This window comes from Hibiscus syriacus, unplaced genomic scaffold (genome assembly GCF_006381635.1).
Source record: "Hibiscus syriacus cultivar Baekdansim isolate YM2019G1 unplaced genomic scaffold, ASM638163v2 tig00004545_pilon, whole genome shotgun sequence".
In the NCBI taxonomy this organism is placed as follows: domain Eukaryota; kingdom Viridiplantae; phylum Streptophyta; class Magnoliopsida; order Malvales; family Malvaceae; genus Hibiscus; species Hibiscus syriacus.
The window spans coordinates 1-63,377 of record NW_024062019.1 but is presented as its reverse complement, the minus strand read 5'-3'; the positions used below and the strand labels follow the sequence as shown (position 1 = coordinate 63,377).

At 31.6% G+C, this 63,377-nt stretch overlaps 3 protein-coding genes and 2 pseudogenes across 3 annotated transcripts; 3 read left to right on the top strand and 2 right to left on the bottom strand.

Annotated features, from left to right (window-relative positions):
* The first annotated feature begins 28,165 nt into the window (after window positions 1-28,165).
* On the top strand, window positions 28,166-30,907 carry LOC120195161. The gene is made up of 5 exons (XM_039197256.1): window positions 28,166-28,692; window positions 28,774-28,835; window positions 28,892-28,973; window positions 29,202-29,367; window positions 30,785-30,907. Exons 1-5 carry the CDS (start codon window positions 28,166-28,168, stop codon window positions 30,905-30,907), a joined length of 960 nt encoding a protein of 319 aa, XP_039053187.1.
* Window positions 30,908-41,520: 10,613 nt separating this feature from the next.
* On the top strand, window positions 41,521-45,919 carry LOC120195153 (annotated as a pseudogene).
* A 4,082-nt stretch (window positions 45,920-50,001) lies between these two features.
* On the top strand, window positions 50,002-52,413 carry LOC120195144 (U-box domain-containing protein 7-like). The gene is made up of 2 exons (XM_039197246.1): window positions 50,002-50,709; window positions 51,478-52,413. The coding sequence occupies exons 1-2, from the start codon at window positions 50,270-50,272 to the stop codon at window positions 52,322-52,324; spliced, it is 1,287 nt and encodes a 428-aa protein (XP_039053177.1). The 5' UTR covers window positions 50,002-50,269; the 3' UTR covers window positions 52,325-52,413.
* Window positions 52,414-52,948: 535 nt separating this feature from the next.
* Window positions 52,949-53,718, bottom strand: LOC120195135 (annotated as a pseudogene).
* A 5,988-nt stretch (window positions 53,719-59,706) lies between these two features.
* On the bottom strand, window positions 59,707-60,791 carry LOC120195128 (mannan endo-1,4-beta-mannosidase 1-like). The gene is made up of 3 exons (XM_039197230.1): window positions 60,521-60,791; window positions 60,243-60,437; window positions 59,707-60,006 (listed from the first exon to the last, which is right to left on the bottom strand). The coding sequence occupies exons 1-3, from the start codon at window positions 60,527-60,529 to the stop codon at window positions 59,722-59,724; spliced, it is 489 nt and encodes a 162-aa protein (XP_039053161.1). The 5' UTR covers window positions 60,530-60,791; the 3' UTR covers window positions 59,707-59,721.
* Window positions 60,792-63,377: the final 2,586 nt, after the last annotated feature.

Sequence of the window (63,377 nt, the reverse complement as noted above, 5' to 3'; positions counted from 1 at the left end):
ACTTATTTGAATGTACCCAAACAACGTCAGTCGCGTACTCGTCGTCAACGGAGCTCTGACGAATATTATCGATTGTTGCAGTCACTGATTTCGTTGATGGGGTCGTGGCTGTCAAAGAGAAGATGGAACAAAGGCAACATCAGCAGAAAGCTGGACATACCACTGATTTCCAGGTCAGCGTTTCGACGCCGGGAAGACGTCAGATGAAGTCCTTCGGTTTCAGAGCATTGGTGCTGCTGCAATACTATTGGTTCACATGGTGGAGCCACTGTGCTCTTATCGAACACTGTCTGAAACAAGGTTCATTCCAATTATGAGATCGTTCCACTTGATTTGAACCCATGGGTGCAGAACTGCAGATGATGTACATTATACTGTGTTTACCAAAGAGAAGATTAAAAACGTATTGTCGGGGTTTCATTGGCTCGTGAACTATTGGATGTGGCTGAAGAAGTTCTGAAAAGTGAAAATCAATATCACCACTATGGGTCTCCATTTTAGTTCAAGTTCTTCATTATCCAAGATTTTTAAGACTAAAGTTAAGCCTTGTATGCCTGATTTCAAGCTTACTTTCCACTTAAAAAAAATGTAATTGCTTAGGGAATTTCTAATGGAATTTGATTTATTAACGAATTTTCGAGGTAAGAGAGGGTTAGTAAAATGTTGTTAGAAAAACCAATATTTCTGAAGAAATAAAGTAATCTGTCATAAATTTATTGACCAAATCCGTCAATAAATAAATTACTGGAACATTTAAAATCCGTCAGAAATTATATATATATAATACTATATTTTTGTTGTTTTCAACTGAATGTGTCTTTTTCTTCCGAATATTAAAAAACATCAATTTAAAATTTGAATGTTTTAATTTCCGATGGATTACCTCTATTCCATTAAAAATTTTAAATCTTATTTTCTTAAACAAAAGGGAAAATTTCTCAGGATTCAACCTAAAATTTTTTAATTCCCTCTAAAATATTATACATCTAATTTTTATTTAATTAATTAATATACCAAAAAATAATAACTAATATAATTCAAAGAATTAAATTAATTTAAAAATTTGGATAATATTAATACTTCTAACAAGTACAAATTGCTATTAATAATCACTTAATAAGAAAACAATATAATATTGTAAAAAATTTAAATTCACCATATTAGCTAAGACTAAATATGGATTTACTACAATATGAATATTTGGTTATACACTATATATAAAAAATTAATACAATATTCAATAATAAAAAAAGTAAAATATAAAGTTTACATACTATAGAATTGTTATCATTTTAAAATTTCTAAATAATCTACAAAATATAATGAAAGAGATTAGTGATTAATAAAAAAATAGTATAATAAATAAAGTAAATATTAAAAAAGTACATTGAACAAAAATTAAAACTTACTTCAACATTGACAAAAGATAATAAAAAAGAAGATAAAATTAAGAGATGAACTTTTGGTGAGAAAAAATTAGTTAATAATAGGAGATTAAATGAGAAGAAAGAAGTGAGAGAGAAACGAGTTTAGAAAGGTTTAAATAAAAAAATTAAGGTATAAATGGGTAGGTTTGAAATTTTGTGTTTCAATGGAGGAAAATTGGAGAAAATGAGCAGGTAATTAAAAAAACTCTAAAATTTGTTACTGAACATGTGGACTCATCACAAATTTGTGACAGAATACATGGATTTGTCATAAATTTGTGTTGGGTCCACATGTTCTTTCACAAATTTGTGATGAATCCACATTTATCATAAATTTAAAATATTTTCTTTAAAAAATGAACTTTTTTTAAAAATAAAAAAATAAAAATAGAATAATAATCCTTTTGTTTCTTTTGTAATTTATGTATTATATGTTCATAATTTCAAAGAAAACTAAAAATATAAATTTAATTTAATTTTTTTAAATAAACATGGTAGTCGTATCTAAAAAGCTCCCTCTAAACCTAAGGGAGGAAAAGCGCACTAACCTTGTTGTCTTTTCATTGATAAGCAAATAAAAGTATTGAAGTATTACAATTCAACAAAATATAAGACAATATTCAAAAACTTAAAGTAAAATTGGAAATAAAAAACAAATATCATATGATATTCAAGACACATTTTTTCCATTGCGTTGTTATGGTGATGGAAGAATTGGATAATAAGCTTCTCCTTGATTGTTGGATGGTTGGGTAAAAGGTTCCAAAGGTGTGCTACCTCTCGATGGATATATCAGTTGTGGATGCAAAGGTATCGATGCGCTAGTTGAGCCTGTGAAAGTTGGATGCATAAAAAGTTACATGCCACTGAATCCTAGATAAAGTGCAGGATGATTAATCGGAGGGTAGATACCTAAAAATAAATCGGTGATTGATAATCTTCTGTCATATATGGTTTTAATTCAGGACCACCAATATCTACCTTATATTCATGATTGTTACCACACAAATCATATGCATACTCTAGAACTGGAGTAATAGAGCCCAACATATGGTTATAGTAACTAGTGATAAAAAACGTGGCTATCCATGATGCACCCAATCATAATAATGTAGAACAAACCCTTCGGTGATCACATGAACTTTAACCAATTCTGGATCACGAAAACATGTATTTCTAGAGTTAGTTCGATTACATGGACACCTAATATTTCCTCTATCCAAATTTAGGCTTACTTAACACAATTGTGATAAATTCCAAGATATGTTGCTCAAAATCTAGATTAATAATGTGACCATTTATGTAACACTCCAAATTCCTGATTAGTAGTTTCGAGTTTACCCGAGAGGTAAGTGGACCTTGTAGAACTAATAATTCAAGTTGTTGGACCTAATTGGGTTGAAATTGGCCATAAAAGGAGATTTGTGAATAGTAAAAAATGATGAAGGATCATGTGTGCAATTTCACCCTATTTAAAAGATGAAGACTTTTTAATCTCTTCGTCTTCTTAATCTATTCATTTTTTTTTTTATTTTTACTCATCTTTCTCTTTCTTTTCTCTCCAAGCTCCTTAAATCAAAGTGTAAGTTTTTGGACATCTTTCTTGCTTCAATTTTGTTTATAATTCCACTAGCAACATCGTTTTCTAGAATCAAAGTCTTGGGTTCTTTCTAACTAAGGAAAAAGTGGGGGTTTTCATCCAAATCACAAAGGAAATGAGTGTGGCTAAGAAAAGAGCTTCATTTCGGGTTTCTAACATCAAGGTAGTGTATTTCTAATCCTTCTGAGTGTTAAGGCTTTCATAAATATGAATAATTACTAAGATTTGTGTAGTTGAGCATTTTAGGGTTTAAACTTGATTCATGCCATATATAATGTTTTAGATGTATAGAATGTTTTTATGACACTTTAAAATCCTAAATAACTTCCTAAAGATTTAACACATGATAAGAACCAAACTATGGCCTTTAGAGTGATTTTGGGTGTTTTCCCAAGCCTAAATAAATCATTTATGGGTTCAAGTAACGATACTGGATGAACAATATCGATATTGGATGAATTGAGGTGAAATCTAGGGATTTCAAGCAAGGAGTATCAATATTGCTGGAAGGGTATCGATATTGTCCCTTCAGTCTCGAGACTTAGAGTAACAATATCGAGACCAGGTCTAATTTCAACAACAAAATGCATTTTTTAGTATCGATACTCATAGGGGTATCGATACTTGATCTCAGAGTATCGATATTACAAGTAGAGTATCGATATTACAAGTAGAGTATCAATACTTCCTACCATGGATGATCAAATTTGACATGATTAAAGTCTATAAGAGCTAACGATGGTCCGTAATGGTAGAACTTAGTATGTGGGGGACGTAAATGGCCAAACAGGACCAGAGACACTCGCAGGAGTGGGTTACAACCAAGGTAACCATAGTAGGAATAATGCATCCAAGTATCTTCAATTAAACACGTGGTGAATTTCAAGGAATGAAGGATCATTGTAGAGGATGTACCAACAAGTGGTATGAAAAAATAATCATATTATAAAATAGCATAATCGTTTACGACTGGAATGTTAGTGAATAGTGGACACACAAAAATAATCATTCTAATTCAAGGGTGAATAGAGGGAAAGATTGGTAAGGGCGAATAGAGTATTGCTACCCAGTATTAAACTTGAGTCAGGTATCGGGCTAACTAGTATCACATTCAGTGAATAACAAACACATTAATTATCGTAAAATCACAAAACACATATAGACTTCTTTAGAGACAGAAATGACTAAAACTCCCTAAGTTAAAATGACCATAATAGAACCATTTAATAAACCAACAACAATAACAAACTAATAAAAACTTGCATAACATTTTAGATGAGAGAACGAGCAAGATAGTAGCTAGTGAGAGGACGACCTCACTGTAGTATGTCCAATCATGCTAGGGTGTAGCCAGACTATCTTAGTTGTCGTAGTGGGCCATTGTCAATGCGTGAGGCATTTCAGGTGCTAGTTAGGGAGCAATGCTCGAACACTCATGAGGAGTGGGTTAACGATGTCAATGTTGTGTAGCCTTTAGGCCTTAGATATGCATGTAGTGTCGCATTAGTCTAGTACAAGTGATGACAATTGTCTAGTGGTATAAGTTAACCATGTGCACAAGACACTTATACGGTTAACTATGGCACGAGGCCTTAACACTCATAAGGGGTGGGTTGGCGGGTGTGGTATCCTTACTCGGATGCACCTAAAAAAGTGCACGATGCACTTCCACGACTAATTCGGGCATGATTCTTAACACTAGTGTGGGGTGGGTTAGTCGAGTGTGATATCCTCAGTTGCCTATTGTCTGATGGCTATGTGAGACCATATACTAGTCAGTGTTGTATTTAGACAGTGCATATGAGTGTTAGTGTCATATTTAGAGAATGCACAATAGTTACAGTCATTAGGGTTTGAGACCTTTTAGAGGTGTACTCATGGTGAGGCCCTTAGTAGAGGATTAAGGGAAACGTGAGGCCCCTACTTTAGTGATAGAACAGTTAAGCCCTAAGTAGGTAGAACTTGATCAAGACCATGAATTTGCCTACTGCTTAGTATCATGTCTTCAGCATGCTTATGTTTATTAGACTCATAATGGGTATATGTATTCATAGAATCTTACCCATGTATTTAAATTTATAACTCAAAGTTTCTATTATTTTGGTTTTAAATTATGTGTCATGAAGCTCCAATTTTTTATAAAGTGTTTTTGTAACTGTTATTTATGTTTATTCCAATGCCATTTCGATTATTTTGAAAAGAAAACAAAAAGGTTTTGAAAATCAATAGTTGTCTCGGTAACCTAATGTGCCACTTTAGGCCCAATCGGATTTAGGGTGTTGCAATATATTAACCTGTCAATATTTTACATCCAAGACGATTCATACTGAATACCAAAACCTACTTTTATTATATTGTTAAATTAAAATAATTTAAATTAATAAACTTTTAAATAATAAAATTTTAATTACTATTTTTCAAATTTTCTAAAAAACTAAGAACAAAAACTTATGATATTATTATTGTAAATTACATGCAAAAATATTTTATTTTTTCTTAAGATATATTACTATTTTTTCTTTAATTTTTGATAAATCAAGAAGTATAACTTAGACATTATTAAACTACGTTACATGTAAAACAATATTCTTTATTCTTGATATATTTTACAGTTTTTAGTTAAAAAGGCTAATACAAATAAATTGATAACATTAGGTTAAAAAGAAAATTAAAACTTATCTTAACTCATGAATTCGGTAGAAAACTCTAGAATCCTGCAAAAAAAATAATAAACATAAAAATTATTATTTTTTATAGATGTAAAAAACAATAGCTAAGTTATCAATAACTTTAAAAAGAAGTTTGTTAATTTAATCAGAACTAAGTTGTACTAACTAAAAAGAAGAAGCACTTTGCACTATATTATCATTGAGCATGCAAAACAATAACCTTTGTAGAGGACAAATTTTCATTTTTCATATGTAATATAAACTTTATTAATACAGTTAAAAATCACAACTAATTAAAGATCACAATGAGTAACATGGGCACGAAGACTCCTAAAACTAAGAAAAATATATTGATAAAATGAATAGATAATTGTGTATGTTATATATAAGTCATGAAAGTAAATAACTAAATCATTTAAGACAAACAAAAATTTTTAATCTAAAATTATAATATAGCAATCAACAAAAAATGCATATATAAAAAAATACATATAAATCAATATATTTTAATTTCACGTAGACATATAAAATATAAATTAAATGTTTAATATAATATACAATAAAAATAAGAAATACTTACATGAATCAATTTACACTTTGAAAGTTCACTCACCATAAAATATTAAAAACTACAAAAAACAATCTAAAAATATATATAATAAAAATATATAATAAAAATAAAAGAATGTTGAAGAAATACTAACAAATAATTCTAAAAAATAACTTTTTATACATTTATTTTAATCAAATTAATTCAAATATAAATTTAGGAAATTTATAAACCTTAGTTTATTTCAATATCATTTAACCCACCGCCACCGTCATTGTCATCACTACCGTCGCCGTCACTTGTGCAACCAATCCCTAAAGTAAGTTTTATTAATGATCCCTAACCTGAATTCTTCAATTAGTGTATTTAGAAAACCATAATAATTGAATTAAATATCATATTTACTAAATTACAACTCAAATTAGGACAATACTGATTTCTCGATTGTTGTCCGTCACCCATACCGGTACACTGGTTCGTTCATATAGGTACACGGGCATGCCAGTATCGGTACCCTATGCATACCGATACAATATATTTACACTATTTTGGAATTGAATACGCGTATCGGTACTCTATATAGAAGTATCGGTAGGGTGGTTGTTTCGTGCTTTGTGTTATGTTAAGTGTACATGCTTAGATTTTATCTTTTTCACGTAGATGATGGATCTAAACTTAACACCTTCAAAACAATTTAAGATGATTGAGTGTAAGCATCATATCGATATGAATTCAGAGAAGACAAAAAATGAGGTATGTGCATTATACTTAATTGAAATTTAAGCAAATTCAATAAAGCAACAATTGGCAGCATAAAGAAGTGGACATAAACTGGAGAATCTTGACCAATTTGAAAAATCATTTAATGTAGTTGAAATAGCTAAATTTTGGGTTGTTCGAATACATTTCCTACTGAAACAAAACTTGTAACTTCCTATTCTCTTGCCCAACAGGCAAGGATTTACCTTCGTGGAAAAGAGGATTCATTTTGGATCCACATGAAAGCCCAACTCCATTGCTTTTCAAGAATCATATTGTATATTTGAAAGAGGTTGACCTCGTAAGTGATAAAAGAAAAGAAAAACTTATATTCTTTTTTTTATTACCTTCCTCGCATATGTATAAAGATTGAACCCATTCAATTTCTAAAACATATTACTAATCCTTAACTTTTCAAGGAATCCTTCATCAGTGGTTGTGAATGACTGATTTTTTCTTAATCTTTTCGACCTTGGTTCTGTAATAGCAAGTCAAAAAGATTGAGAAATAGAACCATTTGATTTGATTAGTTCTCAATAGCCATGAGATTGGAATCGAATCAAAATGCTCTAACACTGCTTCCTAAGAGCAGCGTTGCTACCAATTTCAAACCCTTATCACTTAGTTTTCAACTTTTCAGGAATATATTAACTGATGAATTAGTAGTTGTTGTTCTTGTTTCTTTAGTACATTCAGTTGATCCTATACTTGTCATGTTCCTTGGATTATTTACAAGTGAGATTCAAGCTCTTATTTTTTCAACTTTAGCTACGGCTTATATAGGCTAATCCATGGAAGGTCTTCTAGTTGATAATAGTGGGTACAATACAAATAATTTAGAAAATAAATGAAATAAATCTAATGGATTAAATGTGGATTAAATGGGTTAATGGATTAATTTTTTCTTTTTTGTAAATTAGGAATGAGAAGTTGCACAAAAGGTATGATTCATGAATATTGATATGCATGCTCCATAAAAAAAAAATTATTCTTTCTTACTTAATTAATCGTTTCTGATTCACTAGATCTTATCTCTTTTGATTAAATGATTTGAAAGGGAGTGATGATTTTTTTGTCGGTATATATTATGTAAGCTTTATTTATTTATTTATTTACTTTATGTGTATATATGAAAAACCTGAAGTTGTACATGAAGAAAATAAAAGAACTCTTTATCAAAGTGATCACAAGTTCGAGACACTCATTCATTTGGTGCAAAATATTGAAATGGACTTTTCTATAATGAATGGTCAAATTAAAGAATTAATAGGTCAATTTTAAAAATTGAATGGCTAATTTGAAAAATTAGTGAGCATATTGACACATAGTAATATGAAAAGTTCATTAAAGAATGATGCTTTAAATAATAAAGAAGAAGAGACAAATTTGTATAGTGTTCCATTGAAAGATGGGAGTTTAGAGAACAAATCACATATGGAAGAAGAATTAGGTGTCGCATCATTGAAGGAAGAAATCGAGAGTGGTACTAAAAAATTGAGTTTGTCTCCATTTATTAATTGTGATTGTGATTATTCTTCTCCCTTAATATAACCTATGGGAAAAAGAAAACTTCATGTTAATTCTGAAGACAACATTAAGACAGACAGTGATGGTTTTCCAAAAATTTCGGTCGAAGTTTTAACTTTTAGGTTTGTCCCATTCGATTTCCTAGTCAATTATTTACGTTGAAAGATACTCCAATGATTAAAAAAATGGAGCCAAAAATGTCAAACTGTCCTAAAGTTTTGTCAAAGATTAAAGGCTCCCAACATGATAAGAGTGTGAGATATTCAACTACACGTATTGATTTTGCTGATGAACCGAAATCACAAGATATGACATCGAAAAAAAGAGCTAGAACATCTAAAGTGCATACCAAGGTATGCATACCTCATCATTCTTTATTGCTTATATTTCATGTTTATTTTAATGTAGTAGAAATATTTTTATGAGTTAAATGTTTGTCATGCAGTATAAATATGAGGTTGGTGATGTGTTAGTAAAAGATTTAAAAAATGGGTACAATAAGTGATGTATACAAGTAATATTTGGAGTTCTTAACTACTGAAGAATGCAAAATTTGTACGAATGTTGCTACTTGGAATGATACATCCAATGTTTTCCCAAAGAAGTGGTTATCTAATTGGGTATTATAGATTAAATTAATAAATATTTTACATGGTCAATATTTATTATTTTGGCCATTATTTATACAAGTGTTTTTATTTTTTTAAAATATTTTATAGTTTATCAATCTCTATCTATTCAATTTGCACTTAAGAGAATATCCTATGCTAAAGAAGTTATATCTGCCTATATCCAAAGTGGCATAGCCAGAACAAAATAAATATATAATATCCAATACCCAATATAATTCAAACTAATTCCTAAAATAAAGTTAAGCCTCCGCTGCATCGTCATCGTCATCACCATCGCCATCAACATCATCCTCGTCATCGTCATCACCATCGCCATCAACATCATCCTCGTCATCATCTTGAAACTACTTAACCGAATACTCCAACATGTCAATACTTTCATCAACAATATCAAAATGATGCATAATGTGGCCCTCCATCTAAGAGATCAACTCTGAAAGTGATGTTAAAGTGACATCTCCTTCAAGTACTGGATCAATTAGCTGACGAACTACTCGAGGTGCTAGCTCTGGTCGTGGATTGTGAGGAATCCACTCATTGTTGATGAGCTCGAAGTGAGCCTTTTGAAGAGATGAACCGTCAATATTATGTTTTATATGGAAAGGAACATCTACGGAGCAATCTATACCCTTTATATGGAAAATATGACTTAGGATGCAACTGTAGTAAAAGGAGGTGACCATAGAGGTACGATGGTTGTTGATGATGTATACTAGATCAACAAAAATAATCTAATCAAGATTGATGATTTTATTAGTGTGGAAGCACTGACTCCAACACGCATCGATAGTCCTAATAGTTGAATACTTAGCTCCGCATGGTCGAAACCACCAAGTGATCATAAAATGGAGAAAACGATCATAGGAGTTTAGGGTAGTAACAGAGCCGGGGTTTGGAGAACCAGGAATAAATTCATCCTTAGTGTGAATACCTCTATTTTCTAGACCTAGATAGTTGGCAATAATTTTGGTGTCTAGTAGAAATGTCTTCCTCGTAAGATAAGACTATATGGTAATAACACTATTAGTATATTCATTAACAATATTTCAAGCGTTAGAGAAAAATATTCGGGTTAATGTGGGATAATATTGTGGCTTAAGTTAAAGAAAAGTATTGAATTTCCAATGCCTCATATGACTAAGGTATGGAAATTAAAATTGGGAGCATACATAAATTTGAAATCTACGATAAGCTCATTCCCAATAGGAAAATTGTTAAACATGAGAAACATTTTCCTTTGGTCATATATCACCATGGGTTCATTAAAACAACTATAAAAAGAACTTAGCACAATGGGTTGAGGTTGAGATTCAAGTTGGGACTGACTCGAATACGGTAAATCTGAACGACGAAGTTTGGTTGTAAGTTTTAATCTTAATGACATGGTTCTATGATTCTAAAAAAAGAATGAAATATCAAACTCCAGCGAAGCACATTGTATAAAACATATATAAAAATTTCAATATTTTTATTTTAAATATTTAAACTATATGTAAAATCTAACATAATATGTGAATAAATTAAACAAAACGCACAAATAAAATAAAAAAGGCTCAATCTAGATGCAAAAACTCAAAAAAATAACATTAGAATAAATAATTAAATAAAGTGAAATTCGAATCATATCTCAAAATAATACCGTATCGATACGCTTGCTCAAAAATAGAATCCCTTCAAATCCTTTGAAATCATTATAAAAACCATGAAGTATTTTGATAGTTTGAGTGAAACAAGAGGAATTTTTAGGACAAAGGGGTGTTCTTAAGGTTAGGGTTTGATAATATTTGAGAAATATGAATTAGAAACAATTTATGCTACCCACAATGTCATGCGTACTGGTAAGATTATAACAGGGTACCGATACGCGTATTATAAATATCGGTAATATTCTTTATTGGTACAGTTTGAGTATTTTGGAATTTAGGCTAAATGATACCGTACCGATACATATTACAATGGTATTGGTACGCGTACCCTAAAGTAGATTTTTTAAATCGTATAGGTTGATAAAAATGGGGGAAAATTATATTCGAAGGCTAATTCATATACATGTATAGGTACAACCACAAATGCGTACCAATATGATTTGGGAAACTGGAAATTCAAAACCAATATCGTATCAATACCTGTAGTTTGTGTACTAGTACATTTAATTAAAAGTTAAGCTTCTTAAGGGTATGTAATTGATAAAAACCAGGGAAAATGTGTATGAAGCATGTAAATAGCTCCCACAATGACTCACGTACCGGTGCAGTTATAACAGGGTACCGATACGCATGCTATAGGTACCAATACCGATGATGGTATGGACTTGATAAAGAATTGGGAAAAACGTGTATGAAGTACTTAAATATTAAATAGCATTTGTTTCATTTAAACTAAACTATTGTTAAATATTAAAAAGGAGAAGTAATTTGACTATTTCAAATAAGAGTATCGATATTTATAAGGGGAATAAAATTACAAAATACCATAAATATCGTAATTACAAATAAGATAAAAGTAAAGTAATTTCTAACCAACTTCATCCAATCTGAAAGATTAAAACGTAAAAATATTTTGTTCATGTAAATATACAATAACATAACTAAACTAAATCTCCCAATGGACACAGAAAAGGATATTCGCAACCTTCATACGTTATCGAGGCACGCTTAGACATAGTCTTGTTTATCATGAGAGTAAAAAATTATAGAAAATGACATTATATTTTAATATAATTAATTCTTAAATATTATTGATATATCAATATAGATAACAACAATTATATTTGATATTTAATTACCTCAGGTTTTTGAACGAGACTGCACACTACCAATCCTTATTTGGTTGCCAATCCAAAATTGTTGGATATTTTCCCATATTTTTTCAATTCATGAGTATATGCAGCCTGCAAGATAATTATTATCGACATACATACCAACAAATATTAATAACTATCTATTTAAAATTTAATTACCTCAGATATGTCATATTTCATATATATGTCAGGTATGTATCCAACTTGTTTTTATATCTGAAGTACATCAGTATGCCTTGTATCTTGACCAGAAGGCTTGTTTGGAGAAGGTTCAGAGGTTTTATGCAAGTTCAACGTGACATTTTCATCGTATGAAACATGTGTCGGGTTAGAGGATGAACTTTGGCTCTTTATTCTCTTGGGTTTCCTCTTCCTGTTTCAAGAACTATAGGATCGCCAATTCCAAACGTCTCTTCACTTTTATTTGTTCTCATTTTACATCCAACTTTCACCGTTTTCAATTTGAGACTCAATTTTGTAAATTGATCTTTAACCTCATTGAAAGTTTTTAATGTTTTTATGAACGTTGACATATAGTCATACAATAAGAGGCTGAAGTGGAATACCTGACTTGTACTGTTGTTGGATTATTATCTTCAACATATGCATTATTATTGTCTAATCCAACATTTATCTTTTCATAAATAGTCTATCGTTTCATTATACATCCTTGAGGTATTTTTTCCATTTCATATTTCAATACGGTAAACATATGACGACATAGAAAACCAACTGACTTCAACTTCATACAACAATAATGCATAGTATCTTGCGTGGTATCTTTAACTATAAGATAAAACTTCTCATTTTCAACATGCTCTACTAATAACACATGCAAAATTCTTTTCTTCCATTTTTTAACCAGATAATAACCCTCATAAGACATTTCTTTGCAAAGTGCAGCTAAAGTATTTCTTGTATATACTTGGGTTACATTACGTTTTAAACTTACCAACTCTCTCGATATTAGGCATCTATTCCTAGAAAAATGACAATCTCCCGAAAGCTCTTATAAAGTCTAGGAATGTTTTGTCGAGGCACCAGACAATCTCTCAAAAGATCTTGTAGTGTCAAGGAAAAATATTAAAACAATAAACAAAACAACATTAAGCATAAGCAAACTTCATCATTAATTAACATTCAAATAACATTTCATCAAAACAATAACCAACACCAAGTAAAGCAGTTCATGGTGCAAAAAATATCATCAAATAGTTAAACATTCAATACAAGCCCTTTAAGCAAAAATGGAAATTAAGAACAAAGGAAGAAACACTCCCAACAGAGCTCTGTCGTGACATTCTGACCACTACCACGCATGCTACAGTGGCCAACCTCTCTCGAGGGCCTGACCGTTGCTCTGATGAAGCCTGGCTATGGAGGGAACCAAGGACGGTCGAGTGGGAGAACAGTGGAAATTAAGATAATGTAGTTGCTTACTCCAACCCTAGGGTATATCCTCTCCTTGATTGTCTCCCTTTTTGGACGGCTATAACAAAGTATTTATAGTGAAAATTTCTAGGGTTTTGTGTCCTTGGAAATTCTGTAAATACCCTCATCGACTTATCCATTTTACGAATGACATAGCAGCTGGAAGTGGTTAATTTCCTTTACGAGGGCATGATTGCATGTGGGGATGAAGATGGGCAAATAACGTCAACTGTTGTTGAGCCACGTCAGCTCTGTAAGATAAATCTTACCTTGGCAAGAAAAAATTGTTCCTCATTTTCTTCTTCTTATGTTCCTCTAGCCCTGGGAAATAGTTTTATCTCTGCAAATAAATTATTCCTTAGTTATTTTCTGTATCAACACAGCCAACAAAGAACCTTCCTCCTCAACAACATTAATTTATCCAAATAAATCTTGCCTAGGAAAAACATATCCACCACATGCAAATATGACCTAAATGCAACTAAAATGCTATGACAATGACTTTTAGACACACAACAGCTTAAGTAAAAGGACAGAAAACATAGGAGTTATCGCTAACACACCGTCGCAATGCGGTTGTTCATAAATTGTTTTGTAGTCTTGATGACCTTCATTTTATCTTAGAGATTGTAGTTGTCTATGATAATTCTCAACAAATCGATATAACACTACCTTTCTGTCCAACCAAGTTTTCAAAGTTCTATTCATTGACTCACACCGTTTTGTAGTCTTCATTGTTGCACACCAAAATATACATATATAATATTTTTCTTAAATATAGTAAATAAATACAATATTAAATACAATTAATGTTACCTGCATAAAAATATCCTTACAAATATGTTTTTGTCCATTTCTCTTTATCTTCATACAATTCTTGAATACATCTCATTCCTTCAACATTCTGTTTCTCTACTAATTCTTTCCAATCCCTATCAAAATAGGATTTAGTTCTACACATATTAGCGCATATTAAAAACTCTTCGAGAAAATTGTGATTAACATTAGATTGTATATTCCTCATGATATGTCATAAACACAATCTAAGTTTTTCTTTGGGTAATACTTCAACAATTGCATTTTCCAAGGACTTATCTCTATCAGTAATAACAGTAAGAGGTCTGTGGCCATCTCCAGCTTTAATAAATTGTTGTAACACCCACACATAGGTATTATCTTTCTTATTCACAACCAATGCAAATCCAAATGGCATTGTTTTTCGATGATGATTAACACCAACCAAAACAATGAACGGCTTGTTGTATGTGTTGCACTTGTAAGTCATATCAAATGCAAGAACATGCCTAAATCCTCTGTGGCTCACAAAAAAATATGGCCAGATTATTGCTTCCCATTTAAATACGCCATCACTGTTTCAACATCACCATCTTGCACTTCGTCTCATTTGATTCTAGATATATAGTTGTTCAAATCCTTCGAAAAATCCAACATTCTCAATTGAGTCAGCTTCAGTCACGAAATTTCGCATCATCTTACTTGGACCAATTCTAGAGTTGTGCATTCCCTTAATCTTAACTTGGTCTAACACAATAATTTTTTGGAATGACCTACACAAAAAATCATTAAATAATATTATATATATATAAGTTAGTATGTAAACATTTAGTTTTGATGCAAAACATACCTGATGTAAGCGACTTGTGTTGGCTGAACCATTTCATTGTTATGTTCTGCATGGAATTTATCAACTTTCCAATATTGATAGCGTTCATCCAATTTGAATCTAATAAATGTATCACATCCAACTCTGATGACAGGTTTCATTGTTATGTTCTGCATGGAATTTATCAACTTTCCAATATTGATAGCGTTCATCCAATTTGAATCTAATAAATGTATCACATCCAACTCTGATGACAGGTCGTTGTTGACGTTTTCTATTTGGATTATTATTCCACCTATCATCTCTACATCCCTCCTTACGACAAACCATTTTCTTTGCAATTATGTGACCACCATTACAACTTTTCACTATCTGAGCGACTCGAACTCCAAAACCTTTTACCTTGGAGTATGTATGATAAAATCAACACAATCATCTAAAGTCTTCCACTTCAACATATTCATATCATTCTCATCTTAATCTTTTAATTCCTTCCCAATCTCATCCCATATTTGTTCATCAATAAAGTTGTCAATTGTCTTCTCATTAACTATATGTTTGTCATCATTAATATGATCATCAATTTATTCTTCTTCAGTATGGGTTTTACAATCGAATTCACTGTCCAATTCTGTAACTTAAATTTTGGTATCTTCATTAGCCGTCATCTCGAACAAAATCTATATTTTCAAAAACATAAGCAAAAGGAACATTAATATGTTGATAAATTGCATTATAATTGAAATAACATAGCACAAAACACGAAATAGACACCCGTACCGATTCTCCATTATGGAGTACCGATATGCGTATTCAATACCAAAATTGTAACCCCCTCAGACGGATGCGGGTAACCCGATCCGATTTGGAGTGTCACATTAGGGCCACCGGAGCGACCCATTGTTAAAAATAGGGAAAATTTTAAAACTTTTATTAAAACATGTAACTTATAAAATCATTTATCAATATTCAGAAATAAAATAGATTTTCTGTCTCGTATTTAAAATAAAATATAATTACATGCTCCCTAATCACATGTAACATACTCTGCAACAACGTCGGAAGAACTCCTTTACTGAAGTTGATAGATGCACTGGTTTAATTCTTCTAACCTGCAGTGGTGAGTAATAGAGTGAGCTTCGAAAAAGATCAGTAATACAGAACTACCAGATGTTGCTGAAGAACGTGCAAATACCGATAAACATATATTTCCTTATTAGTTCAGACATCTACAGATCTTTATACTAAGCGGAGATCTTACGGATATTTCAGGTAGTAACAGTTAATAAGCGTTTAGTTCAGGGAAATATATTTCAAATGTTTAGGTTCAGGAGATCAGAATAGGTTATCTAGTGTGTTCTCGTAAAATCAGTGAAAAGATACATATCTTTTAAAACAATAGCAGTTTAAAACATATTTACCATGTGCACAAAGCAGAGGAGCATGCAAAAACGATAAGGTCTTATACTTACACATAGCAAAAGAGTCTGGGGAAACTGTAAGGCTTACCCTTGCACACAGCAAAGGAACCTGGGGGAACTGTAAGGCTTACCCTTGCACACAGCAAAGGGACCTGGGGGAACTGTAAGGCTTACCCTTGCACACAGCAAAGGGACCTGGGGGAAATGTAAGGCTTACCCTTGCACATAGCAAAGGGATATGGGAGAACTGTAACGATAATTAATCCATATTTAGAAATCATGTACAAAAATACCGTAACCAGAAACCATATCAAAATATGTGGTAAATCAGGTATCAAAATAAATTGTATTCAGAACATTGGGTATTGTCTCATAAAAATATTCAGTATGTGATTTATCAAGATCATATTTTCCAATGAAAATAGGAAACCCGATAACATATTTCAAGTAAACATAGTTCATAAAACCAGTAGATTCCATGATGTCATAAATCAGGAATAATTCATATTTTTTGGTAAAATCCGTAATCGAAAAACATATAATATGTTGTCATGGTTCATAAACCAGTAAATCAATAGTTTCGGTAAACTCATTTAAAAACATATAAAATCGTCATGTACATGTGGAACACACTAGGATATCCAAGTATTTATCAGAGACTCTTAGTAGTTATCAGAATGAATAACATGAAACTGATGTAATTTGATCAGATTCTAAAAATGAAGTCCTATTGAAGGGAATCGATTGCTGACCAATCTACTCCGACATTTAAGGTTGATACTTTAGAATTCTGATATGATTCATGTGCATAAAGTGTTCAGAAATCTTTATACAAAATATGTTGTTTGATCTGATTATCGAACAACTCTTAGATGAATAGTTCCTAGAACTAATGCTTATCGATTGGTCAATTCATTTTTCTTCCACGATATTTACTCTTTAATACCATAATTTCTAGTCCATATATCATCTTCGAAATCATCGCTAAATAAATCTTCTAATGTCTTTATTTCATGTTCAAGCTTTCACTATATCATGAAATGCTGATGTGCTTGATTTGTAATTCATGATCCATAAGAACATTACATCATGTATGTCCATTAACATTTCCAGATTCATCCAAATCACTTATTTAATCCTCATTCATTGAGGTACTTAATTTATTTAGCATTCAAGTCCATTCCAGTTACTTCAGGATTTTCCAGAGTAATTCAAATGTTCCTGAATTTCATATACATGTTGTACTTCCGTTCCACTCAATTTGGTCTTCGTGGTTGATTTGTCGAACAAACGTCCAATTCTTAGTACTGAATGCGATCTAGAGTTGAGCTGAGCTGAATACTTCCAAAATTTATCATAGAGCCAAACTTGAGAAGACAAACATGCATTCCAGTAATATATATGCCATTCAGGTATTGACATAGCTTTAGGGTTGATTGACTCACTTAAGCTATGTTCCATAACTTTTAAAGGTAGTCTCACACTTATGCTTATTTGGATTCCTTAATTAATCCAAGACATTTACTTAGTATGGGCTATAAGGGTATTTTGGTAATTTTGGTATTTAGTTTTATTCCATTCATTTCAGAGCTCGAGGATATCCAATTATTCCTGAGCTTGGTGGTATTCTTGGATCATTTCCATTACAGGGGTATTTTGGTCATTCTACAGATTCAATGTATTCTAATCATTTTCTTCCGTCCGATCTTACTATTAAATTCAATCTTATAATTTATTTCAGTTCTTTCAAACAATTTTGACAGCAGAATACCCCCGATAAATTATTCTTCAGGTATTTACTCATTACTCGAATATTTTCGGGTCAAGTGCCTTCTCAGATTTTACAAACGAAATATCATGAATTTTTATGCACTAAGTTAGAATCTTAACAAACAATTTCGTACTTAATCAAGTTAAGTACAAATCTTCAAAGTACTTTCTCATTCAGGGTCAACTCGGACTATTTTACCTCTCAAGTGCATTTCCGTAATTTCTTAACCAGATAATTTCGATATTAACTCTTAACGAAAATAATATAATTTAGAGATCCTATGATTAATTACTTTCTTGAATATTCTCTGATCTTGAAATGATTCTCTTAACAGACTTATAGTATCCTTCACAAACCCTCATAGGATTAAAAACCGGTTATCCATAATTTCCAAGTAAAACTAACATTTCTTATGCACATCAATATTTATATCGGATCAATATGTCTTTTCAGAGTTATTAACCAACTTCCAAGGACAATTCTTGTCATCCTACAACATAAGGGTATTTTTGTAATTTTACCCTATCGAAATATAAGTTACAAATCCATGGCTGATTTCTTTATCACTAATCACAAACTTGTAATTTAATTCTAACAATTCCTAAATCTCTTATATTAGTCATTCGATTCGTATTCAATTACAGAATTTCTACCACATTCATATCGAGTGTATAAATTATTCAACTTCACAAAAGTAACCAACATTATCTTATTTATGCATTTACCAATATCAACATATTCCATAAAGCATAAAGAGGTAGTAAAGTATTACCTCAATTTTCGTGCAATACTGATCGACCATATAAATTCCATTCGAACGCCATCGATCTTGAAATCATCTTCTACTAATTCCTCAGATACATATCAACATAAATTATATAAAAAAGAAGCTTAATTACGATAAATGGATCGAATCGGGTGATAAATCAATCAAAAACAACTTACCGGGTTCGAGTTTGGCAAAACAGACCCCAAAACCAGATTCGGGACGTCGAAAACATAAAATATGACTGTTCAAAAATTTGGAATTTTTGATCAAAATCAAAGTCAACGGGTTTGACTAGAAATTTCGAGGCCTTTGGGTCCGAATTTCGAAAAACATACTGCGGAATCGGATTTGGAAAGTCGAAAAACGTCAGGATAGATATACTTGGTCAAAGTCAAAGGTCGTTTAATGCCCGGTCAACGTCGGTCAAAGTTATGGTCAACTGTCAACAGTCGACCATTTTACACAAATATCGCCCTAACAGAAATTAATTACCAAATTAGCCAAATTCTACAAATATTTACCAGACTAACACCTGAATTTTACACAAACAGCACCCAAACAGAAATTAATTACTAAATTATCACCCAGACGATACCCACTCTCGGGGTGGCGCGTGTGGCGCGTGAACAGTCCTACGGTGTCAGAAATTTCTCGGAAAAATTCCTAAAAATTATTTTAAGCGATTTAGAGGCACTTACAAAGCTCGGTTCATAATTTTTAACGGCGGAGAGCTCGATTCTAAAACATCAAAAACTTTGACGGCTTCACCTCTTCATGTTCCCCCGCCGACGGAGACAAGGAGGACACCGGCAGACTCGGAATGGCACAAGGAACACGATGGTGTGGGAGGTGTCGTAAATGGATGACCGGATCGTCGTGAATTGACGAAAAACCAACTAAAATCGAGTTATTACCGACGATACTTTCGACTGAAATTAACGACGAACGGTGACGATTCACGATGAAAGGTTTAAGGGGTTTTGTTCCTCAATCGACAACGAACACGATGGTGGTTTTGGTTCGTCGATCGGTGGTTGGATGGTGAGTAGATCAGAGTTAAAAGGAGGGTTGTTGGAGAGGAAAAATTGGGAAGAAATCTGGAAAATCATATGGGGAGGGGGATTTATAATTCAACTCATAATAAAAATGGGTAAACCATAAGTTTAGTCATTGAACTTCCTACACTTCTTAAAATGGTTTGTTAACTTCACAATTTTACAATTTAATCCCCAATTTCTTCCAAAATTACCAATTAAATTCACCACTTAATAATTCTTAAAATTTAGCCCCTAAATTGGGGTGTTACAATTCTCCCCTCCTTAAAAGAATTTCGTCCTCGAAATTCATTCATGCCATATAATTGCAAAAATGAAACGTCTATCAGTTCTTTCATATCTTCAAGTAGCTTTTATAGAAATACGAATCCTCCACTAATCCTTAACCAGTTGAGCATACATTCTTATCAGAACTCTCCCTCATTCTAATAAAATATTCATAACAAATTTATCCTTGTGGAATCAATTTAGCCTTAGTTACGAGAATAGGCTCATAATGCAGTAGCATATCCCAATTTCATTTCCGGAGTCAAGTCAGAATTTCTCAGATGAAAAACTCTCACATGGCTCGTGAGGTACTTTACAGAATTCAACTAAATGTTACTGGTATTCCCTTATGCAAAGGTAGAGTCTTAACGGATAAAGCTTAGTTACAGATAGGGACTTAACCTTGGAGTTCCGGCTCAAAGAGTACGACTGTAGTCTAAGGGCATGTAATGATCAATATGTCTTTTCAGAGTTATTAACCAACTTCCAGGGATAATTCTTGTCATCCTACAATATAAGGGTATTTTTGTAATTTTATCCTACCGGAATATTCTCATAATTTCCCATCCAAGTACCTTTAACATTTAACCTTTGATGATTTAAAATATAAGCTACAAATCCATGGTTGATTTCTTTATCACTAATCACAAACTTGTAATTTAATTCTAACAATTCCTAAATCTCTTATATTAGTCATTTGATCCGTATTTAATTAAAAAATTTCTACCACATTTATATCGAGTGTATAAATTATTCAACTTCACAAAAGTGACCAACATTATCTTATTCATGCATTTACCAATATCAACATATTCCATAAAGCATAAAGAGGTAGTAAAGTATTACCTCGATTTTTGTGCAATATTGATCGACCATATAAATTCCATTCGAAAGCCATCGATCTTGAAATCATCTTCCAATAATTCCTCAGATACATATCAACATAAATTATATAAAAAAAACGGAGCTTAATTGCGATAAACGGATCGAATCGGGTAATAAATTAGTCAAAAACAACTTATCGGGTTCGAGTTTGGCAAAATAGACCCCAAAAACAGATTCGGGACGTCAAAAAAATAAAATATGACTTTTCAAAAATTTGGAATTTTCGGTCAAAATCAAAGTCAACGGGTTTGACTGGCAATTTTGAGGTCTTTGGGTCCGAATTTCGAAAAATGGACTGCAGAATCGGATTTGGAACGTCGAAAAACATCAGGATAGGTATACTCGGTCAAAGTCAAAGGTCGTTTAATGCCCGGTCAACGTCGGTCAAAGTTATGGTCAACTGTGGTCAAAGTCGGTCAACGGTCAACAGTTAACCATTTTAGACAAATATCACCCTAAAAGAAATTAATTACCAAATTAGCCACATTCTGCAAATATTTACCAAACTAACACCTGAATTTTACACAAACAGCACCCAAACAGAAATTAATTACTAAATTATCACCCAGACGATGCCCACTCTCGGGGGTGGCGCGTGTGGAGCGTGAACAGTGCTACGGTGTCGGAAAATTCCCGGAAAAATTTCTAAAAATTATTTTAAGCGATTTTGAGACACTTACAAAGCTCGGTTCATAATTTTGAATGGCAGAGAGCTCGATTCCAAAACGTCAGAAACTTTGACGACTTCACCTCCTCACGCGCCGCCGCCGATAGAGACAAAGAGGACACCGGTAGACTTGGAACGTCACAAGGAACACGATGGTGCGGGAGGTGTCGTAAACGGATGACCGGATCGTCGTGAATTGACGAAAAACCAACTGAAATCGAGTTATTATCGATGATACTTCCGACTGAAGTTAACGACGAACGGCGACGATTCACGACGAAAGGTTTAAGGGGTTTTGTTCCTCGATCGACAACGAACACGATGGTGGTTTCGGTTCGTCGATAGGTGGTCGGACGGCGAGTAGATCAGAAATCTGGAAAATCATACGGGGAGGGGAATTTATAATTCAACTCATAATAAAAATAGGTAAACCATGAGTTTAGTCACTGAACTTCCTGCACTTCTTAAAATGGTCTGCCAACTTCACGATTTTACAATTTAATCCCTAATTTCTACCAAAAATACCAATTAAATTCTAAAAGTAGTGTATAGATATCGTACCGGTACGCATAGGCTACCGATATTGGCATGCTCATGTACCGATACGAAGGAACCAGTGTACTGGTTTGGACGACGGGACAACAATCTGGAAATCAATATTGGATTTACCAGATACGAATCAAATGTAAAATTAGGGTTAGATTGTTCTAATTTGAGTTGTAATTTAGTAAATATGATACTTAATTTGATTATTAGGTTTTTCTAAGTACACTAATTGAGGAATTTAAGTTAGGGGTAATTAATAAAACTTACTTTAGGGATTGGTTGCACTAGTGACGACGGCGGTGGCTTAAAAAGATATTGAAATAAACTAAGGTTTATAAATTTCCCAAATTTATATTTGAATTAATTTGATTAAAATAAATGTATAAAAAGTTATTTTTTTTAGAATTATTGTATTTTAATTAAATTACACTTTAATTTTTAATTAAATTATAATTATACTTTGAGTATTTAACAATTTTATAATTTAATTTTATGGTGTTCATCGTTTACCGTACTCATCAAATATCGTCGAGCGTGCCAACATCATCCAATGATAAAACACTATTTATTTTATTTATTGAGTTCTAAAAAAGAAAATTAAAATGAAGTGGTGACATGTTGTGTTCTGATTGATCACTAACTTTTTGTTAACAGAGTTAAAGATTTGGGGTAAATAAAGTAATGACTTAAAGTTTATGAGATAAAATGTTCCGAAAAATACTTTAGGGGTCAACTCAATATAAATAGTATATTTCAAGGGGCAATGGTGCATTTAAATATTTTAAGTTTGAATGTTTATTATCAAAAAATTAATAATCTTTGAACAAATTATTACGAATATTATCTTATATTTAGTCTAAATTTATAAAAACAATTAATAAACTAGTTTACACCATTCATATATTCCAAATAAAATTTAGGTAATCAGTTGTAAAATGAATTTGCAAGTCGTTGTTTTAATTAAGAGTGGTTTTATGTCTTTATCCATAAACCTTTCGGGTTCAAGTGATTACAAGAAATTTAAAAGTTTACTGTTAAATAATTAAAAATCTTTAAAATATATATTATTTATAATCATTTTAGATAAATAAAAAATAAAAAATAAGAGTGATTTTATTAAAAGAGAGTAAGTATATTTAATAATAATTAATATTTAAATTAAATATAAAATAAACACATTTATTTATAAAATTTTATTTTTTATTAATCTAAAATAATTCTAAGTAATAATATTTATTTTAAATATTCTCAATTAATTATTAAACACTCGAATATTCTGTAATCATTGATGCTTGAATATAAAACAGTTAGATATAATAATAATTCATTTAATCATTAAACTCATTTGATTTTATAAAGTTTTAGTATTTAACATCGGAACTCTAATCATTAGCTAATTTAACTTTTATAAATATAAGCTCTCATAAAATATTTATTGTCATTCATAAAATAATAACATTTTTAATCTCATAAAATAATATCTCGAATTTTAAAAGATAAACAACATCGATTGTCCCTTATATTTTTTACTTATTCAATTTTGATCATCGATTTGAAAAAATATTAGTTTTGATCACTTTTAGTTTCAGTTCGTTTTATTTTAATTAATAGGATGTTAACTCTCGTTATTTTACTAATATGATACGTTAGTAAAAGTAGTTAAATTTTAATTTAATTTCTGATTTTTAGACAGAATAGTGATTTGATCTTAAATTTACATAAAATACTAATTTGATCCTTAAACTTTGTATAAAACATCAATTGACCCTGAATCAAATCAAAGTTCATGTCATAGGCCGCCGCCACTCATCACCATTATCGATTGTTGTCACCTATCATAGTTGACTATCATCGACGATCGCCGTTGGATGCCAAAAAATTTTAATTCACTACCTTTTAATCTTTCAAACACAAATCTAATATCCATTTTAGATTTTACCAGAAAATAAGAGATAAAAAATATCAACAATCAACCTTTTTTGTGTGGAAAGTCTCCAGTTTTCTACTCCATGTATTGCTTGAAATTGCAATGGCCACGTTACCTTCACAAAACCTGCAATCAGGGCGATCTCTATATTTTCCTTCAGTCAAATCTCTTAAATTTCAGTTTTCAGATTATTATTACTATTATAATAAAAATATTTAATTTGATATATTTATAATTTAATATTGATAATTATCATTATTTGAAGATGTCAAAAAAATAATAGGTTCACATGTATATTAAAAAATGAAGTTAATTACAAAAGAAATTAATTTGACTTTTTAATTTTTTATACATCATTTCAAATTTTATTTTTTTAACTCTTCAATTTTCTATCTTTTATTTTTCGATAAAATGAACCTAGATTCTCGTTTGAGAGGTCAAAAGGGATGAAATAAAAATTTAATGGTTTAATGAATGTTGAAGATGGTAGTCGACAATGACCGATGATAGCAATCGACAGTGGTTAGGACCTTGATGAGTGGTGACCAGCAATGTATTAGATTCTCATTTTTGTTGTACCATTTTGGATAAGGTGGTTTAATCAGATCTATGAATCTTGGTGACACTACGTGGGCTTGGAGTAATCTCTGGAAAAGTTTAGGTCATTGGTATTGGAGTGAATGACATCCTTTCAGCGTTATTCTCACGCTGAGTTTCCCCTTGCGATGAAGAATTTCCAGTCTTTGTCTTGTTCATGGATAAATTTACATTGTTCACTTCTCCTTCTTTCTTTTTCACATATGGCTTCTTTGTAGGATTTTGGCTATTGTTATTTGCCCTTTCTTTAGTGCTCTCTCAATCATTTCACCGCACGTCACAATATCATAGAAGCTTTTGGTTGCAACCCCTAACATATGATCTATATAGAGAGATTTTAACATATCTATGAACATTGTTATGAACTCTCTCTCAACAAGTGGTGGATACACTAGGGTGGCAATATCTCTCTAGCGTTGTGCGTATTGTGATAAGATGCATATTCGACATATATTCTATGATATTTTCCTCATATTTGAATAACTAAAATTGCTTAAATCATGAATTTTGATTATATTTCATATTTTGTGGATTAGGTTGAAGATTTGGATAAAATAAGTTCAAAATCTAATGATTAGCACGATCTTCACAAAATCCCCAAATAAAGGAGGAAAAATCAGAATTCAAGAAGTTGGCATGACCATTAAAGGTTTTCGCATAAGGGGTGGGCACGGCTTATTCATCCTGAGATATCACAGAAAAAGTCTTCAGTTAAGGCGTGGGCGCGCCTTACCAGTCTGTACAACCCTAAATTAGGGTTACGAATTTAAAAGGGAAAAAAATTTAATTACGGCTAGAAGACTCTTTTGAATTATTCTTATCTTTAGAAAAGGATGAGGGCATTTAAACCCCTATTTTTGTGGGATTTTCTTTAAGAGAAATTTCCTTATTTAGAATAGGAAAATCCTTATAAAATGGGAGCTAGGGCTTTCATAGGAGGCATAAGTTTTACATCAAGTTTTTCATTAAGTTTTCTTTAAGTTTTTGTTTTGGTGTTCTTTCAATTATGAGAAGCTAAATACTTTTGTTCCAACTGGAGGATAATTGAAGTTTTGGTTCTTCAAGGATTGTGAGATCTAAATAATTTTCATTGTTCTTTTACTTCTTTGCTATTTATATATCTTCTGTTTTTATTAAGAATTATTATCTTGATTGATTGTGCAAAGGGCCCGTTGTTCAATTGTCAGGTTGATAAGTTGCCATTTAGAACTTTAAATCTGTAATTGTTTAAAAATTCTAATATTAGTGGTAAAGTAACATAGTTGATTTTGATTATATTACAAAGGTATGTAACCTAGTCTAAATGAATCGAGCTTGTGTATTCATTGGCTAGAATTGGTGGTCCCTCTACTGGTTAAAGCTGTTGGTGGATTAAATCCTAAGAGCTTGTCTAGGGTTGTTCATTAACAAGGGAAATAATCAAAGAGCTTCTCTTGATTATCGAGAAATTAAGGAGAGACAGGTTGTTAGAGCTTATCAATAACCATAACCAATTTAGTGAAAAGTAGAAGATTATATCATTACATCTATGATCAATTCTCTGAACCAATTTTGAAATTATACCTTTAGTCGGAATTCAAGAAGTTGGCAAGACCAAAAGAGGTTTTCGTATAAGGCTCGGGCACGACTTATACATCCTGAGCTATCGCAGAAGAAGTCTTCAGTTAAGGCGTGGGCGTGCCTTACCAGTCTGTATAACCCTAAATTAGGATTATGAATTTACATGGGAAAAAGAGTTTAATGATGGCTGGAAGACTCTTTTGAATTATTCTTATCTTTAGAAAATGATGAGGGCATTTAAAACCCCTATTTTTGTGGGATTTTCTTTAAGAGAAATTTCCTTATCTAGAATAGGAAAATCCTTATAAAAGAGGAGCTAGGGCTTTCATAGGAGGCATAAGTTTTACATCAAGTTTTTCATTAAGTTTTCTTTAATTTTTTCTTCTGGTGTTCTTTCAATTATGAGCAGCTAAATACTTTTCTTCCAACTAGAGGATAATTGAAGTTTTGGTTCTTCAATGATTGTGAGATCTAATTAATTTTGATTGTTCCTTTACTTCTTTGCTATTTATATATCTTCTGTTTTTATTAAGAATTATTGTCTTGATTGATTGTGCAAAGGGCCCGTTGTTCAATTATCAGGTTGATAAATTGCCATTTAGAACTTTAAATCTGTAGTTGTTTAAACGTTCTAATATTAGTGGTAAAGTAACATAGTTGATTTTGATTATGTTATGAAGATATATAACCTAGTCTAAATGAATAGAGCTTGTTTATTCGTTGGCTATAATTGGTGGTCCCTCTAGTGGTTAATGTTGTTGGTGGATTAAATCTTAAGAACTTGTCTAGGGTTGTTCATTAACAAGGGAAATAATCAAAGAGCTTCTCTTGATTATCAAGAAACTAAGGAGAGACATGTTGTTAGAGCTTCTCAATAACCATAACCAATTTAGTGAAAAGTAAAGATTTTATCATTGCATCTATGATCAATTCTCTGAACAAATTATGAAATTATACCTTTAGTTGGATATTTGCTTGATATTGATTTCTCTTAATTTCAAAACCCCCTTTATTTGTTTTAATTTTCATTAAAATAAGTCTACCTAATCCCTGTGGATTCGACCTTGCTTATCGCTACTACAATTTATATTTCTCAAAGAAAGTATTATTATTTGTTGGATTCGACACCCACCAAATATTTGGCGTCGTTGCCGGGGATTGGTGTCATTTAGACGTATTTTAATGCCCCGTTCTTCTCGTGCAGGTGAACTCCAATACGATCCTGAAATCAAGAAGACCGCTCGCATGTTAAGAAAAGAAACTAACTTGCGCGACAAACAAGCTTCTTATTCTTCATCCCCTGAATTGGAATCTGCACTCAACTTGGTTGATTCATCCAGTGATTCTGAAATAGAAGGAACAATGGCCAACGAAGAAAGAACTCTAAGAGAATTGGTTGCACCAAATGTGAATCAACAACCGCTCTGCATTGACTACCCAGCTTTGGAGGTAGCTTTTGAATTAAAATATGGTTTGATTTATTTGTTGCCTACTTTTCATGGACTTGAGAATGAAGATCCTCATAAGAATTTGAAGGAATTCCACGTGGTATGTTCAAGTATGAGACCGCAATGAGTGACTGAAGAGCAGATAAAACTGCGTGTTTTTTGTTCTCGCTAACCGATAGAGCTAAAGATTGGCTCTTCTATTTACCCTTGGTTCTGTAACTACTTGGGCCGAGATGGTAAGGATGTTTCTTGATAAATTTTTCCCTGCTTCAAGAGCCGCTGGCATTCGAAGGGAGATATATGAAATAAAACAAAAAGATACTGAGACCCTACACGAGTATTGGGAAATATTCAAAAGACTGTGTCCAAGCTGCCCTCAACATGGGATTTCTGAGAAACTTCTCACCCAATATTTCTATGAAGAACTACTACCCATGGAGAGGAAGATGATGGATGCAACCAATGGAGGTGCCATAGTGAACAAGACTCCTCATGATGCTAGGGAATTGATCTCCATCATGGCCGCCAATTCACAACAATTTGGCTTTAGGAAAGACATATCTTCAATAAGGGTGAATGAGGTAGGTTCGTCCTCCATTGAACATCAATTATCGCATCTCACCTCATTTTTTCAACAACTAGTTGTAGGAAAAACACAGCAAGTGAAAGCTTGTGGGATATGTGCTGCGATCGGTCACCCAACTGACATGTGCCCTACACTTCAAGATGATTCTCATGAGTACGCCAATGCAGTTGGAAGGTTTCCCGATCCTCTACAAAGGAAATATGATCCTTACTTAAATACCTATAATATAGGATAGAGGGATCATCCTAACCTTAGCTATGGACCAAGACCATCGAAATCCCATCGCTTTCCACCTGAGCAGTCTTCTTCAAAGCCAGGTATGTCTCAAGAAGAAATTGTCAAATCACTTGCAACAAATACACAACAATTTCAGCAAGAGACAATAACAAGCATACAAAATTTGGAGAATCAAATGAGTCAATTGGCATCCTCCGTGAGTCGGTTAGAATCCCAAGGTAAGTTACCTTCATAAACCATTATTAATCCAAAGTAAAATGTTAGTTCAATCACATTGAGAAGTGGGAAGGAGTTTGAAGGAACCTAGTCAATTAGCACATGGGAGAGCCTTAGAGGAAGAAACTGAAAAGGAAGTTGTTGCTCCTCAGACTCAGAAATACCAACCTAAAGGACTCAAAAGTGAAAAACCGAAGGAATTTGTCATAAATCCTCATTTTTCCCTCTAGATTAGCTAAGTCCAAGAAAGAAGCAGAAGAGAAAGAAATTCTTGAGACATTTCATAAGATTGAGGTAAATATTCCTTTACTTGATGTAATTAAACAAGTACCTCGATATGATACAGTTCTTAAAGAATTATCCACCAATAAGAAAAAGCTCAAGGGTAATGAAAAGGTAAGTATGGGGGAGAATGTTTCAGTTGTCCTCCAGAAAAAACTAACCCCCAAGTGAAAATATCCAGGTATATTTACTATCCCTTGTAAACTCGGTAATGTTAGGATTGAGAGAACAATGTTAGATCTAAGAGCCTCAAAAAATATCATGCCTCTTTCTATTTATTCATCTATAAATGTTGGTCCTTTGAAAGAAACATGAGTGATTCTTCAACTTGCTGATAGATCTAATGTATATCCTGAGGGAGTTTTAGAGGATGTTTTGGTGCAAGTTAGTGAATTGGTTTTTCCTGTAGATTTTTATGTTCTTGATATGCAAGAAGATGATTCTTATAAATCAACATCAATTTTGTTAGGAAGGTCATTTTTGAAAACAGCTAGGACAAAAATTGATGTAGATGATGGTACACTTACCATGAAATTTGATGGTGAAATTATTAAATTCAATATTTATGACGCCATGAGATGTCCCAGTGACATATCCTCTATTTTTTTTCATGGATGTTATTAACCCTCTAGCACAGGAAACTTTTGATCAAAATGAAGATGACAAGTTCAAAGATACACTCTACATGAATTTCACTTCTGAAGGGTTGTATGAAATCATGAAAAATTCTGTGTTGGATCTTGATTTGCAATATACAATCCAAGAACTATAATCACTTAAACCCATGAGGTGTGATGTATCTTATATTGAGTCACCTATTTCTCACACCAAGTTTCTTCCTTCTCTTGTGCAGTGACCAAAATTGGAAACGAAACATTTGCCAAATCATCTGAAGTATGTATATTTAGGAGAAGAGAAAAATATTTTGGTGATCATTCCCAACAAACTCTCTCGCTTAGAAGAAGAAAAGTTGATTCGAATGCTTAGAGAGTTCAAGGAAGCTATTAGGTGGAGGAAAACTTTCTCTATTGTTGAAACACAAAGTTTTGATACAGGTCAAATATTTAAGGTCAATGATCATCGTTTGAAACCTTTTTATGAAGGTCCTCGGGTGCATACTGTTGGTCAAACCATTTTGAAGTACCCAACTTAAAATGATTGAGAAGCTACAACGTCTAGCCAAAGACGTTAAAGAAAGGCGTTCTTGGAAGGCAACCCAATTTTTCCTTTTTCAATTTCTATTTTCGTTCTTTTTATTTTTTTTATTTTATTTTTATTTTTTCCTTGATTTTTTGGAGTACAATTAATCTTGTTTTCCTCTTTAGGTCAGAAGATGAATTTTTGTAACCCATGGGCACGCCTTACAAAAGCAGAATTATTCCTAAAGTCTCTCACTATCTAGAAGATGTTTTTGCATAAGACATGCCCACGTCTAAACTCAACACCACTTCTGGTTCAGGAAACAAGATTCAAAGAAACTTTTTAAATATAAATGTGCCTTATCTTTTCTTTATTTTTTGTGCTCCTTCAGAAGAATGTGCGCCACCAGTCGTCCTCTCCGCTCCACCCGACCCACCCCTCCACTCAGTCCGAGAACCAACCCAGCCGACACACAACACCTTCACCCCCAGCTCGTGACAGATACCGTGGTTAATGCTCAACATTTTCAGGGGAGTTTTCTACTCTTATTCTTTTATAGTTTTTGAGCATCTACTTTTGATACATTGAGGACAATGTATGAATTAAGTGTGGGAGAGAGTATTTCATACATGGTTTTACTTTGAACATAATTTTGCTTCAATTTTTTGAAGAAAAAAACAAGTATGCTTTAGTTCTTTTTTTGTGATTTTTCTCTTCGAAATTTCACTCTTTCGATGTTTGTTCTTATATGATTTGGATTGTTTTGAATTATCGAATTAAGTTGAAGCATAATGGGGGATTAGCTTGAGTAGTTGAATTCTTATTTGCTACACACTGGTTGATTACTCATGATGATTGATTAAATGAAAAATGTGTAGGATTTAATACATGTTTACCCTTTTTACGAGTTTTAGGGCCAATGAGCACTCATTTTTAGCATGCTCCATTTCTTGATTGAGTGATTGCCATACATAGTTGATTTTTTCTAGAACTTGCTTTGTTATACATGTCGAAGACCACGTTTTAGAATTGGATGCATCAAGAAAGATAAGGGCATTTAAGTGAAACCACTTTTAGCTTTCGTAAAGAGCCTACCCTAATTATCATTCTTAGAAAGCTAATTTTGAGCCTGAGCCTTTTTTGTTTGAAATTAACCATGGTACAAGCAAATATCAAATCCCATTTGTTAATTTCCCCTCTTTTGAACCTTGAATTCGAGGATTGTATGAGCTTCTTCACATGAGAATTCAAATAATCTTGAGAAGATCGGAAGATGTTTGAATATACTGATTTAATTTGCAATCTCTTTCATTGAAAAAAGAAAAGAAAACAAACAAAAGGAAAAAAGGAAAAAAGGAAAAAAAAAAGAAGCAAAATTGTGCAAAGGAAATAAAGAAAGAGAGATTATGCAATGAAAAAAAAAGTTATGTGGCTTGAAGAGAACATTTGAAGATTGAGTTCCATGTGGATAAGTTTGTATGACTCAATCGATAAAACAGCTCAAATTCATTTCCTACCAAACTTCACCTAAGCCCCATTACACCCTGTTTAAGACCCTGAGGTTTTTGTGCATTCAATTCATTGATTAGTGGTAGGGATGTGATAGGTTAGCAAGCCTATGGTAAAAAGCTTTCTATGTTTTGGCTTGAGAGTTTGTTGACACCCTTAAACACTTCGAGCGTATTGAGTGAATCCAATGTGAGGGTATTAGATCCCACCGCATTTTGATTTTGAAAAGATTGATGGAGTGATTATTCATGTGTGTTGGTTTATGATAATTTCTTCTACGAATTGCTCATTCTTTACTTGTGTCTAGATTTTGAGTCTTTAAGGCATGACTATTTTGATTATGGAGGGATGAGCAAAGGAAGAATAATGATAGATGTTGAGAAGAGTTATGAATTTGAAGTATAGTATGCTTGAGGACAAGCATTGGTTTAAGTGTGGTGGAATTTGATAAGATGCATATTAGACATATATTCTATGATATTTTCCTCATATTTGAATAATTAAAATTGCTTAAATCATGGATTTTGATTATATTTCATATTTTGTGGATTAGGTTGAAGATTTGGATAAAACAATTTCAAAATATAATGATTAGCACGATCTTCACAAAATCCCCAAATTAAGGAGGAAAAATTAGAATTCAAGAAGTTGGCAAGACCAGAAGAGGTTTTTGCATAAGGTTTTTGCATAAGGTGTGGGCACGGCTTATTCATCCTGAGCTATCATAGAAGAAGTCTTCAGTTAAGGCGTGGGCGTGCCTTACCAGTCTGTACAACCCTAAATTAGGGTTACAAATTTACAAGGGAAATGAGTTTAATGACGGCTGGAAGACTCTTTTGAATTATTCTTATCTTTAAAAAATGATGAGGGCATTTAAAACCCCTATTTTTGTGGGATTTTCTTTAAGAGAAATTTCCTTATCTAGAATAGGAAAATCCTTATAGAAGGGGAGCTAGGGCTTTCATAAGAGGCATAAGTTTTACATCAAGTTTTTCATTAAGTTTTCTTTAAGTTTTTGTTTTGGTGTTCTTTCAATTATGAGCAGCTAAATACTTTTGTTCCAACTGGAGGATAATTGAAGTTTTGGTTCTTCAAGGATTGTGAGATCTAAATAATTTTCTTTGTTCCTTTACTTCTTTTCTATATATATATCTTCTGTTTTTATTAAGAATTATTGTCTTGATTGACTGTGCAAAGGGCTTGTTGTTCAATTATCATGTTGATAAATTGCCATTTAGAACTTTAAATCTGTAGTTGTTTAAACGTTCTAATATTAGTGGTAAAGTAACATAGTTGATTTTGATTATGTTATGAAGATATATAACCTAGTCTAAATGAATCGAGCTTGTGTATTCGTTGGCTAGAATTGGTGGTCCCTATAGTGGTTAATGTTGTTGGTGGATTAAATCTTAAGAGCTTGTCTAGGTTTGTTCATTAACAAGGAAAATAATCAAAGAGCTTCTCTTGATTATCAAGAAACTAAGGAGAGACAGGTTGTTAGAGCTTCTCAATAACCATAACCAATTTAGTGAAAAGTAGAAGATTTTATCATTCCATCTATGATCAATTCTCTGAACCAATTCTGAAATTATACCTTTAGTTGGATATTTGCTTGATACTGATTTCTCTAAATTCTTAGTTGATTATATTGTTTTTTTCTTTTTATTTCTCTCAATTTCAAAACCCCCTTTATTTATTTTAATTCTCATTAAAATAAGTCTACCCAATCCCTGTGGATTCGACCTTGTTTATCGCTACTACAATTTATATTTCTCAAAGCATGTATTATTATTTTTTGGATTCGACACCCACCATATTGACGAAAGCTCTTGTTATATTTCATCTCCATGTTTTGGAGAGTAACACTATCATGCATCATATCTGTAACGTGCTGGTATTGTTCTTTAAAAGCATTTGTCAAATCCTTCCATGACCCTATCTTGGCTTGGGTCAACTGGTTATACCATCTGCCAGCTGATCATATCAAGCTAACTTGGAAGCAATGAATCAATAATCTATCATCCTTTACAAATCCCATCATTCTTTGGTAAAACATATTCAAATGAGAAACAAGGAAAGTTTTCCCATCATATTTCTCAAATTCTGGCATTTTGAACTATGGGGGTAGGATTAATTCTGGCACTAGGCTCAGTTTTGTTGTATCCATTCCATCTTGAGAGCCTTACATTCCCATTTATTTGAAAAAGACCTTGCACCAGTCTTTTAGATTGCACCAGTCTTTTAGATGTTCTGGCACCTCAGTATTAGATTTCTCTTCTTCCTCGTGATCTATATCAATGTAATCATGAGCGCTATTTTGGGGACTTGTTGTGGCCATTTGAAATTTGACTGCTGGAGATCTTGCAGAGTGCTCAATAAGCTTTTTAGGTAAGATAACTAATCTCGGGGTAGATTATGTTGTAGCATGCCCGAAGTTTCAACTGTGGTAGTACTTGGTTCTTTTTCTGTTTCAGTACGCAACCCAAACATTTTGGTCACAATATCATTCACCATACTAGCTTGTCTTTGCAAGATTTGTTCTATAACTAATTTCTGTGACTTTTCCATTTTTGCCTCCCATTCTTATTGCATTCTTAACAAATCTTCTTGCATTTCCTTCTTTAATTGCTCAAGCTTGGCATCCATGGTTTTCCTTCGTGTGCGATAAGGATTGGTATTTTTACTTGCCAGTATCGTCTGTCACATAACCCTTCAAAAATTAATTTTGTAGTTCTTTTAAATTTGAATGAAGATTATTTGTAATGCATTATGAATGATGAATTGTTTATGCATAATGAATATTACAAGTGCAAAATGCAAATAAAAGGTGTTGATCCAAGCAATAACCATTTTAAAATAATTTTCATTGGATGAAAAGTTTCACTCATTACAAAAGAGTTCGGTTGCATATAAGGTCTAGCCCTCAGATTCAGCTCTACTATTTCATTCATAATTGCACTGACCTCCCTCGAATATTCAGAAAATGGATTTGTTTGGAGTTGGATGATCTCAGCTCTATTGGCCAATTCATTCATATACCGAGCAACTTCACCCATTTGTGTTATGGCTTCACCCATCATGCGTTCATGTTCTTATACCAGAGAGCGGTAATGTTCATATGTGTTTTTCCACCCAACATTGATGCGTTTGATCTCTTTTTCTAGGTTAGTGATTTGAATTAAGCATTGTTGGAGTTCGTCTTTCATCTCTTTGATTTCCTTCTGGAAGGCTTTCTCTTAAGTCTATTGGCGCGGGAGGAACTTGCAGTTGAAGTAGAGATTGCTCAAGGTTTGATACATGATTTTTAAGCTTATTATTCATGGCTCGATATTTGTTTAGCTCTTCTTCAAATCTTATTTGTAATTCTCCCATTTCTTTAGTGAGCTCATCCACTTGCTGACTTTTTGAGGAGAATCTTTGCATCCATGATACAATATCTTCCTGCTTTCTATCGAGGATTCGACTCCATCCTAGCCTTTCAGACCATATCTCATCCTTCTTTCACTCTTTTTCCTCTTCAAGCTCTATAATTCTTCGATCTTTATATTTGAAATCCTCAATTATGCTATTCATCTCAGTTTTCAACCCCTGACTCGATTTTGCTCCCTCTAATTCTTTTAGGCTAATTTCTTTCTCTTCTTTGAGTCTTTGAACTCTACGAGCCCCGACTTTATATTGCTTTATCAATTCTTTCTTATCGGCTTCTAGCTTTCATATTTTTTCCTTTCCAGTTTCTATCCTCTTGATCTGACACTTATTTTCGACCTCAAGACTTTTAATTCGTCGCTTTACAAATGCTAATTCTCTAGCCCATTATTGTGGTGCTTTACTCGACCAAAATCCTCTTCTGGCTCGTCATAGCTTTTGATAATCCTTTTTTAGGTCTTCTAGATCAACTTCCACCACATATTTTCTTTTTCTCATCATTACAAACTGTTTGGCATGAAATTCAACATCGAGAGTTAGCATGAAATTTTCCCTCTCCATTTTTTCTATTCTTTTGGCAACTTTAGTCTTTTCCATCTCAAACTCGCTTCTATGGATTTCCAAGTTCGAAGGGATGTTCCTCATTTTTTCTTTCATCTACATTGATCATTCTCCAGTTGCTAAAGGGATTTTCTTATTTACCCTTTGAATTCTCCAGGCTTCATAGTCAGGCATCAACATAATATCCGCTCCAACTACATTGGTCCTGAAAGTCAACCTCCAGGAATCAGCCACATCTTTTAATTTCTTCCTATAATTGATTTCTTTATAATCAAATTCAGCACCAGCTAGCCCATGAGTCACTGGAACGATTTGTCATGCACCGTATTGTCTCAAGACTAATAAAGAAGCGTACCTAACTCCTCCCACACAGTCCTAATAGTATAATCCAATCTAAATCTCCACACTTAAACAAAATTTGTGTGTGCATCAGCCACGAGGTTCGCCATGCTATATTTTAACTCTACAGATTCCTGAAGAAATCGATCCACTGGTCTTTTTGTGACGTTTCAGGCCATTCTTTTATAAGGTATTCAATAACGGGAGAATAATCTTTCAAAAAATGATTAGGGTTAACTTTTTCTTATTTCTAGAAATGACTTCTAATTCAGACAGTAAGCAGCTGAGTACAATCCATAAAACGACCTCCACCCAACCTCCTACAGATATTCAAATATCAGAAAGTCTCGGCTAGAATTACAGGGACCATATTCGTTTCTCTCTTTAATTTTTCAACCAAGTCAACTACTGCTAACTCGACAAGTCCCAAACACTTTGGAAAAATTACTAAACCATATATCTCCAGAGCAAGCACATCTCTCCGTACATTTTCATCTACGTGTGCTTCGGCTATCTTTTGTAGGTAGGACCACGTCACACCCTTATTTTCTCCCTTTCGTTGCAAGCGATTTGTTACCGCTTATCACTTATGCTCGAGATCTTTGCAAGCTTTGATTTAAATGATGTCCCCCTTTTTATTGACTGTGAATATATATTATCCATTTTAACACTCGACAAATTTAGCAAAAAATGGTATTCCTCAAGGGTCGGAGTCATGTCCTCTCGATTGAAAGTGAAGCATCTATAAGCTGGATTCCAGAATTGTATCATGCTTTGAATGAGGACCGGGTCTATATTGAAATAAATCAGATGGAATATGACCCCACAAGTCTGTTGAAAAGCTTGTCTCTCACTAAAATTCCAATTTTCCTTGATCTTCTTCAATCCCTGAAGTTCATTTTATTTTAAGGATGCTGGTGTATAATTAGACAGTTCTGACACATAGTTCCCTGGTAGGCTATCTCCTCTCTCTTTCTTCTTTTCTTCGGACCAATTTCGCACATCTGCAGGATCCTATTATTTGTTTAGGAAACTTTTCTCCATCGTGAAAGTCTTTCCGCTTTATCGATACTCACGGATCAATCGCCTTTTCTAATGTTATGTACATGTAGTATGAAGAAGAAAAAAATAAAAAAATTAAAACAGTTAGTCAAAATAGGTGTGTAAATTCAGTAAAAAAGGAAAAACATATATAAGACGATAAATAAATTGAATTTATTTCTAAATTATCTACCCGAATAAAATTCATCAAAATAGGTCCTACCAAAAAATGCTCTCTACCCTCCTATATTTACTTAGTTAAAAACCTAACTACACATAAATTCTATTTCACATGCTTTTATTCGGAAAGAATGAATTTGTTCTACATATTCGAAAATAAATAAATAAATAAATAAATAAAAGGTTAAAGTAGGTTTCTCCTTCGTGTACGCCTATTTTGGGTACCTACTGACGGACAAAGGTTCGACATGGCTTTACCTAGGGTGACAGTTCTAAGGTTCTCTATATGCATGGTTTCAACTCGAACGGAAAAAGGGTACTCGAATTGTCCTTGATGTTTGTTCCCCCTTGGGCTACCAAACCCTCAATGCTAACCCATTACAGGCATAAATGGATCAAGTTCAATTCGAGGGGATTCACTTCCTTATACCCATACGAGGAATAAATCCACAAAAGGTATAAGGCATATGTATCCCAGGGGTTATTTGCTAAAAATCATACGAAGAATAAATTCTTACGAGAGTAAAGCGTTCACCCCCACTTACTTATAACGAAGCTCGGGTCTGGAGCTTATGTTATGCAAATGCTCGTGATGTGTGTGAGGAGAAACAAACAAACCTTTGACTAAAAAAAAAGAACAAAAAAAAACTTCTCAATAAGAACTTTGATAGAGCTGAAAAAAATTAAAATGTTAGTATATAAAAAATAAAGAATTTAGAAAATTTTCAATAAATAGATCATAAGTTAACTAGAGACTCAAACTTATAATTTTCATCATAACAACAATATATAAGTGACCGACAGTCTGACTCTTTCAGTCCCCAACGGAGTCGTAAAGCTGTCATAACCATTTTTTTCAAAAAACAATTAAGTTTAAAAACACAATTATGACTATATTTGAAACATTGACGATTTTGAATTAATTTGGATGGGAGTCGCCATCGACATTTGGGTTAGGTAGGTCGAATACCTAAAAAAATGTCTTTTAAAATAATTTTAAAAAACATTTTTAAGACAAAAATTAGTATGTGTTTTCCAAAATCCGATTTAATGGGTCCGGTAGTCGGTTACGCGTGGGGAAAGGTAATTAGCACCACCCACAGCGCCCAAAATTAGAACTTAGCCTCTTATACATTGTCGTAATGGTGGAACTTTAAAATTCAAATCAAAAGTAAAATTATGATCTATTTATTAAATATTAATTAAATTACTCAGAATTTATTAATTAAAGAAAATTCTTTTACTTGATAAGAAATCTCGTGAATCGCAATCCTCCATCGGGAAAACTATCTCACCTATTTCTTATCTGTAAAAAAATATTCTATCTTCGAATTATTTAAACATTAAATTAATATCAAAATTTTGCATAAGAAATTTTTGTTTACCACAATTGAAAACATACATCATCAATATTAAGAGTAAATAAAATAAAAATAAAATAAAATATTATAATAAAAATAAAAAGTATTATTATCATTTAATGAATGTACGATTGACTTCAAATTCACCGATAGTTTGAATGTTGTATTGAATCGCACTACCTCTGTAAGGTGGTACTCTTCACACCCATTCTACAACGAGTGCTCTTGGGTATCCGAATGAAACCAACAATACAAATTGATATCATTGATATGAAAGATATAGAAACATACAGTCAAATAGATACTTTAATAAGCTATAATACATAAATAAATCTAGTATTACAAAGTGACCAACATATAAACATAAAAAAGTTAAAAGCTCGAAGTCAAACATGCATAAATTCTATTTATAGGTTAAAATGGAAGTTTACAAAGTACAGAGGTCTTGAATAAGGTTAAACCAAGCCCTAGAAGCATGAATTTCCCCTCCATGGAACAACACCGTCTTATGTTATATATAAAGTTAACACCCAAGCCTAAATCGGCCAAACTCCTCTCATTTCTACTCTTATTTGTTTTTTAGAGAGGAATGACTCTATCATTTCTCTCTTTTCTCCCCACCGAGGGAGAGGAACCATCTCCCCTTCGACCACCGTAAGTCGGTGGCCAACAAAAACTCTTAATGACCTCTATGAGTCTAGAACAAAGCCCTCAAAACATAAAACAAAAAAAAAACACACACACACAACCGAAGGGTAAAGGAACCACATTTGATGACCTAGGAGCCTTTCTGACCTCGGAGAATCAACAATGACAATGATGTCTGAGTATAAAAGGGGTCTTCCTTTTTTTCTATTTTTCTTTCGAATATGGTCGCTCTCTATTTTTTTTATCCGAATGCCTCCCTCTTTGAATGCCACTGGTATGTTTATATTTTTGTTGATTTTCTGGGCGAGATGATTATATCTAGAATAAGGGATTGTTTTTTTTACTTGAGTTGGTAAAATCCCGATTTTTTAGGATTTATTAGCATTTTAAAATGGGTTTTCATATTTAGGTTGATCTTATGACTGATTTGGGTACTTGGTTCACTGTTTGGCATGTTCTGATGACGACGACGGGTGTGGGAGCTCTCGGTGGCCGATCTTCACTGGCGGCGATAGTTGGTTGATATTTAGGGTTAAAAACCTTAATCCTTGGAGCGATCTGGACTGTTTGATGGGTTCAGATCCAACAGTAGATATCGAGGGCGGTTGGAGTTAAGGGTAAAAAAATCTAACTGGTTTAGGCTCATCGGCGGGTCTAGACCTGGTTGGATCTTGTCAGGCCTGAACCAGGTGGGATTGGATTCTGGGTCACTTGTTGGGTTTTGTTGTTATTGTATTTTGGGCTTCAATTTGAGCCTGCAAGAATGTAATAATAATAATAATAATAATAATAATAATAATAATAAAAGTAAAACCAGGATAAAAACGGGTGTCTACAGTGATACTTTAGTAAAAATGGTTAAATATTAATTTGATTTATGATTTTTAGATAGAATAGCGATTTGATCTTAAATTCACATAAAATACTAATTTGATCCTTAAACTTTATATAAAACATCAATTGACCCTAAATCAAGTCAAAGTTTATGTCGTAGGCCGCCACTCATCACCATTATCGATTGTTGTCTCCAATCATCGTTGACGATGGCCGTTGGATGCCAAAATTTTTATTTCACTACCTTTTAATCTTTCAAACACAAATCTAATATCCATTTTAGATTTTACCGGAAAATAAGAGATAAAAAATATCAGCAATCACCCATTTATTTTTGGAAAGTCTCTAGTTTTCTACTCCATGTATTGCTTGAAATTGCAATGGCCACGTTACCTTCACAAAACCTGCAATCAGGGCGATCTCTATATTTTCCTTTCAGTCAAATCTCTTAAATTTCAGTTTTCAGTTTTCAGTTTTCAGATTATTATTATTATTATAATAAAAAAAATTAATTTGATATATTTATAATTTAATATTGATAATTATCACTGACTGAAGATGTCAAAAAAAAAAATAGGTTCACATATATATTACAAAAATGAAGTTAATTACAAAAAAATAATTTGATTTTTTTAATTTTTTATACATCATTTCAAATTATATTCTTTTAACTCCTCAACTTTCTATCTTTCATTTTTCAATAAAATGAACCTAGATTCTCGTTTGATAGGTCAAAAGGGATGAACTAAAAATTTAATGGTTTAATAAACGTTGATGATGGTAGTCGACAATGACCGATTATAGCAACCGACAGTGGTCAGAACTGTGATGAGTGGTGACCAACAATGTGAATTTTGATTGTATTTGGGGTCAAATTGATATTTTTCATAAACTTTAGGGGTTAAATTAATATTTTATATAAATTTAAGATTAAATTATTATTATTATGCCTAAAATTCAGAAGTCAAATTAAAATTTATATATTTTTACATGTCACATCAATAAAATAACGGGAGATAACGATACAATGATCAAAATAAGACGAATCAAAAATAAAACTGACTTAAACCAATTTTTTTAAAAATCTATGACCAAAATTGTACATATTGAAAATATAGTTTTGTTTACCCAATTATAAAAAGCTCTTGAAATAGTAATTAATAATTAAATAGTTTTAATGTATATAATCCTTTAAAAGGTCGATAAAAACAATGAAAGCAATCCAATGTGGCGGTTAAATTGGAGCTGAGTAAGATGCTGCTGGTATCTTCTTCAAAGTCTTCTCAACGATGCTCTTCCGATTCCGTAAAGAATAAATCAAGAAAAAAAAGGGGGGGGGGGAAAGAAACGAAGTATATGAAAGAAGAAACTTAGGAAGAAACAGCTGAATTTTAGAGATATTGCAAATCGAAATCGCCGTCAAAAAATTGGAAAAGCATGGCAAAAGAAGGGAGTAGATCCATACTTCAATTCGCGCCACTTCAGAGTTCTGTGGACGAAGGATTTTGGCACCGATTATCTTCTTTGAAGTTCAACAACTTTGGCATCGACGATTCTCCTATCCCCATCTCCGGTACCACTCCCTCCCAATCCCTGCTCATTTTCTTTTAGTATGAAATAAACTTCTCAATCTTAATTATCTCAAAAAACCTGATTTATTTTGCTAAATTTTCGTTTTTCCTTCTTAAATTCATTACAATTACTTGTCGATTGCTCTGTGTTTGATCCAAGTTTCTATTGTTAAAGGTCGCAATTAACACAAAAGGTTTTTCAATTTGGAAGCTTTGAGTGTAAATTTGGCGGTTTATGGTCCAAATTCGTTATTTTTTTTTTACCCTTTCAGGTTTCTATGCTCCCATCCTCAAGTATCGAATCATTTGACTCTTCTCGCTGAATCCCTCCCGTCTTATTCAAATGATGAATCAGCAATGCCGCCTATTATTTGGAGTAATCGAAATAGGTGCTCCGTTCCGGGCATTCTTTACAATACAAATACAATGGAAAGTTTCCAGGCTTTGGATAAACAAGGCCTGCTCAAGGCAGAAGCGATGAAGGTAAAACAGTTTGAATTATTTACTAAAGACTATAGAGAGTGTTATGTAGTTGGTTTAATTCAATTGAAATCTTGGTTGAGAAGTTTGTGTTTTATCTCAATTTCTCTTAGATTTGGGAGGATATTCATAGTGGAAAAGCTATGAAGGATTTTGCGGTATTGTCAAGGGTCCTTCTTATCTCATTTGCAGACCTGAAAAGATGAAACTTTCATTATTGGTTTGCTTTCCCTGCTCTCGCACTTGATCCTCCTGCTACCTTGGTTAATTTGAGGCCAGTTTCTCAGTGGTTCACCTTGGAGGAGGTGCTCAGAATGTGGTTTAACACATGCAAATTGTTGGATTTTTGTGTCTTTTTGAGTGCTCAGAAGGTTTCTTTTTGTTACTTTTGTACATGCAGGCAGAATCTGTATCAGCAGCATGTAATGGATGGCGGAATTCAAGTGCGACAGCTGGTAGTGTCTCTGCTGTTGCAAGTTCTATACCTCTTTTTATCTACTGCATTGAAGTTCAATTGTGATTATGTTCCTTTTTTTTTTTTCTTTATTCATAATTGTATGCCCTTCTCAGCCTGAATTTATGAGTCTACTGCAGATGTTCCATTCTTTTTGGTTACTATTGGTTCTGATTCATGTGCTGCCGCAAGGCCTCTTAATGATTTGGAAGCTTGTCAGTATGATGTTCAAAAGGTTTGTCTACCTTTCTCTTCTTGAGTTTTTGGAATGCGTATTGGTTTGTGATTGCAGAGGAGACAATTTCAATGAAAACTCTATATGATATATGATGTCAATAGGCTAAAAGTGCAAAATCTTGGACATCTCTTTCTCAAAGCTTTCACATGTTTCATTGGTAGTTGCTATTTGCATTTTATGATCCATGCCATCTACCGAACAATCCTGGTTGGCCTCTCCGCAACTTCCTTGCACTTCTTTCTGCCAGATGGAATCCGAAAACTGTTCACTTTTTGTGCTATAGGGAAAATCGAGGTTTTGCTGATTTGAATTTGTCACTTGTTGGTGAAGCCTTGATTACAGTTCAACCAGGTAGAGTGGCACAATTTTGGGTAACAGCTTATTTTCGGGTTCAGTTTTTAGCTGTTCCAACTTCCAGTATTATGAATTCATTTTACACAATCTTTCTTGACCTACAATGTCTCTTTAGGATGGAGAGAACGACAATGCGTGCCCAATGCCGTAGGATGGGAACTCAACAAGGGGGAGAAAGTACCGAGGTCTATTAACCTTGCTAAATCTATGGATCCAACTAGGTAACTTTTTTTTTGGTATTGTTGCCTTATTAGGCATAATAGCATTATTTATTTATCTGCCGATGAGGTCTTGGCTTAAAGGCAAGGTTGAGGCTCTGGAAACTTTGAGATCCTAGGTTCAAGTCAACCATGCAGTCATGCTGAAATAATATGTATGAGTTCAATTCCAAATTTATTATATAGTTCAAGTCCAACCATATCTGGACCTTGTCCAGATTATTCTGGTTTAGGTCTAAATATATTCCTATTATCAGTCCAATTGTACATTGTCATGATTTGTTCCATTTGTAGTTATATGGATGCTGTATTGTATTTGAACTTAAAAAATAAAAGTATTATTTATTTTAACAAAAGATTTTGACATATTTTCCATTTTTTTTCCCACAGGCTAGCCATATCTGCTGCAGACTTAAACTTGAAACTAATGAGATGGCGTGCTTTGCCATCCCTTAACTTAGACATCTTGTATTCTCTTAAGTGCCTTCTCATTGGAGCAGGTACCCTTGGATGTCAGGTTGCTAGAATGCTTATGGTATGTATTCAGAAAGCAGCAACATCAATTCTGGATCATATTTCATTTCTCTTGAGACTGAATACTGTGTGTTGTAGGCTTGGGGTGTCCGCAAAATTACACTACTTGATAATGGTAGGGTGGCCATGTCTAATCCATTGAGGCAGTCACTATATACATTGGATGTTAAAGCCACGGCAGCAGTGAGAAGCCTACAACGAATATTTCCAGCAGTGGTAAATTATTTCATTTGAGGCTTATAGCACAAAGATCAACACAGAACATAAAAATCTATCTGTTTCCTCTCACCATGTATCTTATGTAAAAGACTCGATGATTTGATTTATTCTCATGATGTGATTTTCTTGTTGACTGATACTAGAGAGAGTCGATGGCTCCCTACACTTCTCTGTGCCAACACTAACAAGGTTCATCTCCTTTATTCATATATCAACTCCTTTGATGTTTGGCATTCTGTTGTGCCATCATGGATTAGGATTTGTAAAGACCTGTTTTGGATTTGAGTCATTTGACGATGGCATATTTTACTCATCCTTTCTTATTATGCAGATAACCATTACTGCGGCTTTAGGATTTGACAGTTTCTTGGTTATGCGCCATGGACCCGGTCCTCTTAACTCCACCCCTAACTTGAAAGCTGAAACAGAAACTTTAGCTGCTGGCGTAGCCAACCTTACCCTAACAAATACTAACAGGCGGCAGAGATTGGGTTGTTACTTCTGTAATGATGTGGTTGCCCCAACAGATGTAATTTTTAGAGTTTCTAGAATGCAGTAATTGCTATAATAGCAATTCTGTGTCCAGCTTAACCATTTATCTATGGTTTGTCTGTGCAGTCAACTTCAAACCGCACGTTGGATCAGCAGTGTACTGTTACACGTCCTGGGCTTGCACCTATTGCTTCTGCACTGGCAGTAGAACTTTTAGTGGGCATATTGCATCACCCCGATAGGTAAATCCTTGGAACTATATGAAGAAAGTATCACTGTAGTTTCTTTGGAGATTTAGTAAGCCTCTTGTTCTAATCATCATGAACTAATCAGAAGTCAATGTTGCTTCGTTAAACACCCAATCGTATATGCAGGATATTTGCTGAAGCTGAGATTGCCAACTCCAATAGTGGTGGGAACTTTGAGCTACCTCTGGGTATTTTACCCCATCAGATTCGAGGTTCCCTTCCCCACTTTCAACAGATGACCCTTGTGGGCCACTCCTCAAACAGTTGTACATCATGTTGCAGCACTGTAAGCTTAGTGATCCTATTATTACAGTTCTTTGCTTTTTTTCTTCCGTTTTCCCTCTTTTTTTTCTCACTTATCGTTTAAGGTTACAGCGTGTCTATAGGAAATATTGTCATCAATGAAGCTTTAATAATAATAAATTTTAAATTTTCTAGCATTCTTATTTAAATTTTGATTTAGCTATGGGTTTAGTTGAGAGTTGGTATAAATTTAGGTAAGTTCCATAGGTTTTTTGCCGTAGTTTTACATTATAATCATTACGAACAATGTTTTTTAGGTTGTGTCGGAATATCGCAAGAGGGGGATGGAGTTCATATTACAAGCAATTAACCATCCGACCTATCTGGAGGATGTTACTGGATTAACAGAGTTGATGAGATCGGCAAACGCTTTTAAACTAGACTGGGATGATGAAATCGAGGCCGCAGATGAGGAATGCGTCGAACTATGAAGAGGCCAGTTGTAGTTTTACAGTTTTCATCGCAGTTAATTCTTTTGTAATACCTTGTTAATTGTATAATAAAAACCAGGTAAATGTCAAATTTATGTCTATTTTCAATTTCCCATCTTTCTGGAAAACATGGCAGGAATATGAAGCGTGAAAACGTTAACACACAAGTTGATATTGGATCAAAAATGTTATTGCTGGTTACTTTACCTAGACATTATTTTGAAATTGGATTTCATTAATAATTGAAGGAATCAAAATTACAAAGCATCAAAATTTAAAGACAATAGTCATCAAAATACTCATATAAAAATGAAATATTAAACTTAAAGATATAAAAAAAAATAAAATATTCCATTGAGAATGATGTCTACCATCAAAACTGAATATAATTCATAAAAACCACTTGTTTCTATCAAGTGAGATGCTTTACGAAGTGTTAAAGAGCGAACCAAACAATTTGGCAGGCTGATTCGTTATACAATTCTGATTACATTGGCAAACAATCTTTTATCAAAAGAGGAGATATGATTATACGTGACTACCGACAAACTAATCAAAAAATAAATATTGTGATGATTTTTGTGCGAGAACCAAAACGACCGCAGAAGTATGCGAAAAACATACCAAAAACCATAATGATTGTGTCATAAGAGCAGAGAAAACAAGTGTAGCAAAGAAAAACATGTCACAATGACAGAAATTCTTATTCAAAATTAAAAAGACTCGAGAAAATAAAAGAGAATAAAATAAAAAAAACAATAGAACTAATAGTTATCTACTATAAGCAATCAATATTAATGTTGGCGTCGTCGGATAAAAAAAATCAAAACAGTTAATTTATTGAGTCTTGGTTGATTGAGTGAGAGACATTCACAAGTGTATTCTTCATTCTCTCTTTTCGTGATTATGCAGTGACTTGATAGACTCAGCAATCAAACACGACAAAGCAAATATTGCGTTTTTTTATATGTCGGAAAATGACTGCTGCACGTTTTTCGCTTGTTTGCTTCGGTTTCTTGTTCCGTGATTGTGCAGTGAAATATTCTATAACCAACACCGAAAAAGAGGGAAGCAATTTTGTTGATGACAAACCTCACCCCGTCAAATTCATTCATTCTCTACTAACTAAAGTTACCTTTACATTACCCATGTTTGTTGGATTGAGTGGCAACGAGCTTAATATTAAAGGTTTTTAATTCAAACATTGTAAATAAAAAAATTAAATAAAAATCATTTTCCAAATTGTATTTAACTTGGTTTAAGTTCGAATTTAACCGGGACCTTTACGATTACTAGACAAAGCAGGATATTGTACCAAATAAAAAAGGTACTTTTACATTTTATAAGAGTAAATCGGTGAAATGACTTACCGAATTCGGGTGCATATTTAGGTCAAAACTCAACAACCATTTCTTCATTTGGTCCTGAAAAGTGTAGAATTTTCTTTGCTAAAACACGAGAGAGAGTGCAGCAAATATGACCAACTAGACAAGGCAGAACCTGGCAGCCTAATGCTTTACCCACCACCCCCTAGAATCTTATCTTTTTTACTTCAAAGGTTCGACTAAAGTATTTTCCAAGAAACCCCAAAATGCAAATAATTAATACTTGGTAGCTTCCTGAGAATCTTCAGTTGAAGCCACCAGAAGAAGAAGAAACAACAGTTGCTCAAATAAGACTGGAATTTTTAAAGTCTCCTGTTCTCTGAAACCTCAAAAGACTAGCAAAAAGGTCTATAGGTAGTGGCTTTTGCACTTTACGATTGTAGCAAAATAGGATTTTAATTCAAAATAATCAATGTTCTGTTCGATGTTTGTACGTTATGGATGATATAATCATGCAACAAACTTTTCTAACCTTTGCTAATGCCATTGTTGGATGCGGGCATTAATTTTATCACTATTTTCACAATTTATGAATAGACTCGCACATTTGAATGGTGATAATCAATGTATTAAAAAAGTAATAGATAAAAAAACAATGCACTGAATCCCAACCTAACAAACTATAAAGTTTTAGAAAACTTCAAAACTCGTGTCATTCTAAAAGAAAAAAGTAAAGATAATTTGGTAATTTAATAGCATATAATTTACAAGGGAAAAATGGAAGATTTGGTTGCTCAAAACTTAGTTATTGGTAGTTGAAGCGCACTGAGCTAAAGCATTAAAAATGATTCTTTGGATGAATGTATATGTTTTGCTTTCTCCAACGGAAGTTTGGTTCGCGGAAAAGATAATTATTCAGGAGAATAATTTTTTTTCGAAATTATATTCTCATGTTTGGTTCATGAAAAAGATTATTATCATGTAATAATTTATTATCGATAATAACGCTTTTGGGTTAAAATGGTGGGAATGTTATCACCTTCAAATTCATAGATAATGAACAATTCTCACCACTTTAGACATAAATATCATTGAATTAATAAATTTATTCATATAGATCCTTATACAAAGAGTTTAATTTAGTAAAATATTGATAAATTTATGTAGCTAAAATTATTTTATATTTTTAATATTTAGTATATTAAGTATTTTATAATTTTATGAAGTGAAAAATATTGGTATGGTAAAAAATATAATTATTTAAAATAATGTTTAATTTTGTGTTATTAAAAATAGATATTATATAGTAAAAATAATATATTTGTCCACTCAAGATCACAACATTATTTTTCCTATTATATTATATTTTATATAAATAAATATGATAATTATGAAAATTATTTAAAATTATAAGTTTGATATACTAATTATATTAATTATATGTTAAATGTATTTTTTCTTTAAACTTAAATAGTGAAATAATTAAAATATTTTTAAAAATTTTTATTTAAATATTTATAATTTAATATTAAAGTTTTACTTATTAATATATATATCACAAGGATAATTTGATAAAATATACATTCAAGTAATTTTATATTCTTTCAACCAAATACGATAATTTTACATTCCCACTAAACAAACCAAACAGGAAATACAATATTTCTAGAGTAATGTTACATTTCGGTAATCTTATTTCTAATATAATCTTATATTTTATGAACCAAACACACTCTAAAAAGTGAAGTTACCTGACAAACACAAAAAAGTGTTTTAGATAAACAATGATCATTGCCCTTTCTTATAAAACAAATGCTTTTAACATTTTTCACATAGCACATCGAGAAATTAAAAACGATGTGGCTTTCTTATAAAACATGCTGTAGTAAAGAACAATCTGAAGTTAGGGAGATTGAGGATTGAAGATGAGTTGTGGTACACCTCATAGAAGCATCACAGCCATACGTTTTCGAGTTAAAATCTAATTACTACTGCGAAGCCAGTTGGACTGTTGGGCATGTGTATCGATGCTATTCTATCTATGCCAATGGATTATGGGGTGAAAAGATAGAGATAAAGATTTTGTTAGTGGAATATGACGTTATAATTTCTACGACATTAATAAGCCAAATATTTTCACCAAAAGTTTCAGAGATAAAAGGAAGCGATGGAGAGGTCAACTTTAGTGTTTCTTGACTGTACTCTGTACCTTATTTGATTTTTTATTAATTTAAGATAAGTATAAAATAATATTTTTTTAATATAAATTCTTAATCTTTCAACATTAAATATTTATACCTTTTATATCTATAATGTTTAAACTCAAATTTTTAAAAATAATAACAATTCAAATATTTAATTTTAAATTCAAATAACATAAATCAAAGTGATAATATCAATTCCCTAAAACATACAGATGCCATAACTGTGGGCAAGGCAGTCCAGCAGAAATGACAGCCTAATTAATTAAGGTTAGATTACGTAAGCATTGAATTGGAATGTTGTACCCACTATCTTGATTTTCCTAAAATTGTCAGTTCGGAAAAGAGACAATACGTGATTAAGAGAATCGATCAAGGAAATCCCAAAACCAACCATGCATTGTGCATATGAAATTATCATATTCATTGATACAGATGATCAAATATTCTTTTGTAGTAGTTGAGACCTAAAAGTTTTTAAATTTCAAACCCTGTTTCTCAGCAAGGAGTCTTATACAAAATATAATATATTAGTCTGCTGCTCCCTTATCGCCTATGCCTCGCATCAAACCCCAGACTAAGTTTTAAAGAAAGAAATTAATATTGGCTCGAAGATCTATGGTTTTTTATTTTGAAACGTGGAGGGGACTTTCCTAGAAAAAAGAAACACAAATGGAGCAGGGTCTAGGAACTGGAAGGTTAAAGAGACGACAACTTTGTTTTGCTTTGCATGTGATTTATGCTTACAGAACCCTTTCTTTCTTGTCTCTTACTCATCCTTGGATATTCTCCTCCCCTTATCATATCCAGCAAAATCAAATCCTTAGTTTTAGACTTTTAGCTGTAGTACTATATAAACAATGATCCTTTAAAACCCCTCTTCAGAACTTCCCACCTCAAACTCAGTCCATGTCTTCTACTTCATCTTCTATTTGGTTACTTTCTTGTATGAAGCTTAAGTTCTTTACTAGAATCCGAAGGTTTTTGCAATCCAAAGCAGCAAGGAAAATATGCGCTTCATCATCATCTGATCATTCAAACAAGTTAAGAATTAAAAGCAATACCAATGAAGATGAAGATCGGGTTGCTATAGAGAAAACTGAAAGTGAGCTCGACAGTTCGGTGGCGTTGAAAAAGTCGTTCATGAGACTTCACTTTGGGAGCTGGGAAGAGAAAGAGATGGCTGCTAAGGCGATTGAAAAACTCGTTAAAGAAGACGTTAAGGCTGGGAAGTTGATGGCAGAGCTCGGAGTTATACAGATGCTTGTGTCCATGGTGGCCACAGAGGTAGCTGGCCGCTGTCTGGCCGCCATCAAGGCCTTGATCGAGCTTGCTGAAGGCCCTTCTACGTAAGTTTCCTGTATCATTTTCAACTCTATTCATGTTAATTTCTTTCGAGTCATGCGATGTAATTCATGCCAGCTCTCGAAGTTTGTATTTGGTTGAGATGATTCTTATTGATCGATATTTTAACAGTCATGAACATAAATGACTGATTAGTATAGAGACTTGATAAGGAGAAAGGGCACCTGTTTTTTGTCCTTGAAGCTGTAGTTTACATATTTTGCTTCAGAAAAAAGATGCTGCAATGGAAAAGAAAGATGTTCATAAGGCTGCTCGAAACTGGACATTTTCAGCCTAGTTTGAAATAATGGAGCTCTGTTTTTGGCACGATGGAACGGTACAATTCATCAGGATAGGGAAAAGGGTTCCTCTATGATTTTACAGATACGTGACATGATTTGGCATCATTAATACTGTGATTAAGGAAATGATCTTAACGATCCTGAAATCCTGCGCCTCAAGGTACGGTGGCTGTCGACTGTCCACTGGATTCCCTTGATGATAAGAGTTGGAAGGGCAATAATGATGCTACAAATCGGACAACTTTGTCTCCCAAATTAATTAAAAAAGAAAAATAATAAGTATTTGTTGACCTTCATCTTCCTAGTTCCTACCCTCGACTTAAATCTCAGATCCTCACTGACCTTTTTATGTTTTATTTTCTTTACTACTTAGTTCAGCTCATGTTCCCACATTTTTTTATGACTTGTGGGGATTTTTATTCATACTTTGTGCAATAATGGAGCACTAATCACTTTGTTTTTCTGCTTCAGAAACAAGGTCCTAATGCTAGAAGCTGGGATATTATCAAAATTGTCAAAGGACATTGATGTCGTAGACGACCAAACGAGGCATGAATTTGCACAACTGTTATTATCATTATCTTCGATATCAAATGTCCATTTCTCTCTAGCTAACACTGAGGTCCTCCAGTTTCTTATTGGCATTTTAGAGTCTGCCTCCAGCATTGAAACTAAGGACACCTGCTTAAGTGTTGTTTGTAACCTCTCTGCTGTGTTACAAAAAGCGGGACTTTTGGTGTCTAGTGGAATTGTGAGCACACTTTTGAAGCTATCTTTGTTCAAAGAACTTTCAGAGAAAGCCCTTGCAGCACTAGGTCACTTGGTGCTTACCTTAATGGGAAAAAAGGCCACGGAAGAGAGTTCGATGGTGCCAGAGAGCTTGATTGAGATTCTAGCATGGGAGGATAAACCCAAATGTCAAGAATTATCAGCCTACACTCTAATGGTTTTAGCTCACCAAAGCACCACTCAAAGTGATAAAATGTCAAAGGCGGGAATTGTTCCTGTTCTTCTCCAAGTGTCCTTATTAGGAAGCCCTTTAGCCCAGAAGAGAGCAATGAAAGTGTTACAATGGTTCAAAGATGAGAGGCAAGCAAAGATGAGGCCTCGTTCTGGACCACAAACAGGAAGTGCTACCACTGGTTCTCCGCCACATCCGAGGGAGGATCAAGAAGGAAAGAAAATGATTAAGAATCTGGTGAAACAAAGTCTTCATATGAACATGGAAATGATCAACCGGCGAGCCAATGCCGTCGGTGATTCTTCAAATCTCAAGTCCTTGGTCCTCTGCACAAGCTCTAAGAGCTTGCCTTACTAAAACGTTTTATGTAGTAATTAATAATTATTGGAAATGATGGGAAGGTTATTTCCCAGTTTAGATGGAAGAATCCATTGCTTGTGCAGTAATAAGAATATAAAAATAACTGTATATAATCATGGCAATAGCCTCCATGACCAACAAAAGTATAACAAAATTAATAATAATTCAGAAAATGGGGAAATACTAAAAATATTCCCCCTGAATGGCATGTGATTAATTTGACATGAGATTTTTATTTCTCCTTTACTGACATTGATTTGTATAGTTGCAAATGAAATAAATCACAGAAAATAACTCAGATAAAGTATCTCTTTATTGGTTGAATGAAATTAATTACATTGTAGTAGTACCCAATCCATGTGCAACAAAGCTGCAAGGATTGCATAGATTGTGCATTTTACATACATTTATTAGCATAGGAAAAGATGTTTAGCGAATTAGAGACAGACAGCAAAAGGAGCTCCATATCTAGGTCTACAGCTTGGAAAAGATGCATGTAAGCAGCAAGCAAAGCATATAAATATTACAAATGAATTATCAAATTAGAATTCTCAGCGAAGTTCAAAAAACAAAAATCATTCATCAGATAATACAAGTAACTATCAAACAAATAATGTCGAATTGAACAAACAAAAGATGCATTGAATAAGTTTTGCCTCAATTATCCTTTAGACATCATAAAAAAAGAAAGGAAGAAAGAAAGAAAGAAAGAAAGAAAGAAAGAAAGAAAGAAAGAAATGATCATATTTATAGAATTCTGCAAACCGATACAAAAAGAAATACTTTAGCGGTTCCCACTGTTTAGATTAGATTTGGTGAAAAGAACCTTCCCGCCCTTAGAACGTCGAGGTTTCAATATAGCTCTTCCACTTGTGGTTTTCATCCTTCTACGGAAACCATGGGTTCGAGCCAAGGATTTGCGAGACCTGTTCCTCTTTGTTTGACAAAGGGCGGGCTTCCCAGCCCTAACCACCAGGCCTCGCCTTCTCCCATTCCTTAGTCCATTATTTGAACTAAAAATCCATCCCCAAAGATATCCCTACATGACAAATTGAAATTTAAACGAAAATAATAATAATACCCTTGGAAGGTACTCTGTAAACAAAAAAACGGGAACTTTATTTTACCTGAAAATGATGAATGTAAAGAGAGAGATGGGATAAATGAACAGTGAAGCAGGGAAGAACAAGCTTTGGTGTTGTTTGTTGCATTGGAAGAGATGTAAATCCTTCTTGAACCGGTTAAAAGATTGAGATAAGCTGAAGGGATTTGGGTTCTTAAAGATTTAGTAGTGAGCCACTGCGGTGATGTTAGTACAGACATTGAAGACATTGTTTTCTAACACACTATCTCAACTCTTGCTTTCTTATCTAATTCTTTCTCAGATGTCAAGTAGCGGTGTAAAACACTGACCTGATTTGTAAAACTGACCGAAATCGACTCGAGTAAATTATTTTTGATCCTTGTACTGTGATGATTCGAAATCGATTTGAGTCGAAACTGGTGTTGATCTGAACCCGAGTTGGATTTGGAAATTGTGGATTTGAGAACGACCTGAACCCGAATTGAACCGAAAATATGATACATGAACCTGAACTGCATCCGACTGATATAAACTCGAACCTGAGATTGACCTAGTAAATAACTGGTATTAACCGACTTGTTTTCAACTTAATCTGTTATGAATCTAACCTGTAATTGACTCAACCTATAAATGATCCGACATGTTATTAAAGTGATCTAATATTATCCTAACTTATAAATGAAGTTACAATTAATATAATTATGTTATTTTAAATTTATAATAAACTATAATTAAATTATTGGTAAAGTATAGTAATGGTCACTAAACATTTTTGAAGCTTGCATTTAGGTCCCCCAACTTTTAAAACTTGCAATACAGTCCCCCAACATTTATTCCGTTTGCAATATGGTCCCCCAACTTAAATCACTATTAGAAAATTAGGGTAAATTATATAAACGGTCATTGAACTTTTCAGGCACTTGAATTTAGGTCCCCAACATTTAAAACTTGCAAAATAGTCCCCCAATAATTTTATTTTCTTATTAAATATAGATGTATAGAAAATATAAATGATTCAATTTATATTTAAATGTATGAATCATTTATATTTTTGATATATTTTATTTTTCTTGTATAAACTAGTATTTTTAATATGTTTATATTTTAATCAAAATATTTCAATATACGAATAAAAATATATTTATATAAATTTATATTTATATTTAGATGTATAGATAAAAAAATATATTCATATATTAATTTATGAATCATTTATATTTTTTGAATATTTTATTTTTAATAAGAAATTAAAATTATTAATTATATTAGAAATACTCAACTTAAGATTATATATATAATCATGAATTATAAATATGAAAAATATAATTATTAAATTTAGTTTAAAAATATATAAATCTTAAATTTATTCTTTTAAAATATTGTATCAACTAATATTTAAAAAATATATTAAATCTATCAAACAATTTATCAAATATAATTTTTTATTGTAAAAAAATATAATATTTTCCATCATTTATTGCTTTCAAATTTTTGCCGAAGTTCAAATCTCATTATTTCCATTTTCCATTATATTCTTTTTTTCTGGCATTGGTCATACTATTAGTATATGTATATTGTATATCTCTTAACACAAACGATGGTGTTAGCTTAGTGGCTCCACCCTGTATCTTTCATATGCGTGACTCAGGTTTGAGTTTGCCCAAGACCCAAATTTTACTTCTTTGTTACTTAATTTTCTTCTAATTAGGTGGTGACATGTGTCACCAATAACATATATCATGATCATGTGTTAACACATGTCAGATCCTGGTTAAATGATTAATTTATTAAATTTTATTTAATTTAGGACCAAATTGATAGCATATATAAATAATTAGGTGGTGACATGTGTCACCAATGACACATGTCATGATCATGTGCTAACACATGTCAGATCCTAATTAAATGATTAATTTATTAAATTCTATTTAATTTAGGACCAAATTGATTATATAAATAATAAAGACTGAATGTATAATAATGTCAATTCCTTTTAACTGCCACTTCATCATTTGTATCAATTGGTAACGACTAGTGGCTTAGTTGAAACAATTAAATAATTATGTTGTATGATTGATAAATTTAAAAGATCGATGACAAAAGTAAAAAGGGCTAGATAGTTAAGTTGTCAACCTAGTAGTTTACACTTTTATTTATACGTCAAAATAACATTTTATAAATTTAAAATTCGAATTATTTTCAACCTCTTCTATATCCTAACTACTTTTTTTAATTAAAAAATTTCTTCAACAGATAAGAATTATACTATTATATTTATATAAAAAAATACGTATCACATTAAATAAGATGAAATTAAATAATAATAAATCTGACAATTGAATTTAATTGAATTATTTTGGAATTTAGGGTTTAGAATGAAATTGAATTACTTTGGAAATTGGGGTTTAGAATGAAATTGAGGACTGTTTTGCAAGTTTTAAAAGTTGGGGGACCTAAATTCAAGTGTCTGAAAAGTTCAATAACCTTTTATATAATTTACCCTAATTTCTAACGGTGGTTTAAGTTGGGGGACCATATTGCAAATGGAATAAATGTTGGGGACTGTATTGCAAGTTTTAAAAGTTGGGGGACCTAAATGCAAGCTTCAGAAATGTTTAGTAACCATTACTATACTTTACCCTTAATTTCATAATAATTTAAGAGTAAAGTATAGTAATGGTCACTGAACATTTCTGAAGCTTGCATTTAGGTCCCTCAACTTTTAAAACTTACAATACAGTCCCCCAACATTTATTCCGTTTGCAATATGGTCCCCCAATTTAAACCACCGTTAGAAATTAGGGTAAATTATATAAAAGGTTATTGAACTTTTCAGACACTTGAATTTAGGTCCCCCAACTTTTAAAACTTGCAAAACAGTCCTCAATTTCATTCTAAACCCCAATTTCCAAAGTAATTCAATTTCATTCTAAACCCTAAATTCCAAAATAATTCAATTAAATTCAATTATGTCAGATTTATTATTATTTAATTTCATCTTATTTCATGTGATACATATTTTTTATATAAATATAATAGTATAATTCTTATCTGTTGAAGACATTTTTTAATTAAAAAAAGTAGTTAGGATATCGAAGAGGTTGAAAATAATTCGAATTTTAAATTTATAAAATGTTATTTTGACGTATAAATAAAAGTGTAAACTACTAGGTTGACAACTTAACTATCTAGCCCTTTTTACTTTTGTCATCGATCTTTTAAATTTATCAATCATACAACATAATTATTTAACTGTTTCAACTAAGCCACTAGTCGTTACCAATTGATACAAATGATGAAGTGGCAGTTAAAAGGAATTGACATTATTATACATTCAGTCTTTATTATTTATATAATCAATTTGGTCCTAAATTAAATAGAATTTAATAAATTAATCATTTAATTAGGATCTGACATGTGTTAGCACATGATCATGACACGTGTCATTGGTGACACATGTCACCACCTAATTATTTATATATGCTATCAATTTGGTCCTAAATTAAATAAAATTTAATAAATTAATCATTTAACCAGGATCTGACATGTCTTAACACATGATCATGATATATGTTATTGGTGACACATGTCACCACCTAATTAGAAGAAAATTAAGTTACAAAGAAGTAAAATTTGGGTCTTGGGCAAACTCAAACCTGAGTCACGCAAATGAAAGATACAGGGTGGAGCCACTAAGCTAACACCATCGTTTGTGTTAAGAGATATACAATAATACATATACTAATAGTATGACCAATGCCAGAAAAAAAAAAGAATATAATGGAAAATGGAAATAATGAGATTTGAACTTCGGCAAAAATTTGAAAGCAATAAATGATGGGAAAAATTATATTTTTTTACAATAAAAAATATTATATTGATAAATTGTTTGATAGATTTAATATATTTTTTAAATATTAGTTGATACAATATTTTAAAGAATAGATTTAAGATTTATATATTTTTAAACTAAATTTAATAATTATATTTTTCATATTTATAATTCATGATTATATATAATCTTAAGTTGAGTATTTCTAATATAATTAATAATTTTAATTTCTTATTAAAAATAAAATATTCAAAAATATAAATGATTCATACATTATATATGATATATTTTTTATTTATACATCTAAATATAAATATACATTTATATAAATATATTTTTATTCGTATATTGAAATATTTGATTAAAATATAAACATATTTAAATACTAGTTTATACAAGAAAAATAAATATATCAAAATATAAACGATTCATACATTTAAATATAAATTGAATCATTTATATTTTCTATACATTTATATTTAATAAGAAAATAAAATTATTGGGGGACTGTTTTGCAAGTTTTAAAAGTTGGGGATCTAAATTCAAGTGCCTGAAAAGTTCAATGACCGTTTATATAATTTACCCTAATTTTCTAACAGTGATTTAAGTTGGGGGACCATATTGCAAATGGAATAAATGTTGGGGGACTGTATTGCAAGTTTTAAAAGTTGAGGGACCTAAATGCAAGCTTCAAAAATGTTCAATGACCATTACTATACTTTACCCTTAAATTAATATGAATACTTTTTAAAATTTTATCATAAATTATTATGATAATCAAATTAATATATATATTTTTTGAATTTTAGTTTTATATTAATTATAATTTGTATATTATAAATTTGATTTTTATGTTAATTCTAATTCATAATTTTCTTTATATTTCTTATATTATAAATTTTATTTAAAATCACTAAATTAAATTTAAATATTATCTTATTAAACTTGATTTTATTAAATTATATTAACTAAGTTAAAATATTCATAAATCTAATTTACATTTAATGTAAAAATTGAATAATAATTTAAGTAAACTTAACTTGATATTTTAAAATCAAAATATATTAATTGAAATAGACTTATTAAATATTAAAAATTTGAATAACATTACAAATACTAAATAAATATTTATAAATGAAGGTAATTTTATTACAATTGAAAACACTAAAATTACAATAAAATCAACTAAACAGAATAAATGTATATTGAAATAAATGCTCTAAGATCTTATAGCTAATGTTTACAAGAATAAAAAGCCCAACTATACTACCAGAAATATCATCGAGCATATACTTAAATGCTACCAACATGTTTAATTATGGGTAACTTTCTAACTTTAAATGCCAAAATGCCACCGATATAATTAAACATGAGTAACTATTTAGATAAGAATTTATAAGATTCTAAAATTGATTTAAGTTAGACCAACAACAAAATTTACAAGGCATTAGTGAGTAATAGACAGCAGCAACCAACAAGCATCAATGTACCAATTCAACAAGCGTCGTTGCATCGATTCAGCAAGCATCCTGCATTAAGAAAACATACAATCAGTGGTAAAGCCAAAGGGAATTCGATGGCCAACAGTGCCAAACATTTTTGACTTTACCAAACCCTTACAAATATCAAGTAGAAGCAAGCAATATAAAACAGAAGCAAACAATATAAAACAGAATAAAGCAGAGTCAAACACCAAGTATTGCATCTTGTAAGGCAGTAAGGCACCTTGTAAGGCAATAAGGCACCCTACAAAAGAAAAGACTTATTAATAAACAATTTGAAAATTTTATTAAATAAACATAATAAATATAAAATATTGTCAAACAAACCTCCTCAATGTCATTGAAAAAAAATTGGTAAATACCTTGATATGTCTATCAGCAGGACTTATATGCACATTTTCCAGCCTTAACTCTGTATGCGCAATACCATGGCAATGCAAGTAGTTTACCTGAAAAGGGTAAATATCAAAACAAACTCCACCCTGTGAGAAACATGAATCACAAATTTACGAAAAACATTGAGAAATGTCAGATGCAATAATTTATGATGAAAGAAAAGAAACATACTCCAATTAAGAGGTCTCTCATCAATATTCTAATAAGCCTCAACTGACGAGAAACTGCTGGTCCCCCAACTGAGTCATCTCGACATCTCCTACCCTCCTGACATACTCTTCATCCAACGCAAGAGTTGCCTTCTAAAGTTGGAAGCCAGTTGGGTTGCTGAAGCCAGTGTCTTAACGAAAAGCTACCATGGTACTGCAAAACATGTATATATAAAAACATAAAAAAATAGTTTTAACCCACTCAGAAGAAGTACATAAGGGAGTTGTTTGTATTGGTATACAAGCCTCAAAGGCAAAACAACAGAGTCAGGGAGGAAGCATGGATGGATGATGCAGTATACATGAAAAAGAATAGTACTAAAGAGATAAATGGATATAAAGGGAATACCCCATGGACCAGAGTTAATGAGCTATAATGGATCATGCATGAGTCCGCAAAAAGCACCGACTGGAACCATTGGCATTAAATTCAACAGAGAAAAAAAACTAGAAAACAAATAAATTTTCTGAAAATTGAAACCAAAACAGAGTAACAGTGAAGCAAAACAGCTTGATGATGATATACAGCTGACCTGCATGGTGTTTCCTGATGGATCCGAGAGGCACCTGGGCTCATTCATAAGCTCCCACGCCATTATAGTTGGTTCATCTTTGTAAGCCACTCCAGTCAGGGTGTTTCGTCTTATAAGAACAGTCTATAATTAATAGCCAAAAACAATAACGGATTTAAAAAAAGCTTGCTCTTTGCATCAATTGCATATCTATTTTTACCAGTTTTACCCGGAAATGTTCATCTACCTCCGTCTAAATTAGTGCAATAAATGAATTATTCAATGCAAAATCTTATTCCTGTCATTTCTACAACTGTCAAAACTCAAAAGGCAGGCTTTAAAAATGGATGTGTGAGGAAAGGGGGAGAACAGATACTGACATTGATATGGTTCTTGTAGTATTCCTTAACAACAGAGTTCGTAAAGAAATCATCAGCAGGACCGATGGATTGCCCTTGATTTCTTGCCCAGTTCACATACTGTTTCTTCCCTCCAAATTGATCATAGTTATTCGCAAAGCTTAAAACTAGCTTGATCCCATACCTCTTAGCTTCAGATACTACAAAATCCAATCCCTTCAAGGAAACAAAAAAGCATAAAGAAATCAGAAACAGATCAAGGACCATATTTTTTAACCTGAAAATGTTTTAATTTGAACCTGGAACATCAGCTCGTTGTAGGAGCCAGGTGAGTACTGAAGTGGTCTGTCTCCACCATCACTGAAAGCCCAAGTTCTTGCTATGGCGTTGGGGTAGTTACAACTCCCAACTCCACTTTAATGGACCGGGATGGAGTTGGGGTAGTTGCCGAATTGGCAAAACGAGAAGGATTTGGAGGTGGGGTTACGGCGGAAGAGGAAGGAGTGGAGGCTTGACGGAGACCACGCCGGCGGCGATGAGCCGGGGAAGAGGTGACAGGAGAGGAAGGACCTGAAAAAATTATCTAGATTTAAAAATAATAACAACCCAAAAAATTACACTTCAAATATATAATATAATCAAGGTTCTGAAGAGTAGAAGAGAGAGTAACCGTTGTTAGCATGAGAAGAATCGGAAGCCATGGCTAAGAGAAGAAGAGCAACAAAAAGCGATGGGGAATTTTTCTGAGACTCAAGTGAAAGAAAGAACGGAACAGCCTGCTGGTTGGAGAAAAGGAACATTATTTAGCGTAGCCTTGTGGCTTAAGCGAGGGAGAAAACCCGCGTGTTTTTTAATTTCATTTGATATTGTAGTTTTGTCTCTTAGTTTTAACTTTATTTAATTTAGTCCACATTTAATGATTTAATATATTAATTTAAGCTTCATATTTCAACGTTTTTCAATTTAATTCAAATTTAATGTTACAATTTATTAATTTAAGGTTATATTTAAAATTTGTTCAATTTGATCATTATATATTTTTCAATTCTTTCAATTAATATATATGTTTATATTAATAAATTAATATATAGTTTATATATACTATATAGTTTATATATGCTAATGAACTATATAATATATAGTTTGTATATACCATATACTATATAGGTTATATATACTAATGAACTATATATTATATAGTTTATATATACTATATAGTTTATATATATTAATGAACTATATATTATATAGTTTATATATACTAATGAACTATATAGTATATAGTTTATATATACTAATGAATATATAATGTATAGTTTATATATATCTATAGTCTATATATCATATAGTTTATATATACTAATAAACTATATAATGTATAGTTTAGGGTTTAGGGGTATATAGCTCATATGATTTAGGTTTATATATATAATATATAGTATAAATATAAACTATAGTATATATAAATATAAACTATAAATATAAGTATATACTATATAAATAGTGTATATAGCTTACTGATAAACTATATATAGTTCATATGTATATATAGTTTATTATATAGTTCATATGTAAACTATAGTTCATATGTAATATCAACTATAATTTAGTAAACTATAGTTAGTACATAAACTATATAGTTTATATGTAAACTATAGTTCATATGTAAACTAGTTCATATATATAGTATAAATATAAACTATAGTTTATATAAATAGTATAAAATATAGTATATACATATAAATTATAGTATGTAGTTATATAAATATAAATATAAATATAAATAAATATAAATATAAATATAAATATAAATAAAATAAATATAAATATAAATAAATATAATATAAATAAATATAAATATAAATAAATATAAATATAATATAAATATAAATATAAATATAAATATAAAAGTAAATATAAATAAATAAATAAAATATAAATATAAATATAAATATAAATATAAAATAAATATAAATATAAATATATATAAATATAAAATAATATAAATATAAATATAAATATAAATATAAATATAAATATAATATAAAATAGAAAATAAATAAAATATATAAATAATATAATATAAATATAAATATAAATATAAATATAAATATAAATATAAATATAAATATAATATAAAATATAAATATAAATATAAATATAAATATAATATAAATATAAATATAAATATAATATAAATATAAATAAATATAAATAAATAAATATAAATATAAATAAATATAAATATATAAATATAAAATAATATAATATAAATATAAATATAAATATAATATAAATATAAATATAATATAAATATAAATATAAATAGAAATATAAATATAAATATAAATAAAATATAAATATAATATAAAATATAAAGATAAAAAAAAATAAAATAAATATAAATATAAATATAAATATAAATATAAATATAAATATAAATATATAAATATAAAATAAATATAAATAAATATAAATAAATATAAATATAAATATAAATATAAATAAATATAAATATAAATATAAATATAAATAATAAATATAATATATAAATATAAATATATAAATAAATATAAATATAAATATAAATATAAATAAAATAAATATAAATATAAATATAAATATAAATAAATATAAAATAAAATATAAATATAAATATAAAATAAACCATATATACATATATATATAAACTATATAATTTATTAATAAACTATATATTATACAATATATAATTTATAATTATACATAATATATAAATATAAATTGTATAGTTATATATAATTCTATATAAACTATATAGTTCTATATAGTTCAATAGTTCATAAATAAAACTAATATAATTATACTTTATACTTTATATACTAATATATATAAACTATAGTTTATATATATAATATATACTTTATATAATACATAATTTATATATAAACTATATAGTTTATATATATATATATCTATATTGTTGTTTTAATTTTTTTCTCAAGTACTATTTCTATTTATTAATTGGCCCATAACTTTTTAAATGAGTATAATTTAGTACATTTTTATATAATTCAACCTCAAAATTTAAAATTATTTCGATTTGAACCTTTTGTGTTGTTTAATATTTATAATTTCATATTTGTTCAATTTAGTCCTCCAAATTTATTTGCACCT

What these genes read in the sequence shown, in the direction of transcription:
- LOC120195128 (XM_039197230.1), bottom strand. An exon ending in ACTACAAGAACCATATCAAT is followed by an intron (nt 60,007 to 60,242) that starts GTCAGTATCTGT and finishes TATTAATTATAG; the next exon opens with ACTGTTCTTATAAGACGAAA.
- LOC120195161 (XM_039197256.1), top strand. Translation starts at nt 28,166, where the DNA reads ATGGTAAGGATGTTTCTTGATAAATTTTTCCCTGCTTCAAGAGCCGCT. An exon ending in TACGCCAATGCAGTTGGAAG is followed by an intron (nt 28,693 to 28,773) that starts GTTTCCCGATCC and finishes TCCTAACCTTAG; the next exon opens with CTATGGACCAAGACCATCGA. An exon ending in AGCTCAAGGGTAATGAAAAG is followed by an intron (nt 29,368 to 30,784) that starts GTAAGTATGGGG and finishes GTGCTCCTTCAG; the next exon opens with AAGAATGTGCGCCACCAGTC.
- LOC120195144 (XM_039197246.1), top strand. Translation starts at nt 50,270, where the DNA reads ATGTCTTCTACTTCATCTTCTATTTGGTTACTTTCTTGTATGAAGCTT. An exon ending in CTTGCTGAAGGCCCTTCTAC is followed by an intron (nt 50,710 to 51,477) that starts GTAAGTTTCCTG and finishes TTTCTGCTTCAG; the next exon opens with AAACAAGGTCCTAATGCTAG.